This window comes from Oncorhynchus kisutch, linkage group LG8, assembly GCF_002021735.2.
Source record: "Oncorhynchus kisutch isolate 150728-3 linkage group LG8, Okis_V2, whole genome shotgun sequence".
NCBI lineage: Eukaryota > Metazoa > Chordata > Actinopteri > Salmoniformes > Salmonidae > Oncorhynchus > Oncorhynchus kisutch.
In genome coordinates this window covers 32,791,113-32,843,196 of record NC_034181.2, presented here as the reverse complement: position 1 = coordinate 32,843,196, position 52,084 = coordinate 32,791,113, and the positions used below count along the sequence as shown (strand labels likewise).

The 52,084-nt window shown below is 41.1% G+C and overlaps 1 protein-coding gene across 1 annotated transcript; it reads left to right on the top strand.

Moving 5' to 3' along the window:
- The first annotated feature begins 20,638 nt into the window (after positions 1–20,638).
- On the top strand, positions 20,639–40,218 carry LOC109895104 (angiopoietin-related protein 2-like). Its single transcript, XM_020488751.2, has 5 exons — positions 20,639–21,243; positions 31,366–32,312; positions 37,944–38,137; positions 39,365–39,635; positions 39,815–40,218. The coding sequence occupies exons 2-5, from the start codon at positions 31,403–31,405 to the stop codon at positions 40,012–40,014; spliced, it is 1,575 nt and encodes a 524-aa protein (XP_020344340.1). The 5' UTR covers positions 20,639–21,243; positions 31,366–31,402; the 3' UTR covers positions 40,015–40,218.
- The last annotated feature ends 11,866 nt before the right edge of the window (positions 40,219–52,084 follow it).

Below are 52,084 nucleotides of genomic sequence, written 5' to 3'. Positions count from 1 at the left end.
AAATAGGTAATTAACCACATCATTTTTAGATGTGGGATGAAGTCTCCTGATAACTGACCACCAAACTGGAAGCTGTAGTATTTATCAGGACCACTCCTGTTGAAAAACACTCTCCAGCATTACCAGGCCTTCGCCATGAGGTCCCATGTCATCAGGTATTCCAGAGGGAATTCCCTTTACTATCATATTTATTTGGTGCAGCTGTCATTGCCTTTTCATCTCCTCATTCAGTCATTATACAATGGGTGGGTCTAATCCTGGACACTGATTGGTTAAAACCGCATTCCAGCTGGTGTCTATTCCACAAGTTACCACCGGCTAAAGCTATGACTTTGAAATGCCTATTTACTCCGTTCCATCTCACTGAGCGAACTATTGTCTCATCAGCCTAGCCAGACAATTTTTTATTTTTTTTAATTTTTATTTCACCTTTATTTAACCAGGTAGGCTAGTTGAGAACAAGTTCTCATTTGCAACTGCGACCTGGCCAAGATAAAGCATAGCAGTGTGAGCATACAACAAAGAGTTACACATGGAGTAAACAATTAACAAGTCAATAACACAGTAGAAAACGAAGGGGGGGTCTATATACAATGTGTGCAAAAGGCATGAGGAGGTAGGCAAATAATTACAATTTTGCAGATTAACACTGGAGTGATAAAAGATCAGATGGTCATGTACAGGTAGAGATATTGGTGTGCAGAAGAGCAGAAAAGTAAATAAATAGAAACAGTACGGGGATGAGGTAGGTGAAAAGGGTGGGCTATTTACCAATAGACTATGTACAGCTGCAGCGATCGGTTAGCTGCTCAGATAGCTGATGTTTGAAGTTGGTGAGGGAGATAAAAGTCTCCAACTTCAGCGATTTTTGCAATTCGTTCCAGTCACAGGCAGCAGAGTACTGGAACGAAAGGCGGCCAAATGAGGTGTTGGCTTTAGGGATGATCAGTGAGATACACCTGCTGGAGCGCGTGCTACGGATGGGTGTTGCCATCGTGACCAGTGAGCTGAGATAAGGCGGAGCTTTACCTAGCATAGACTTGTAGATGACCTGGAGCCAGTGGGTCTGGCGACGAATATGTAGCGAGGGCCAGCCGACTAGAGCATACAAGTCGCAGTGGTGGGTAGTATAAGGTGCTTTAGTGACAAAACGGATGGCACTGTGATAGACTGCATCCAGTTTGCTGAGTAGAGTGTTGGAAGCCATTTTGTAGATGACATCGCCGAAGTCGAGGATCGGTAGGATAGTCAGTTTTACTAGGGTAAGCTTGGCGGCTTGAGTGAAGGAGGCTTTGTTGCGGAATAGAAAGCCGACTCTTGATTTGATTTTCGATTGGAGATGTTTGATATGAGTCTGGAAGGAGAGTTTGCAGTCTAGCCAGACACCTAGGTACTTATAGACGTCCACATATTCTAGGTCGGAACCATCCAGGGTGGTGATGCTAGTCGGGCATGCAGGTGCAGGCAGCGACCGGTTGAAAAGCATGCATTTGGTTTTACTAGCGTTTAAGAGCAGTTGGAGGCCACGGAAGGAGTGTTGTATGGCATTGAAGCTTGTTTGGAGGTTAGATAGCACAGTGTCCAAAGACGGGCCGAAAGTATATAGAATGGTGTCGTCTGCGTAGAGGTGGATCAGGGAATCGCCCGCAGCAAGAGCAACATCATTGATATACACAGAGAAAAGAGTCGGCCCGAGAATTGAACCCTGTGGCACCCCCATAGAGACTGCCAGAGGACCGGACAGCATGCCCTCCGATTTGACACACTGAACTCTGTCTGCAAAGTAATTGGTGAACCAAGCAAGGCAGTCATCCGAAAAACCGAGGCTACTGAGTCTGCCGATAAGAATATGGTGATTGACAGAGTCGAAAGCCTTGGCGAGGTCGATGAAGACGGCTGCACAGTACTGTCTTTTATCGATGGCGGTTATGATGTCGTTTAGTACCTTGAGTGTGGCTGAGGTGCACCCATGACCGGCTCGGAAACCAGATTGCACAGCGGAGAAGGTACGGTGGGATTCGAGATGGTCAGTGACCTGTTTGTTGACTTGGCTTTCGAAGACCTTAGATAGGCAGGGCAGGATGGATATAGGTCTGTAACAGTTTGGGTCCAGGGTGTCTCCCCCTTTGAAGAGGGGGATGACTGCGGCAGCTTTCCAATCCTTGGGGATCTCAGACGAGATGAAAGAGAGGTTGAACAGGCTGGTAATAGGGGTTGCGACAATGGTGGCAGATAGTTTCAGAAATAGAGGGTCCAGATTGTCAAGCCCAGCTGATTTGTACGGGTCCAGGTTTTGCAGCTCTTTCAGAACATCTGCTATCTGGATTTGGGTAAAGGAGAACCTGGAGAGGCTTGGGCGAGGAGCTGCGGGGGGGGCGGAGCTGTTGGCCGAGGTTGAAGTAGCCAGGCGGAAGGCATGGCCAGCCGTTGAGAAATGCTTATTGAAGTTTTCGATAATCATGGATTTATCAGTGGTGACCGTGTTACCTAGCCTCAGTGCAGTGGGCAGCTGGGAGGAGGTGCTCTTGTTCTCCATGGACTTCACAGTGTCACAGAACTTTTTGGAGTTGGAGCTACAGGATGCAAACTTCTGCCTGAAGAAGCTGGCCTTAGCTTTCCTGACTGACTGCGTGTATTGGTTCCGGACTTCCCTGAACAGTTGCATATCACGGGGACTATTCGATGCTATTGCAGTCCGCCACAGGATGTTTTTGTGCTGGTCGAGGGCAGTCAGGTCTGGGGTGAACCAAGGGCTGTATCTGTTCTTAGTTCTGCATTTTTTGAACGGAGCATGCTTATCTAAAATTATAAACCTGATCTCCAATGTTAAAAGCATCTAGACATTTTATCCCATTTCTTTTAGATGAGCAAGTGGTTTTCAATGTCTCTCTGACATTTGCAACATTGTTTCAATATTGAAATTCGATCTCCAGCTGTCCCATAGTAGAGAACGTGTAGAGGTCGGAAGTCGGGATAAGACAGACAGGCATGCAGGCAGCTTTTCTAAGCCACTCGAAATCATGAATCAGCATAATTTTTAGGAACATATACAAAGAAATGTCAATAGAAAACAGGTACAATTAAATGCAGCTAGTTTGCAGTCTTTCCAGCTTAAGTTTGAAGTGATTGTGTTAGCTGTGTTGTTGGCTAGCTCCCTGAACAACAGTGTCCTGACATTTTCTATGCCAGGTGAAATCTCCAGTGGTGGAAAAAGTACCCAATTGTGATACTTGAGTAAAAGTATAGATACCTTAAAGTTACTCAAGTAAAAGTGAAAGTCACCCAGTAAAATACTACTTGAGTGAAAGTCAAAAGGTTTATTTAAACATACTTAAATACTTAAGTATCAAAAGTAAATGTAATTGCTAAAATAGACCTAAGTATGAAAAGTAAAAGTATAAATAATTTCAAAATCCTTATAAAATAAGCAAAGCAGAAGGCACCATTTTCTTGTTTTAAAAATGTACGGATAGCCAGGGTCACACTCCAACACTCAGACAAATATTTACAAAAACAAGATCCCACAAAAGAAAGTGGAAAAAAGGGCTGCCCAAGTATGATTCCCAATCAGAGACAACGATAGACAGCTGCCTCTGATTGGGAACCATACTTGGCCAAAAACAATGAAATAGACAACATAGAATGCCCACCCCGAATCACACCCTGACCTAACCAAATAGAGAAAGAAAATGGCTCTCTAAGGTCAGGGCGTGACAATTTCACAATTTTCTGTCCTGCTAAGCATTCAAAATGAAACAAGTACTTTGGGTTGTCGAGGCAAATTTTAAAAGAAGTACAATATTTTCTTTGGGAATTTAGTTAAGTAAAAGTAAAAGTTGTAAAAAATGTAAATAGTAAAGTACAGATACCACAAAAAATTACTTAAGTAGTACTTTAAAGTATTTTTAGAAACCCTAGATTTGTATCAGGACTATATCTCGTGGAAGGATGAAATAGTATGACTAATCAAAATAAAGTTTTTAATTAAAATATGTCAATCATTATTTAAATAGGATGGTAACCCGTTGTATAAAACTGATAATTCCCTCGAAGCCGGTGTTTGGAGGATATATTGGCACAGTTTGCCAGCTCTCGACATCGTCTCAGGCCTACAGTAACAATAACCATGTCAATATATCCTCCAATCACCGGCTTCTCTGGTATTATCAATTCATTATCTGTTTAGGTGAGGCAGTCCAGAGATATGGAACTTCTTTCTTTTTTGTTGCTATTATGTTCTGAAACAATGACCTTGGTTCTTGACATGGAGCACCTGTTAAAATCTTTACATTACCTTGTTTTCTTGGATTCCTTCCCAGTGACATACAGAAGTCAGTCTTGTAAAATACATGTCTGGAAACCATAAGATATGGCTTTAGAAATCAGAGGCATACCAATGTAACCTTGAACTTTAAATGGCATGGCTATTAGAGTTTGGGACACATAGTGTAATAAATGTAGAGGACAGCTGTACTCGGTTAGATGAGCTTGTTCCTCTGTAATCCTGGAGAAATACATCACAAAGTGCATCAGGGTGACTATTCTCCATATATTTGGCCAAGGTTTCTGTCAAGCTGAATGGCATTTAAAATCTGCTGCAGTTGAACAACAGCGGTGTAACTTGTATAAATGTCAGGAAATATAAGAAACACACCCAGCCAGCAAGGCACAGGGTTAATATTTAGACCGGGGACACCAGGTGGCTAGATCCCCTAAACTTGAAGTTTGCAGCTTCAATACTTGTGGGGATGAATCAATAAATAATCTGGGAATCAGCTGGGATTTATGAGCAAGTAAAGTGGAGAATCGGTCACACAGGCCTATGTTCCTATAGTCACTCACACTTTAAACTTCAGACTCATAAAGTCTAAATAAAATCCCATTCCTCTGAATTCTCACAAATTCCACATTTAGTGGTTTCATTCTGAGGCTTTTAACAGTCCGGGTGATTCTGACAGAATCTTGAGCCAGACCCACTGATCATAAAACTGAACTCAACTTCTATCCAATGGGAACACACCATGGCTTAGTTTAAAGGAATAATCCACAAAAAAAACAATATTATGATATTTTTTTCATTAGTCCACTGTTGATACATTCCCAAAAATGTTGTGCATGTCAGCAATCACATTTTCAAGATATGGGACATTCAAAAAGCTAATAGTCACTTCCCCCATCAAAACAGCAAAACGCATCCTCATGATGATGTGGCAACTGACAATTAGCTTTTTGAAAGTCCTTTATCTTGAAAACGTGATTACTGACATGCAAAACATTTTGAGACAGTCTAATTAAATAAATATCAAACAATAGTTTTTTTGTGGATTTTTCCTTTAACAATCACATCCGGCATTGCATAATGTGCTTTCCCCTGCGTCAGGAGCAAAAGAGTCCAAAGTGGGATTACTCATATGATCAATGTGAAATGACCTGATAACAAAATACAAACAAAACAACAACACCATGTGTAAATCTAAATGTTACGTGAACGCATAGGCTTCTACCGCGTTGGCGTATAAACAGTGAGATCATTGACCCCCTGCCCTCTTCTTCAAAAAGCAGACCATGACTCACTTAGAGATGTGACCTGCGGTTGAGTCAGTCTCACCCCAGAACAGTTCATCTTCCCAGCTGTCTCTACAGCTCCAAAACACCAGACCTCCTCAGGCACACCACCAGATGCACAGCAAATAGAACCATCCATTTATTCATGAAAGGAAACATCACAAAGTTAAAAAGTAAATGAGAGGATGGAAAATAATAATGTGTTAGTGTTACATGGAAAGGTCCCCAGTCTTGGTGAGCAAACAGGAAGAGTACTGTATACAAGAGACTGTAGTTACAGATGGCCTGTTCTGATCTGATCAGGTGAGACAGAGATCAATAATTCTCCCAGACATTATAATTCTCTGTATGATACTGTAGTTGTAAATGACTGATGATGAGCTGTTTATCTGACTGTTCACTTTAGCTCTGGGGCTTGTGTGTGAGTGGAGTGGAACAGTCCGTAGTGTGAGTGTACTGTAAGTAAACAAAAGTAATCCAGAAATAAATATCATTTCCTGATAAAAATTCCCACAACGGCTTAACCCATCTACATGTTATACTCCAACCCGAGGGAGTAGGCATGTTCTGATACAAAAATTCCATTGAAAAATAAACCTATATTATATATTTCACCTTTGGTTTGAGAGCTGTCAGCCAATGCAGGGTACAAACAGTGAGTAAAAGTTGATATCAGCCCAGGGATGACAAGGTCGCTAGGGGTTACCATGGGACCATCCACCATTGCCAGGGAGACAGGGACACGCTTTGGCCTTGTGCTGCAGCAGACCCATGTTTATCCTGCAGGGGCTGAGCGGTAAGCATACTACACTATGGGGGTATGGGTGTGTGTGTGTGTGTGTGTGTGTGTGTGTGTGTGTGTGTGTGTGTGTGTGTGTGTGTGTGTGTGTGTGTGTGTGTGTGTGTGTGTGTGTGTGTGTGTGTGTGTGTGTGTGTGTGTGTGTGTGTGTGTGTGTGTGTGTGTGTGTGTGTGTACAGTGGTGGAAAAAAGTACCCAATTGTCATACTTGAGTAAAAGTAAAGATACCTTAATACCAAATGACTCAAGTAAAATTGAAAGCCCACCAGTAAAATACTATAAGTATTTGGTTTGAAATATACTTAAGTATCAAAAGTAAATGTATTTCAAAAATGTACTAAAGTATCAAAAGTAAAAGTGAAAGTATAAATAATTTCAAATTCCTTATAATAAGCAAACCAGTCGGCACAATATTTTTTTTTTAAATGTACGCATAGCCAGGGGCACACTCCAACACAGACATCATTCAGAAACAAAGCATTTGTGTTTAGTGAGTCGCCAGATCAGTGGCAGTAGGGATGATCAGGGATGTTCTCTTGATAATTGTGTGAATTGGACCATTTCTGTCCTGCTAAGCATTCAAAACTTTTGGGTGTCAGGGAAAATGTATGGAGTAAAAAGTACATCATGTTCTGTAGGAATGTAGTGAAGTAAAAGTAAAAATCGTAAAAAATATAAATAGTAAAGTAAAGTACAGGTACCCCCAAAAAACAACTTAAGTTGTACTTTAAAGTATTTTTACATAAGTACTTTACACCACTGTATGTGTGTGTGTGTGTGTGTGTGTGTGTGTGTGCGTGTGTGTGTGTGTGTGTGTGTGCGTGTGTGTGTGTGTGTGTGTGTGTGTGTGTGTGTGTGTGTGTGTGGTCTCAGTAGGGAGCTCACATCAGGCACTCACCGTACAGCTGAATCACAGAGACATCAGCCTCATCTCTATTCCTTCACTTTCATTGGTGTAAAATGATGTCTTCTCTCTTTCTGAAATGTATCTTATCTACTTTTCGATGTAGGTGACCCTGAAGGCATACCTACTGTACGCTACAGTACTGCATGGCATGACTTTGCAGTTGGAATAAGGTAACTGCTGTTTTCAGGCTTTGTTCCATTTACAGTACATACAGCTAAGTTAAACAAAGCATTTCAACAGTAACTGGGAGCTTGTACTTATGAACACTGGAAAGCCAGTTAATCCATCTGCAGTTGGCCACACTGAACTGATCACAGTAATACGGATAAAAACGATGCAATGTCACAAAGTCGGTTTTCTTATTATTGTTTATCTTCCCATGGCCTGTCTATAGCTTACTGCTTAATACCATAAGATGATACAGTACATCCCTCGCCTAAAAGAGGGATAAAACCAGAAAGGAACATCAAGGAGATGGACTTCAGCCCTGGGCTTCAGCAGGACTTCAGAACTTCATGTCACAGTTACCAGGATGCAGTAATGATTGAAACAACATAGAGTACATTACCTCAAATGGCCTGCATTGATGAAAGAAACAGCTGCAGCATGATCCTTGCCATAGAGAAAATGCATACCAAACTCTTAAGGGATTCCTTTCGGCAGTTCTGCAACTTATATGTTTTAGGATGAAATAGAGAGGCCTTACTTAAGATAAAGGGCCTGATGCATTTAGAGCTGGGATCATCAACTAGCCTTAGCCGCAGGACATTTTTTTCTTGAGCGGCTGGTCCGGGGGCCAGAACATAATTACAAATAATTTGTAGACCTCAAATTATCCGCAGGAAGCCCGAACAGATATTATATTTGACTAAAACATAACCATTTCAAAACGTGCTTACATTTGTATATCTCTCTATAATGCGTGGGAATACTTGGGAACAAAATGAAAATCACTAGTAGCTGATTTCCTGGTGTTTTTACAGTCTTTTATGTCCACCAATTTAAAAAAAAAATGTATCACCTGTGGCCCGCCAGTTGGGGAACCCTGATTTAGAGTAACAGCAAGACAGTTTACAAATTAGTAATTTAGCAGATGCTCTTGCAAGTGCCTTGCTCTAGGTCACAGACTTTTCACCTTGTCGGCTCAGGGATTCAAACCAGCAACCTTTCGGTTAATGGCCCAATGCTCTTATCTACTAGGCTACATGCTGCAAGATCTATGCAGCCTGAAACAAAGCGCCACATAAAATCATCTACTGATCCATTACCATTTTGTGTTCAGATTTCTATTTCTTCACTTTCCACCACAAACACTCCAGTTTAATGTGAACCATAATTGCTTTGCACAATGCTCTGTATGAGACACTCTTTTCCATCCTTAAATAGATGCGGTTACATTTAGCAAGGGAGTCTTTGATTGGCTGTGACAACTCACAGAGCCTGGCTCCTTGCAATGCAGACCTCTTCTTCTTTGTATAGGCCTCTCTTTATAATGGCTGTCTGTGGATAGGGAGGGCAGCTAATTAAATGTTTGTGTCTCTGCATCCAGTATAAAGGAAGTTGGAAGTAGCTTTGTGAGCCAATGCTAACTGGCATTAGCACAATAACCGTAAGTCTATGGTAACTGCATCTACTAGCATGCTAGTAGTTATGATAGACTTTGCGCTAACGCTAGTTAGTAACCCCCTTCGGACTGCATGCAGAGACATAAAAATGGTATTCACAAGTTCATCTGTGTCTGGGGAAGTAGATAATGGGCTTCATTGACAAAATACTGAAGTATAGTTTTAACGACCATCCTTGCACCTTTCAACATTTAGCCTTTACCCTATCTCGTCATGTGCATTTGCTTTCATATGTGCACGCTTGACACATAGTTAGAAGAGTTGGAGAAAAAAGGTTTAGTGTACAACTAGTTTACATCATATTATGTATAAGGACTTTTATGATATCAGGAACAAATGTTACAAGTTTTAGGAACACAAGACTTCAAACAAAAGCTGTGGTATTTACAGTCATACAGAGGTTGAAAGCCGATGACTTCTGAGATTTTTGGATGGCTTTAACAAAAACTTGCCAGAAATACATTCCTAAATATTGTTGACTAAAACAGTATTTAGGACTGCGATAAAACAAAACGTCTTACTGAATATTGGAGAAAACGGAAGAAGGTCGAGACTCAAGATGGAGAGTGGACAGCAAATCAACTAAGAGAGGTGCAGCCAAATTAGACACCAGAAATAATATCTAGAATATTCTGTTTCTAGTACTAATGAGAGACAACACTAACAAAGCTCACATATGGAATTGTTTTTAGATGGTAATACCATGGATCATTTAGCTATTTGATTTGGAATTTTAGGACTCCTTTAGGTTTAAAAATAAATATTTAATTTGTCATTTAATAATATAGCCCATTGAAACACATTGAATAACACATCCAATGGCAAAAAAGACCTACATCTAGGATATATAAGAAAGGCTCAGGAAATATATGTTTTTTTTTTGGGACACTTTTTTTTACACATGCTGGCTCAAAGCTACCTCCATACTTCCATTCATTGGTATGGGTTACCTTCAGACAAGCATAATGGAGAAGACCATCGTGTACGTGAGAGTCTCCCCTTTCCACAGTGGGGTCATATTCGTTTGTAGCTCATACGGTTCGAACGCTACAGACAGAAGTTGGCACATCAGCATTGGTGACTTCAGACGAGTCCCGTGACACTACCGTGTTCATGAGAGTCTCCCCTTTGTTAATGGAGAGTCATGAGAGTCTCCCCACTGTTAATGGAGAGTCATGAGAGTCTCACCACTGTTAATGGACTTCTTCAGGGATACATACAGTGCATTCGGAAAGTATTCAGATCCCTTCCCTTTTTCCACATTTCGTTAAGTTACAGCCTTATTCTAAAATGGATTAAATAAAAAAAATGCCTCATTAATCTACACACAATACCCCATAATGACAAAGTAAAAACAGGTTTTTAGACATTTTAAGACAGAAATACCTTATTTGAATGAGTATTCAGACCCTTTGCTATGAGACTTGAAATTGAGCTCAGGTGCATCCTGTTTCCATTGATCATCCTTGAGGTGTTTCTAGAACTTAATTGTCCACCTGTGGTAAATTTAATTAATTGGACATGATTTGGATAGGCACACACCTGTCTATATAAGGTCCCACAGTTGACAGTGCATGTCAGAGCAAACACCAAGCCATGAGGTCAAAGGAATTTTCTGTAGAGCTCAGAGACAGGATTGTGTTGGGGCACAGATCTGGAAAAGGGTACCAAAATATTTCTGAAGCCTTGAAGGTCCCCCGAAACACAGCGATCTCCATGATTCTTAAAATGAAGAAGTTTGGAACCATCAAGACTCTTCCTAGAGCTGGCCGCCTAGCCAAACTGAGCAATTGGGGGACAAAGGCCTTGGTTCGGGAGATGGTCACTCCGACAGAGCTCCAGAGTTCCTCTGTGGAGATGGGAGAACCTTCCAGAAGGACAACCATCTATTCAGCAATCCACCAATCAGGCCTTTATGGTAGAGTGGCCAGACGGAAGCCACTCCTCAGTAAAAGGCACATGACAGCCGGCTTGGAGTTTGTCAAAAGGCAAAGGTCTCTCAGACCATTCGAAACCAGATTCTTTGCTCTGATGAAATCAAGATTGAAGTCCTTGGTCTGAATGCCAGCGTCACGTCTGGATAAAACCTGGAACCATCCCTACGGTGAAGCATGGTGGTGGCAACATCATGCTGTGGGGATGTTTTTCAGCAGCAGGGAATGGGATACTTGTCAGGATCGAGGCAAAGATGGGTGGAGCAAAGCACAGAGAGATCCTTGATGATAAACCTGATCCAGAGTGCTCAGGACCTCAGACTGGGGCGAAGGTTCAACTTCCAACAGGACAACGACCCTACGCACACAGCCAAGACAACGCAGTAGTGGCTTCGGGACAAGTATCAATGTAAAACTAAATGCATGCTCTTCAACCGATCGCTGCCTGCACCTGCCCGCCTGTCCAACATCACTACTCTGGACGGCTCTGATTTAGAATACGTGGACAACTGCAAATACCTAGGTGTATGGTTAGACTGTAAACTCTCCTTCCAGACCCACATAAAAAAAGATCTCCAATCCAAAGTTAAATCTAGAATTGGTTTCCTATTTCGCAACAAAGCATCCTTCACTCAAGCTGCCAAACATACTTTTGTAAAACTGACCATCCTACCAATCCTCGACTTTGGCGATTACAAAATAGCCTCCAATACTCTACTCAACCTATTGGATGCAGTCTATCACAGTGCCATCCGTTTTGTCACCAAAGCCCCATATACTACCCACCATTGCGACCTGTACGCTGTCGTTGGCTGGCCCTCGCTTCAAACTCGTTGCCAAACCCACTGGCTCCATGTCATCTACAAGACCCTGCTCGGTAAAGTCCCCCCTTATCTCAGCTCGCTGGTCATCATAGCATCACCCACCTGTAGAACGCGCTCCAGCAGGTATATCTCTCTGGTCACCCCCAAAACCAATTCTTTCTTTGGCCGCCTCTCCTTCCAGTTCTCTGCTGCCAATGACTGGAACAAACTACAAAAATCTCTGGAAACTGGAAACACTTATCTCCCTCACTAGCTTTAAGCACCAGCTGTCAGAGCAGCTCACAGATTACTGCACCTGTACATAGCCCACCTATAATTTAGCCCAAACAACTATGCCTACTGTATTTATTTTATTTTATTTATTTATTTTGCTCCTTTGCACCCCATTATTTTTATTTCTACTTTGCACATTCTTCCATTGCAAATCTACCATTCCAGGGTTTTACTTGCTGTATTGTATTTACTTTGCCACCATGGCCTTTTTTTTGCCTTTACCTCCCTTATCTCACCTCACTTGCTCACATCGTATATAGACTTGTTTCTACTGTATTATTGACTGTATGTTTGTTTTACTCCATGTGTAACTCTGTGTTGTAACTCTGTGTTGTGTCGAACTGCTTTGCTTTATCTTGGCCAGGTCGTAATTGTAAATGAGAACTTGTTCTCAACTTGCCTACCTGGTTAAATAAAGGTGAAATAAATCAAATTAAAATAAAATAAATGTCCTTGAGTGGCCCAACCAGAACCTGGACTTGAACCCTATCGAACATCTCTGGAGAGACCTGAAAATAGCTGTGTAGCAACGCTCCCCATCCAACCTGACAGTGCTTGAGAGGATCTGCAGAGAAGAATGGGGATAACTCCCCAAATACAGGTGTTCCAAGCTTGCAGCGTCATACCCAAGAAGACTTCAGGCTGTAATCACTGCCAAAGGTGCTTTATTTATGTAAATGTGATTTTTAATTATATATATATTTTTTTATGTATACATTTTTTTTTTTTATCTAAAAACCTGTTTTTGCTTGGTCATTATGGGGTATTGTGTGTAGATTGAGGGGGGAAAACAATTGTATCAGTTTTAGAATACGACTGTAATGTGGAAAAAGTCAAGGAGTCTGAATACTTTTCGAATGCATTGTCTGTTAGGAGGTCCATGTGATTTTCAGAGGTAGGCCACATTTGGTTTACACCTGCTTGTCCTCACAATGGCGCCCATGCTGATGGGCATCACATCAGTGGACAGAGCTGAGCTGAGCTGAGCTGGAACAACTCATTTGTCTGCAGCTTCCTCTTCCATTCTTTCCCAGATTAAATCCTGCTCTGACGGATGCCCGTTAATAACCAAACAGCTTTCTCAACACACTCATTCACTAACAAAGAAGCCCATCTGTGAAACATTTCCAGTAAGAACCCACTCTTCCTTGATTCATCCCATGTGTGCATATTTGGTTTATAATGCATTGATTGGTCACTATTTCAATATGAGTAACACGTTCCTCTGACATTTTTATTGGATTTTCTTCTTACACCTGTTGTAGATTAGAGATGGAAATAGAAGTGATCGACTGTGTAACACTGCCGTGATTCTGGAGGAAGACCTGGGAGTCACTCTATTGCGGAACACCTGCTCTCCATCTCCAGAGATGGGTTCATACACCATCAAACTGCATTGTCAGATGCAGGTGCTATTCTAATGAGCAGGAAGAGGAGAGGTAAAGAGACTGACTGACACATTCTGGAGACAGATCTCCATCGGGACATGTATGTTCATGTTTTAATAAAAGATACTTTGATCAAAGCTTGCTCCAAGAGATTAGCTTGTAAGATAGCAGTGATATAAAATACCATTTGTCTTGGTTCCTTTGTCTTCTTCTCTTCCCCGGGCCCTTTGTTTCTGCACAGACAGTTGTATATTCTCAGTATAAGGAAAGATGCCTGAGATTTTTCTATTGACATTCGGAGGAAAGAGAAGGGTCATTCTTGGAAGTGACATTCATTAAAGTGATCAATAATGATGAACACACTGTCAGTATTGTAAAACACTTGCTCTAGCTCAGTGAGGGATGGCACTTGGAATTTTATGAGGATGCTTAGTTTGGTAGATGGATCTCATGCAGTCTTCAAGTGAGTGAGAAGAAACCCTCTTAAATGAGTTGGTTTCTGTGAGCTGCAATCCAATGGGCACAGATGTCACTTCAACTTGTAGTTTTGATTTACATTTGGTTGAGTTGTCAACTAAAGTAAATTCAATGTGAAATCAACAAAACATTTCACTATGTCATTTGATTTAGGTTCAAACTTGGGTGAAAGAAAGACGAAATTCCCTTACATTGATGACTTTTTGCAAATCTAATCAGTTTTCCCATGTTGATTCAACAGCATCTCATTGGATTTTGGAAACAAAGTTGATTCAACCAGTTTTTGCCCAGTGGGAAGCTTTCCAGTCAAAGCCTAACTGCTACTTTCTCTTAATGGCTTTGCGATATTGTCATTTATTTTCAATACCTTTGAATCCACAATATGCATTTACTTTTATATACAAAACATTTTCCGGGGATTTTTCCAGCTAAGTAAAGCTAAAGCCAAGAAGAACACCAGAGTACTCTCTTTACCTTTTCCAAATAGCTTTTCCTGTCCTATGTTAAAATGCATAAGTGCAAACTATTTAATTCATTGATACAGGCCTACTGCACTTTCACAGTTAAGCAGCAAATCAGTATAATCCCAATATAGGCAGGGTCTATTAGGTTTCTTGTTGGCTGTTAAAATAATAACTTCAGTGTTATAAGAGATTGACGTGAAAGCAAAATGCCTACTCTAAATTGAGCAAGGTGGTAAGCTATGGCATTAAACATAACTTATCAGGTTACAGTCAAGTTATAACCTGGCCATTTCATTGTTGTCAGTATCACATTAACTCGGGCTCGCAAACAATGTTTTTCGTGTTTAAACAATAGAGCGTTATAAATGTAAATCTTGTTTTTTACTATTTGGTGGATGAGAGGTTAGGGCTGGCTTGATGGACGGGAGGCTTCTAGCCTATACAAGGGCTCATGTATACCCATACCCTCTTAGAAAAAAGCTAAGGGTTCCAAAACGGTTCTTCGGCTGTCCCCATAGGATAACTATTTTTAGTTCCAGGTAGAATCCTTCTGGGTTCCATGTAGAAATCAAATCAATCAAAATTGTATTGGAGGCATACACATATTTATCAGATGTTATTGTGGGTGTAGCGAAATGCTTGTGTTCCTAGCTCCGATAGTGCAGAAATGCACAACAATACTCACAAATCTAAAAAGTAAAAGAATGGAATTAAGAAATATAGAAATATTAGGATGAGTAATGTTGGAGTCCAGAGTATAAATACAGTACCAGTCAAAAGTTTGGACACACCTACTCATTCAAGTTTTTTAATAAAAAAAAATATTTTCTATATTGCAGAATAATAGTGAAGACATCAAAACTATGAAATAACACATATGGATTCATGTAGTAACCAAAACATGTAAATATATTTTATATTTGAGATTCTTCAAAGTAGCCACCCTTTGTCTCGATGACAGCTTTGCACACTCTTGGCATTCTCTCAACCAGCTCCATGAGGTAGTCACCTGGAATGCATTTCAACTAACAGGTGTGCCTTGTTAAAAATTAATTTGTGGATTTTCTTTCCTTAATGCATTTGACACATCAGTTGTGTCATGACAAGGTATTGCAGGGTTGGTATACCTAAGTTAGCCCTATTTGGTAAATGTTCACATTATGGCAATAACAGATCAAATAATCACAGAGAAACAACAGTCCATCATTACTTTAAAGTCATGAAGGTCACTCAATCTGGAAAATGTCAAAAACTTTGAACATTTCTTCAAGTGCAGTTACAAAAACCATCAAGCGCTATGATGAAACTGGCTCTCATGAGGACCGCCACAGGAAAATAAGACCCAGAGTTACTTCTTCTGAAGAGGATACTTTCATTAGAGTTAACTGCACCTCAGAGATTGTAGCCCAAATAAATACTTCATGTAACAGACACATCTCACATCTCAACAACTGTTCAGAGGAGACTGCGTGAATCAGGCCTTCATGGTCGAATTGCTGCAAAGAAACCACTACTGAAGGACAATAATAAAAATACACTTTATTTTTTAAATTTTATATCCAAAACATACAATATACTTGCTGTGAAGCCGCTCACCAGGCCAAAAAATGTGAACCCGAACCCTCCAAGATCCTTCCACAGTCCCCCCTCCCCCAAAAAGACAATTCATTCCATTCCCCACCCCCCAAGAACCACAAATTGCACCAACAACCAAGAAAATGAACTAAAGAGAAAAAAAGAAAAAGACTGAATTAAAACAGCAAAAAACAATGCAATTTTGTATTTTTTTCTTATATAAATAAACAAAGGACATCAAGGACAACTAAAATCATAACAGCAATATCAACTGTATACGTTTGAGTGCATGTCTGGCACTATTACATGTGTGTGTGTGTCTGTGTATTTGAATGAGAGTGTGTGTATATGCATGTGTACAAACACCTGCACGGCATCAGCCTCAGGCAAACCAGCATTAACTGTAAAAACACTGCCCCTCAATGTCATTCAAACGTACTTTTTATTATGTTTAGACTTGCTTGGGACAAGAAACATGAGCAATGGACATTGAACAGGTGGAAATCTGTCCTTTGGTCTGATAAGTCCAAAATTTGAGATTTTATGTCTTTGTGAGACACAGAGTAGGTGAACGGATGATCGCGCATGTGTGGTTCCCACCATGAAGCATGGAGGAGGTGTGATGGTGTGGGGGTGCTTTGTTGGTGACACTGTCAGTGATTTAGAATTCAAGGCACACTTAACCAGCATGGCTACCACAGCTTTCTGCAGCAATACACCATCCCAGCTGGTTTGCTCTACCATTTGTTTTTCAACAGGACAATGACACAACACACCTCCAGGCTGTGTAAGGACTATTTGACCAAGAAGGAGAGTGATGGAGTGCTGCATCAGATGACCTGGTCTCCACAATCACCCGACCTCAACCAAATTGAGATGGTTTGGGATGAGTTGGACCGCAGAGTGAATGAAAAGCAGCCAACAAGTGCTCAGCATATGTGGGAACTCCTTCAAGACAGTTGGAAAAGCATTCCAGGTGAAGCTGGTTGAGAGAACGCCAAGAGTGTGCAAACCTGTCATCAAGGCAAAGGGAGGCTACTTTGAAGAATCTCAAATATTAAATATATTTTGATTTGTTTAACCATTTTTTGGGGGGTTACTACATGATTCCATATGTGTTATTTCATAGTTTTGATGTCTTCCTTTACTATTCTACAATGTAGAAAATAGTAACAATAAAGAAAAACCCTTGACTGAGTAGGTGTGTCCAAACATTTTACTGGTACTGTATGTGATGGGATGTATAGACAACATGGAGAGTATATGGATAGAATATGCAGTATATCTGTCGAATAGTATATGAACAGCAGAATTGTATTGTCCAGAGACTGAACATTAGGGAGTAATATACTCAGAAGCGATGGATGGATGGAACCCAAAAGGGTCCTACTATGGGACAGCCAAAGAACCCTTTTAGGTTCTAGATAGCACCTTTGTAGCAGTGAGAGGTAACATCTAAATCACATTTGTAATGGATGCAGCTCAAGGGAAAAGCCAGACATCCTGTACATTGTCAAAACCCACAGTTTAACTTAATGATTATATTATAACACCAACCAATGATAAAAAGCAGAGAAGTAACATCTTTACATAATCTGGTAGCATTTAATAAACGTTGTAGCCTGCTGTTTCAGTTGACCAACTAGCCTAGGCCTAGATATCTGAAGTCATCTTTGATCATGTATCACAAACCAAGTCTGAACAAAAACAATGGCAACTGCTTACATTTAGTTATTATTTCAGTTTTTCTCGATTGCTAAGACACAATTCCTGGAACAACTCACCATTTTCTCAACTCTTCACACACAATTTTAAAACTCACCCAACGGTACAAACATCTAACTTCTGTGTCCCACTTCAAACTTTGCACTCAGACAACACGCAAGCTGTCAAAAACACAGACTACATGATTGTTTGTTACACACTGGATGGATTAATTCAAAACACTGCTACCAGAATGTTTAGAATAGGTTTTCAGAGAAATAATTTAGAACTTTGTAAAATCACAGCACTGATTATCCAGATAACCCTTTCAGGATACCCTGACGAGAGAAATTCAAAACAGTACTGTAATGAATACCTCTTTCATTAGTGGATAAGGGGATACTACTGTAAATGCTGTTTTGGTCAAAAACCTGACCTTTGAAATGTCACACTGACAAAACATGTAAGGAAGAGTCCATGCACAGTAAAATACAACATTTCCAAAAGCTTTATTTCCAATTGCAGAAAATGTACAGGGTACTCAGCATCAGCATCAGCGTTCTCATCATCTTGTCTCAGGTCTGGGTCATTCCATAATATCTCATCAACGTCATACATTATGTTTGCTCTTGCCAGGCAGCATGGGACAAATTCCCTTGTGTGACTTAGAAAACCCTGGATAGACTCCACAGACACATCACCACAGGTATGCTGGCAAAAAAAGAATGGTGAACCTGGGGTGGGGTCATTGAACCAGGCGCAAACCAGAGCAGCCCGATGGAAACTCACCGTATCCCAAATGACAACATATTGGTCTTGCTCTGGTTGCCCTGGCTCCCCTTCCTGTTGAAGAATGTTATCGTGCAGCTGATCTAGAAATTGAAGGAGTTGTTCCGTGTTGTATGGACCCACTTTGACATGGCGGTGGAGGACGCCACGATTTCTGATGGCTGCACATAGGGTGACGTTGCCTCTCCTCTGGCCAGGAATTTGTATGATGGCACGGTGACCAATGATGTTGCGCCTTTTGGTTAGAAGGTGAAGATGTCGTCCTGTGGGTCAGCCAAGGCATCCAGCTCAAAAATTCTCTACAGAAGTAAAAAATTAAAAATTAAAAATTAAAACACACATTTTACTGTACTACAAATACAGTACTATAGTGTACTACTGTACTGGAATTAAATATTGTATACTGCATATACTGTAACACATTACTATACAGTATTGAATTGATATGCTGGAGAGATGGGCCATATTCTACATACTGTAAAAATTCTGTACAGTATAGCAATTATCTGCACATATTGGAATCCTTGCTCCTTAACTCTGTTTGAATTCCTTTCAAAAGGCACACGGTACAGCTGCTTTGTCCTTGTGTGGTTCTTCTGAATGATCTGGTCAATGGTGGAAATACTGATGCTGTCAATTCCTTGGAAGACTACCTGGTCTTCAACTGTTTGGGTTTGAATTTCCCTCAAACGGATGGCATTACTGGCAATCACCATATTCACCAGGACAGTCTCCTGCTCAGCTGTGAGAAGTCTCCGCCTACCTCCAATAGATGGCCGCCTCTCAGTTCTGCAAAAATGAAATTAGTCCATTACTGACCTATGGTCATCCATTACTGTGGTAAAAACTACACGAAGAACAAAGTGAAGATTCAGTCTATACGCACTACAACATTACATGTATCATAGTAACAACAAGGCAAATGATCTGTTTTCGCATGATGAACTAGTGTGACACGGATTTCATCTGAGATTACTTGTCTTTGTTGTTGTCGTCGTCCTCTTCCTCTCTGTTGTCTTGCCACATCAGCATTGTTAGGATCCATTGTTCCAAAGCACATGGACACGCCTCTACGTCCTATTTATTGATCCTGCAATTCTAATTTATGTGTTAACAATTTTGAGGCTTAGTGTTTGCACCTGGAGAAAGGTTTGAGTTTGGGTTGTGATGACTTGAGTTAATTATATTGAGAGCATGTGTTTGCTGAATGAATATATCGTGCAATGAATGATTTATTTAGCCACTTTTGTGTAAGGTTTTGCAGAAAGAGTTTTGAATGTTGAAACATGCGTGGAAACAAGTGAATAGTGTTTACGGTTATGGGAAATGTGTGTGTGTTTTTGGGAATGACGTAAGTGTATGGGTTTTTGTGCGACAGGAACCAGTTTTTGTGTTTAAGCAATCGAGAAAAACTGTAAGCCCTCACTGTTGGAAAAAAGCAATTCAACAAATGTTTTAATTGCTAATCACACTGGATCGGACAGCATTCAGAATAAATGCATGAATAACTAAAGTGGAATCCTTAAACCTGATAGCAATACTATTTCTCTGAGAAAAAAAAATGATTAAATCTTTAAGCTAAATAAGAGAACAACAAAACCCATTTGACTACAGCCAGGTGAAGACTGTCACTGCCAATTCTCTGCATGACTGCTTTTCTCGGAGCTTTGGCAAGCTTGTCTACACACTGACATATCATGAACACACTATGACTCTGTTCATATTGAGCAAGATGTTCCCAATCACAACCAAGTCCAGTCATCTCCTTCAAACAACATCAACAAACCAAACACACAAACACAATAATGCAAACAACAAGAAAAAGTAACCCTGGGTAGAGAAAGTTGAGGAACTGAAGTAATAAAGAAACAGTTTCAATCATCCTCTTCACCCCTTCAGCCCAATCTGGAGCCCTCTACAGAGCAGCCTGCTTTACAACAGAGAAAGCTTGCTCCTTAGCTCTGGTCTTGGATCCACTTTCTCTCGTCCAATCAAAAGCTCAACCACTATTATCTCAAACCAATGCTTGGGTGCTTTTCTTCATATCTCTATACCCAGCTTCCTTCCTCCTACAGCGCTGGCTCACATACATGCCCAATTAGGCTCTGATTGCTGTGACATCACCACTCCTTGCTGTTACAACCAACAGCCAATAGTGGTGGTGGACTGAGAGGGTGAGAGAAGGCTGGGAAACTGTGTGTCTGTGTGTGTGTGCGCGTGTGTGTGTGCATGTGTGAATGAGAGAGGGGTATGTGATGTATGTGTAGTCAGAGCTTGTATCTCATGCTTGTGGATGTCTTTGTGCCAAGGGGAGGAGACAGGGGAGGACTTGTGCTCAATTTGTCAGCTTACTGAAACGTTGTGCCAGAGCATTTTTCATCATGTAAATGCACTGAGAGAGAGAGGGAGAGAAAGGAGAGGGGAGGTAAGGAGGGCAGGAGAAAAAGACTGCGTCTGAGAGCTGTGAGGCAGAAGTGATGGACTCAGCACTCAGAAAGTGACATTCTTCTCCTACCGGGCTACAGAGAGCACAGTGACCTCACTGTCTCCTGCTTTCTCACTGCCTGTGAGGAATCTACACATTACATCTAAAAACAAATGTGGATTTAATGTATTTAGTCTTTTCAAGTGGATTTTTTCATCTTTGCTCAATGCCTTCAGTACAAAGGACATCTTCCCGACAAGTGCAGCTCCTGATTCTATAATGAAGGTGTTTTAATAACAGGCTTCAAACCACAGACCACTTTTAAGTGACAGGACAGATGCAGGTGTCAAAGAACAAGTGATCTAGAGAGAGGACAGCCCCAAACAGCTTTCACACAGACCGGTGATGACTTTCTTCAAGGGGACACTTCAATCAGTGTTGCCAGAACGGCAAGGGAACTGAAGGAATAACAAGCTAGAGTTGACAATTATCTGGTAAGGATTCAGTGGCCTTTCACTTTCACTGCATCTTTTTCTGTATTGAATGTCTATATGCAGTAATCTAGCATGGCTTGCTCATACTTCTGTAAGTGTTGCTAGTGTTGCTCCTAAGTAGAGCCTCAATATGAACTTTTCACTGATTTAATTAGCTCACTTGTCTAATCTGTTGATTATCAGTTGATAATTTAGTAACTTTGTTTGAAATTGACCACTGAGCTGCATAGTGTCAGACAGGCTTTGGCCACTCTTTGTTGAGTTAGCCAGAGATTCCTGCTGACCAGTTTGAAGCTTAGAACCTGGGTGCTATCTATATGAAGCTACAAGGAGGTCTGTTGTCCGGGGTTAATTCCCCTGTCTGGGATTAACAAAGCAGCTGGATCTGATATAGACTCAGAAGATAGGGGTCAACACAAAGTAGAGAGACTAAAGTCATGGGCTTTCCAGGGCAAGGGCTTGTAAACTACTGATAAACACTCAGCTTGTCATCACAGAGGATTCCAAAGGTGTACTCGAACAACAAAGATAGGCTGCTAGTGAATAGTGCCAATAGCAGGAGCCTGGGCTTTTTAATAGGAACATCTATTGGGCAGTCATGATTGTAAGCAGAGCCACAAAAAACTATGCCCTCATTTTCTGATATGGTTCACACCAGCAGAAGTTGTTTGTTTGAGGATGTTTGATTATTCATAAAAATAAAATATTTCATATCACAAAAATTCAAATTACAACCCAAGAAGCTTGCACAGTTTCATTTGAGTCTAAATGAGTTTGCTGTCATTTGTACATTAATGGATATAGATAGATATATTTTATTAAAACGATCCATAGAGTACTGGGTACAGCCTTCCCCTGCGTCAGGATGTTCCCCCATGCTGAAGTGGACAGGGAAGAAGAGAGCTGTTCTGTTGAATCTCTGCTTTGTCTCTGCTGCCAGGGCTGTGCTTGGATAAGAGGGCTTTGAGGGTGCATTTAGAAACATTTTGAAACAGTTCCTGAAACCCCCTGCCTGACACCATCAGAGGAAATGTGACATCCAAAACCACACCACACAACAACAAACAAGCCAGAAAGAGTAAAATAAAGCAACCCTACTAAATGTGGTAAATTATCATCAGAACTATTCTGTGCCATGGAAAGCCATAACAATGGCGGCAGATTCAGACTCAACACAATCAGACCGAGCAGATAGTTTAGGCTGAGTCTGGGGCTGAGTTGAATTATGTCTACAGTGTTATGTTATGGGCTAACCAGGATTACATGCTTGAGGAAATAATGTGGTCAACCATAGATAAAGTAATAACCCAGATTACCATGTACAAAGTTAACTTGATTCTGATCCAAAACATATTGCATGTCATACAACCAACACTGTTATGGCTCACTATAATTGTTCCGAATTTGAGCATGTACGGGTGCCTCATTTTGCACAGTGCTCCAGTGCTGTAGTGTTGGAGGTGTTGAATTTATATATTGTGACTAGTAATAAACTGTTAAGATTGAAGTGCACTTGTATTAGTGGGGGTGGTAGTTGAGATAACAGAGCTTCTGGTGTTTGTATGACTTGCTGCGGTGTTGTAGGGCAGGAGGCAGAGCTGACGTATAGGTACAGCAGAGTTGGGGCAGAGAGGAGGGGTCTCTTTCTCTTTCTTTCTCCGCAGATAACAGTGTGTCTGTCTGTAGTGTCTGTGGCAGCTCACTCTAATGAGGTGGCTAAGAATGTGAGGAATGCCACACTCACTCTGAAATGAGAGGGGCTGGGGCGAGGGACATCAGCCGGGCCTGCCGGGCCGCTCTGCTCACCTACTAATTACTATGTGCTGAGCATGAACAAAAACACTGGAGCATGCAGCTGCTCACAGCCACACTGAACCACACAAAGCACTACCTGTCACACTATTAGATAAAGTCACTACCGACCTGTGAATTTGACAGACATGCTAATGAGCAAGACAGCCCTACTTAGGAACACTGTTTACCTCAAGGGCACTATCATCCATAAAGCTACTGCAGTTATTTGTCTACAGTATCACTGTCCTCTTAAACACCTATCCACTGAGTGTTGACACAGGTGTTCAGTGTCCTCTGAGGTGTCCTCTGAGGTGTCCTCTCTGGTGTCCTCCGTGGTGTCCTCCGTGGTGTCTTCCGTGGTGTCCTCTGTGCCCGACAGTAAATGAAGCTACTCAACACCAGTAAATCATACACATTGCTCGTGGCCATGCAGTCGATGGCTGCTCATTTAAACAGAAATGATGTCACGACAATAATAAGGCCAGTCAGTCTGTTGTCTGTGTATAACTATGAAGGAGGAGAGAGCATGGGGCCTGCTGTCGTTGCCTCAGGTGTTAATAACAGGGTGATATTCTTGGGCAGATGGGAACCTCTCTGGTCCCTGGGAGCCTGAGTCTGGCATATGGTGTTATTTGAATACACACACTCCCTCACTACAAGCTCAGGCATTTTCCTCCAGCTTTGAGGTGGCTGGGAGACTCCTGGCTAACCGCATGGTATTGTGGGGCTCCTCTGCAGTCATGAAGTGGCTGGCGCATAACTTCCCTCAAACAGACAGCTCATGTTTCAGAGAGGGAAGCCACAGCAGTACCACAGTAGTCCCAGGCCATTAACAGAGTGGAGACCATGACTGTTGTATTAGACCTGATTGGTCATTATCAAGTGTTGTTGTCCTCTGTTTTACCCTGAGGAATTCATTTTATTTTCTGTTTTACATCCCACAAAGAGCTCAGCAGATGTTCTTAATAAGGACTTATAGCCTGTGTTTAGATAATGTAGCTAAATCCAACCTTTACCATCTTCTCTTTGTCAATCAGCATTGGCTGTGATGGTGTCATATGGCTTGATTAGTGATTAACTCCATGAAAGAGACCCACATACTGTATCAGAGGAGTGTTTCACAGTAAAACAAAACCTAACCATGGCTTCTTTTGAACTTTTACTGGTAGGCAAAAATAGACTTTTATATTAATGAGAACAACATATATCGTTGATGAAACTTTTGAGGAAAGTAAAAAAAATTGCATATTCATTTCTATTAAGAACATACAATTATGAAACTTCAGAAGCTATTTTGAATAAATGTTCTTGGTCCTAGAGTCATGAAATGTTTAGAGTACATTGAGGAGAGTTACTGCTTTCAATAAATGTAACAAATGAAAAATTGCCAAATCGGACAGCGACGATATAGAGCTTTAAATGTGTTAGAACGTTTACAGCTCAAACAGTTTTAAGTTAGTATATGTGTGTCTCTCCCACTCCATGTCTTTATCGCTTTCATACAGTATCTTCGACACTAATTTTCTTCATACCAGCCAGAGATCTCCTAGGGTCTTAATCTTGGACAGTTGCTCTCCGTCTATTCAACCTAATGGGCTGGCCCCATGCCCAGAATAGCAAGGCAAAAACAAAAGTATTCTCCCCTCTGATTCTGAAGGCTGTCTGGACATCTTGCACGTGGTTCTCCTTTGGGTCAGACCTCTAGCAGTAACTACTGAGCAGGTAATGTAGTTACTCTAATACTAAATAGAGTCAACAGAATCAGGCCAGCAGCCATGCGCCTGCCCTGCACCAAGCCTCCCACTCTAGAGGTATGAGATCAGAAAGGCTTGTCCTGACTCTGGGGAGGTGTTGCACAGGGCTCCTCTGTAATCCAACCTGCAGCAGCTTTCAATTAAGGAACCCAAGGGGTGCAGGCCCTTGTTACCCTTAAACTGCGGTCACATTCTCCTTTGCACTCAGTGTCATCCCCTCCGCTTCCAAAAGCACCACAGCCCCTTCAACTGCTGCTCGGCTATTTTTCTAATAAAAAGGCCCTTTGAAATCTGGAACAAACAGTCAAAGTGTCTCTTTTTCATGAACTCCTGTGATAATCTAAGCGTTGCATCTTAAAAGTTAGTTGTTGTGCACTAATCACACTACTTAAATGCAACCTCTGTCCAGAGATAAACTGTATCAGGTAAGATTGTTATTAGACAACATTCCCTCTACACTGTTAAACAGAGCAATGTAATGGTCCAGAGAAGGCTTAGCTAAGAGTTCAACATTTTTTCCAGGTTAAGTTTAGATTGAAATTCCAATATTCTAAATACATGTAGGAAATAATATACAGTATAGACAAGGATGTGTGCTTTATCTTGTGATTGAGCCGCATGACCTGTCTCTTGGTAAACGGTTCAGGCCTGATGCAATCTGATCAATATCTTAAAACAGGCGCAGGAATAGCATCAGCTGCTCTGTGTGTCAAACTTTCCATACGCAGTGTGAAACCGCTCCTCTTAACAGTGGCAGTCACCCAAGAGAGCCAGAGTCAGGACAGCTAGCTAAACACACTCACCTGATATCAAGTGAGATAATGGCGCCGGAGGGGATGGCTGCCGTTGTACGGGCTCCTAACCAACTGTGCTATTTTGTGTTTTTTTTCTGCATTGTTTGTAACTTATTTTGTACATAATGTTGCTGCTAATGTCTCTTATGGCCAAAAAGAGCTTCTGGACATCAGAACAGCAATTACTCACCTCGAACTGGATGTAGATTGTTTCTTAATATAGTCAGACGCGAAGGATGTACTGCTTCTCAAAGACCAGTCCCAAATCCCTGTCATTCTCGTGAAGAAAAGACGGAAATACAGGGGGCGGAGATCGGGTTGCTTTGTGAGAATTAGTTGGCGAGTGGGTAACCCGCCTCTACCATCCGTTCTATTGGCCAACGTGCAATCACTGGAAAATAAACTGGATGAAATCCGCTCGACACTATCCTACCAATGGGACATTTTGCATAGTCAACTTACACACTGCTCTGACACACACACTTATCCCAAAACACATGCCACCAGGGTTCTTTTCATAGTCCCCAAATCCAGAACAAATTCAAGAAAACCGACAGTATTATATAGAGCCCTGATTGCATGGAACTTCCTTCCATCTCATATTTCTCAAATAAACAGCAAACCTGGTTTCAAAAAACAGATAAAGCAACACCTCGCGGCACAACGCCTCTCCCCTATTTGACCTAGATAGTTTGTGTGTATGCATTGATATGTAGGCTATGTGTGCCTTTAAAAAAAATGTATGTAGTTCTGTGCTGTTCTTGTTCTGTATTATGTTATTCTGTATTATGTTTCATGTTTTGTGTGGACCCCAGGAAGAGTAGCTGCTACTTTTGCAACAGCTAATCGGGATCCTAATAAAATACCAACATTTAAATCTGTAATATCTTATGTTTCATCGAGGCGTGGCCGAACGACGACATGGATAATATTCAGTTGGCTGGGTTATCCGTGCATCGGCAGGACAGAACAGCTACTTCTGGTAGGACGAAGGGTGGGGGTGTGTATCTATTTGACAATAGCAGCTGGTGCGAGAGGTCTAATATTAAGGAGGTCTCGAGGTATTGCTCGCCTGAGGTAGAGTACCTCATGATAAACTGTAGACCATAGTATCTACCAAGAGAGTTTTCATCTATATTTTTCATAGCCATCTATTTACGACCACAAACTGATGCTGGCACTAAGACCACACTCGATGAGCTGCATGAGGCCATAAGAAAACATAAAAATGCTCATCCAGAAGCGGCGCTCCTAGTGGCCGGAGACTTTAATGCAGGCAAACTTAAATCAGTTTTACCTCATTTCTACCAGCATGTCACATGTGCAACCAGAGAAAGAGAAACTCTAGACCACCTTTACTCCACACACAGAGACACATATAAAACTCTCCCTAACCCTCCATTTGGCAAATCTGACCATAATTATATCCTCCCGTTTCCTGCTTACAAGCAAAAACTAAAGCAGGAAGTACCACTGACTCGCTCAATACAGAAGTGGTCAGATGAAGCGGATGCTACGCTACAGGATTGTTTTGCTAGCACAGACCGGAATACGTTTAAATGCATCGACGACGTAGTCCCCACAGTGCCGTACGTACAGTACATATCCCAACGAGAAGCCAGGGATTACAAGCAATATCCGCATCGAGTTAAAGGCTAGAGCTGCCTCTTTCAAGAAGTGGGACACTAATCCGGATGATTATAAGAAATCCCGCTATGCCCTCAGACGAACCATCAAACAGGCAAAGTATCAAAACAGGACTAAGATTGAATCCTACTACACCAGCTCTGATGCTCGTCGGCTGTGGCAGGGTTTGCAAACTGACTACAAAGGGAAACCCAGCCGTGAGCTGCCTAGTGACGCAAGCCTACCAGATGAGCTAAATGCCTTTTATGCTCGTTTCGAGGCTAGCAACACTGAAGCATACATGAGAGCACCAGCTGTTCCGGACGATTGTGTGATCACCTCTCCGTAGTCGATGTGAGCAAGACATTTAAACAGGTCAACATTCATAAGGCCATGAGCCAGAAGCTCAACACTAAGCTAAGGACCCTGGGACTAACCACCTCCCTCTGCAACTGGATCCTGGTCTTCCTGACTTCCCGCCCCAGGTGGTAAGGGTAGGCAACAACATATGCCATGCTGATCCTCAACATGGGGGCACCTCAGGGATGCTTGCTCAGTCCCCTCATGTACTCCCTGTTCCGCCACAACTGAGTGGGCAAGCACGACTTCAACACCATCACTAAGTTTGCTGACAACACAACAGTGGTAGGCCAGATCACCAACAACGATGAGACTGCCTATAGTGAGGAGGTCAGAGACCTGGCAGTGTGGTGCCAGGACAACAACCTCTCCCTCAACGTGAGCAAGACAAAGGAGATGATCATGGACTACAGGAAACGAAGGGCCGAACATGCCACTGCTCGGCATCCGAACGTAAGGTACTACAAAGGGTAGTGCGTATGGCCCTGTACATCACTGGGGCCAAGCTTCCTGCCATTCAGGACCTATTTACTAGGCGTGTCAGAGGAAGGACAAAAAAATTGTCAAAGACTCCAGTCACCCAAGTCATAGACTGTTCTCTCTGCTACCGCACGGTGGTACCGGAGCGCTAAGTCTAGGTCCAAAAGGCTCCTTAACAGCTTCTACCCCCAAGCCATAAGACGGATGAACAATTAATTACATGGCCACCCAGACTGCTGCTACTCACTGTTTATTATCTATGCATAGTCACTTTACCCCTACCTACTAGGGCTGGGCGATATGGCCAAAATTTCATATCCCGATAACGATACATATCGCGAGATATAGCATATTTTCTGTAAATTCAATTAATAAATAGTTTATGTAAAATGACCACATGGAAAGGCCTATATCTTATTACATTTTGAATTATACTCAACAAATAAAAAGGTACTTACTCATATTTGATTATTTATTTTATTTAGAACTTCAATTAAGCATGTAACAAAATATAAAATATGAATGTATAAAATCTAAAAAGGTAAATAGAAAACATGTAACGGTCGTCGTAGGTGGAAGAAGAGGAGGACCAATGCGCAGCGTGGTAAGTGTCCATGTTAAATTTATTCGATAACTGAACACTGAACAAAAACAAGAAAACGACAAAACGAACAGTCCTGAACGGTGAAGCAAAACACAGAACAGAAAATAATCACCCACAACTCAAAGGTGAAACCAGGCTACCTAAGTATGGTTCTCAATCAGGGACAACGATTGACAGCTGCCTCTGATTGAGAACCATACCAGGCCAAACACAGAAATCCAAAATTATAAAAAAGAGAGCATAGACTGCCCACCCCAACTCACGCCATGACCATACTAAAACAAAGACAAAACAAAGGAACTAAGGTCAGAACTTGACAAAACACTTCAAGTATAGCTGCAAACAAAATAAATATAGGCCTGTTTTGCATGTTATTTTGGCATTAGTACGTGTCACATATCAATTTGCATTTAGTACCTTGGGTCGAGTGTTAGCACCAACTCACGAAACCCTCGTTTCTCAACAGTGTATATTGGGGCCATGTCTTTGCAGATGTAAGTTGTAATGGCAGCTGTTATCTCCTTCCAAAAGCCTCTTGCAACGTCTGAGTCGGGGGTTTGTTTTGAGCACTCGACTGTACTTTTTTGGTTCTCATCTGTAGACTCTCTCTGTAATGTTTACATGATTCTTGCGTAGGTGGTAAAAGAGGTTAGTGGTGTTCGAGCCTGTTGTCGGGACCAGCCTGCGGCGTATTTTGCAGAAGACGGTTTTCTGGTCCGTGTCAGACTTTTCATACCCAAACCACGTCCATGCAACCGTTGTCCCTCTTTTAGGTATGAGTTTATTTAGTAAATATTTTCTTAACTCTAATTCTTGAACTGCATTATTGGTTAAGGGCTTGTAAGTAAGCATTTCATGGTAACCTGTTGTATTCGGCGCATGTGACAAATAAAGTTTGATTTGATTAAAACAGACTTAGCAACTAGAGAGATCAGTACTTTACTAGCTAAAATAAATAACATAGCATGGGTCAAAAGGATTAGACTATTAACACTCCAACAGCTTCCATTTAACACACCTGAATCTCACCCACTGAATTACAGTTCACAACTCCAAGCAGATTGCTTTACTGATAAGTAGAGGTGACTAAATACTTTCAATTCACACTGAGAAAAAGTCACATTTTATGGTGTCTGGCTGTGTTTTTCATACTCAAACATACATTTTAAGATTCTGCTTTTCCTTTTGTAACACAGTTACCAGTGGTGTAAAGTACTTAAGTAAGAATACTTTAAAGTACTACTTTTGGGGTATCTGTACTTGACTATTTATATTTTTGACAACTTTTACTTTTACTTCACTACATTCCTATAGAAGATTATGTACTTTTTACTCCATTTTCCCTGAAATCAAAAAGTACTCGTTACATTTTGAATGCTTAGCAGGACAGAAAATTGTCCAATTCGCACACTTATCAAGAGAACATCTCTGGTCATCCCTACTGTTTCTGATCTGGTGGACTCACTAAACACAAATACTTTGTTTGTAAATTATGTCAGAGCGTTGGAGTGTGACCCTGGCTATCCGTAAATTCAAAATATTAAATAATAATTGTGCTGTGTCTGGTTTGCTTAATATAAGGAATTTTAAATAATTCATACTTTTACTTTTGATACTTAAGTATATTTTAGCAACTACATTTACTTTTGAAACTTACAGTAAATATATTTAAAATCAAATATTTGTAGACTTTTACTCAAGTAGTATTTTACTGGGTGACTTTCACTTTTAATTGAGTCATTTTCTATTAAGGTATCTTTACTTTTACCACCACTGATAGTTACATACAGTATACATTATATAATACAAAGTCACAGCATCCTTATTGGGAAAGGCCTCCTTTTATGGTGGCCTATATTTCTTCAGCCCTAACAACCCCCAGTCTGCCCTGGATTCTGGGCTGGAATCTGGAATGAATAGGAGGTCCCAGGACAGAGCATGTCTGCTCCCTGAGCTGTGTGTCTGCCTGGCCCTCTCGTGAAATGGAGACTAGGAAGAAGCCATCCTAAGGGACAGGCTGCCTCTGGTACCAATCAGTGGACTTCTGAAGCCTCCCATTGATGTCCTGTCCATGTAAGAGTAGACTCCAGCCCTATGGGTCTCCAAAAGGGGCCTTGGTGGACTGAACAGGCAGGCCAGGAAAAAGGTTTCATAATACCCAATCTAAGACAGCCAGAGCCAGCCATGCTCTCACAAACATAGCCTAAACCATCAGACTGGTGCCTGTTTAGAGACATTATGGCACACCAGCTTGGCCCCTTGGTGAAATTTAACCTGGCTCGCAGTTGAGATTTCCACTGTTTGATAATAGTGGGAGGTTTAGTGAAACCCACTCAATGATATCACAAGCATAGAATAGGTGATGCCAGATCTTGTTGGAATCAGCATGTCATTTCTCTCAGCCTGTTCAGACAAGACCCATGGAAAACACACCATTACCAGGGTGACAATACCTGACCAAACAAAACCCTTTCACTGGAGACATGCTAAATCCAAGATGTGAATATGAGAATTAGTTTAAATAATACCAAGGAAACAGTTTAAGCTTTATAACACATTCATCCATTTATTTAAACAATATACTGTGCAATTAGAGATAATTTGAACAAGATAGCTGACCTGGTTGGTGTGTCACAGTATTTGTGTAATAATTCAGTATTTATACCACAGCAATGACCTCCCTGTCTCTCATATCCCTCTGCCTCTTAAGCCTAAGGTGTGTGTGAGTGAGAGCCCTTCCCAGACTGATGGAGCTCCCTGCAGTGGTGCTGCTGTTCCTGGTGTATGGTCTGGTGTCTGGAGCCCAGCAGCCCCAGGGCCAGGGGAACCGCCAGGAGAGCAACCCCCAGGCCAGGAGCCAGGGCAGAACCTCATCCCAGGAGTTTGAGAGCAGTGAGGATGGTCTGGAGAGAGAGTTCCTGTATTCGGGGCGGAGGAGCAGACGGGCCCTCGCCGACTCCCAGCAGCCTGACGGGTGTTCATACACCTTTATCGTTCCCCAGCAGAAGGTGACAGGGGCCATCTGTGTGAACCGCAAGGAGCCGGAAGCAGTGCTGGAGAACCGCGTCAACAAACAGGAGCTGGAGCTGCTGAACGGGGAGCTGCAGAAGCAGAAGAGGCAGATCGAGACGCTGCAGCAGCTAGTGGAGGTGGACGGAGGCATTGTCAACGAGGTCAAGCTGCTGAGGAAGGAGAGCAGGAACATGAATTCCAGGGTGACCCAGCTCTACATGCAGCTGCTTCACGAGATCATCAGGAAGAGGGACAACTCCCTGGAGCTGTCCCAGATGGAGAACCGCATCCTCAACCAGACCTCGGAGATGCAACAGCTCACTAACCGCTACAAGGACCTGGAGCACAAGTACCAGCACCTGACCTCTCTGGCCAACAACCAGTCGGTCCTCATCGCCCTGCTGGAGGAGCAGTGTCAGGGTCAGCCGGTCAGCCTCCCTCGCCCAGTCCCTGTACCCCAGCCCAGGCCTCAGCCCCCACCCGCACCATCACCACCCATCAACAAGCCCTACCAACCTCCCACCTACCCACGCCTCACCAACCAGATAAACAACGAGATTCAGAGTGACCAGAAGTCTGTGCTGCCTGTCCTTCCTACCATGCCCAGTGGCACAGGCAGTCCTTCTACCACCAACAAACCCTCTGGTGAGTCGCTCTGTTTCATTGAGCAGCCTGTATGCTTATAGTCACCTATTGAAATGAATATTCCTTGATACAGATCTGGTCTGAAGTTACATTTACAGTGAGCTCGGGCGCAGCGCTTTACCATTCAGTCACTTGAATTGTAAATAAGAATACAATATATTGAATCGTGAATAATGATGAGTGAGACGCACAAATATCAATATTTGTGCGTCTCACTCATCATTATTCACGATTCATTCAGGATTATCCGTAATCATTGTAGCATCCAGATGAATGTAGAAGTGTTTAGAAATATTTTATATTCTTATTTACAATAAAAGTGACTTCTAAATGGTAATACATTATTTACCATTCATTTCTATTGGGCACAAAATAATCTGAAACACAACCAAAACAAACAGAAAAGGCATCCAACAAATTTGGAGAGTCACAAGCTTGATGTAGTCATTGCGTGCTAGGAAAACGGGGACCAAATACTTAAGGTTTTACTATTTAATACACATATAGGTGAATGACATTTGGAGCTCACTGTATATGAGGATTCAAGCGGAAAAAGAGAAGCTGGCAGGTTCTATGAACCCTCATCAGACTAATGTCAGACAGACTGAAACAGAGGGTTGTGTGAGAGACTAGTTTGGTCTTTCAAAATCATTCATCACCAGACAACAGCAGCTATCTATTCTTTATCCATTCTTCTCACTATTGTCTATGGTAATAATAAGCCTCAAACATTCCCTGAGAAAAGGCCTCTAGGGGAAAACAGAGCTGATGTTGTTTAAAAGCCATTGCGATGCATATCATCTAATGGGCTTGATACTAAGGTCAGCTGATGATAATCCACAAAGCATCTTAAAACACATATTTTGTATGCTCATGGATGGTTGGACTGGAGCCCTCTGGTATTGAGGCCACTGAAGGTGGAGCTGTCTGAAACCATCCTCATTGATTTAGTACATTTAGAAGCTTAAGTTACTGGATGATTACTTGGCAATTTAGTGAACTGTGTAGTTGACTGAATACAACAGAGATGTGGATGAGACTGAATGTCTTAAGCTGATAATAGAAGTACAATAATCAGAGTGGTCTTCTAACAAAACATGCCTAACAGCTACAGTATATCGTGTTCTTGTGATTTCTCCTCTTGTTCAAGTCTCATCCCTTTCACAAACCTTGCTGTATTTATTATCCTGCTCGTATTTAACTGTTAACAGTGAGGTGTTAGTTCGTATGCCTGTGCCAGTGACTATTGCTGTTGGATGGGAGTGCTGAGCCACAGACAGACATGTGTCTCAGCAGAAACAGACACCAGATGAGGGGGAGTTTAGAGACAAGCTCTGTGTGGTCTCAACTCACCATGGGCTACAAGCCCACTGCCGAGGGGGCAAAGCCAGCTTACACTGCATTTCATGGTCAATCTAACCCTGACCATGGTAAGAATAGTCTTCCAGTTATGAGAGGAAACCCCACCACAGGCTAGCAGCAGGAATTGGCCAGAGGATGTATGGGACTCTAGGGAGATCTCTCAATCATCTCAAAGCGATTTGATTAGTATTTCTTGTTAACAGATACTTCCACTAGATACCATGTCATTTGAATGTAGTAGGTCACATTGGCTTACGCTATACAGTATTTGACCATGGTAAGCTCTTTCCCTTGACACTGTGTCACAGTGTGCTTTCCTGACTGATGTGTAGACACTGTGCTCTGTGCTCTGCTAAATAATTCACAAAATAGCTACCCGGACAATCTGCCTTGACCCTTTTTGTACTAACTATTCTTGACTCTATGCGCACACACTGGACTATACACACTCACACATACTTACACTGACACTTCAACACTTACACATTCACTCACTCACATATAACACGTACACATATTCACTTCCACACTCATGACATACGCTGCTGCTACTGTTTATTATCTATCCTGTTGCCTAGTCACTTTACCCCTGCCTAAATGTACATACACATGGCCATAAGTATGTGGACACCTGTTCGTCGAACATCTCCTTCCAAAATCATGGGCATTAATATGGAATTTGTCCCCTCTTTGCTGCTATAACGGCCTCCCCTCTTCTGCTTTCCACTAGATGTTGGAACATTGCTGCAGGGACTTGCTTCCATTCAGCCACGAGCATTAGTGAGGTCAGACACGGATGTTGGGCGATTAGGCCTGGCTCGCAGTCGTCATTCCAATTTATCACAAGGTGTACGATGGGGTTAAGGTCAGGGCTCTGTGCAAGCCAGTCAAGTTCTTCCACACCGATCTCAACCAACATTTCTGTATGGACATCGCTTTGTGCACGGGGGAATTGTCATGCTGAAACAGGGAAGGGCCTTCCCCAAACTGTTGCCACAAGGTTGAAAGCACAGAGTCATCTAGAATGTCATTGTATGCTATAGCGTTAAGATTTCACTTCACTGGAACTAAGTTGCCTAGCCCAAACCATGAAAAACAGCATTTCCACTGCTCCAGAGTCCAAAAGTGGTGAGATTTACACCACTCCAGCCAATGTTTGGCATTGCGCATGGTGATCTTAGGCTTGTATGCGGCTGCTTGGCCATGGAAACCCATTTCACGAAGCTTCTGACAAACAGTTTTTGCGCTGACGTTGCTGCCAGAGGCAGTTTGGAACTCGGTAATGAGTCTTGCAACTGAGGAGAGACGATTTCTACACTTTAATAACTTCAACACTCCGCGGTTCCATTCTGTGAGCTTGCTTGTGTGGCCTACCACTTCGCGGCTGAGCCCTTGTTGCTCCTAGACGTTTCCACTTCACAATAAGGTACAAAGGTACAAATCTGTCGTTCTGCCCCTGAACAGGCAGTTCACCCACTGTTCCTAGGCCATCATTGAAAATAAGAATTTGTTCTTAACTGACTTGCCTAGTTAAATAAAAGTAAAAAATATATATTAAAAAAAAACAGCACTTACAGTTGACCGGGGCAGCTCTAGCAGGGCAGAAATTTGACGAACTGACTTGTTGGAAAGGTGGCATCCTATGAGGGTGTCACGTTGAAAATCACTGAGTGCTTCAGTAAAGCCATTCTACTGCCTATGTTTCCTATGGAGATTGCACGGCTGTGTGCTCAATTTCTACACCTGTCAGCAATGGGTTTGGCTGAAATATTATTTTATTTTTATTCTGCATCGTTGGGAAGGCCTTGTAAGTAAGCATTTCACTGTTAATCTACACCTGCTGTTTACGATGCATGTGCCAATTAAAATTTTATTTTATTTGAATTGAGACAAGCAATTTCCTGCCAGGGCCAACTGCAACTCACACCCCAAAGTTTATACAAACTCACCACAGTAGCAGGGTTCTGCCACAGTGGCAGGGTTTATCAAGAGTGCAGTCCTCTGGCTTATGTCTGAACAACACAGATCTTTCTGGAGAGGAGGTGGCTGGCTAATGGATTACTTCTCACATGCCATCTTAGCAAAATCTATTTTATAGAAGTGACTATAGCCGTTTTAGCCTATTCGGTTACAATGAGAACCTTTGTTCATATGTCTCTGTGTGACACCTTGTGATTGACAGTCCTGCTTGGAATTAGCTCCATGTTTCCTCCTTTATATTTTGATACAGCCAGGCTGTCAGTGTGGTCGCTTTATGAAAGCCTGACATCTCCATGTCTAGTCTTCCTCTCTCTCCATCACCCCTCTCTCACATACTGCCTTTTCCTCATATTGCTCTCTCCCTACCCTGGCTGGATGCAGACCAGCCGCTTCTGCCTCTGTGTGGATACCTCTCTTCCTCCTGTTTCTGTACAAATGTCCATTGTGTTCTAAACAGGGTCAATTGGCGAATCACATCAGTGTAAACTCTTGAATAGGTTAACACTTTCACATCCAATTAAAAAAGTGGAGTCAGGAGTCCTATAGAAGACTGTTTCCATGTATGCGGACTAGAGATCTTCTGAGGGGGAGAGTAATGGCTAACAGGCAATACGCCAATTCCTGTTTTTACAGATATGAACCAGAACACCAAGACAAACGAATAAACCAAACACAAGCAGAAGTTAACATAAACTTCATTCCTCGTTAAATCATATACTGCAGAGCAATATAGAACACATCCTGCTCAATCTTTGGTTTCAGGGCATCCATCTTAGCATTTGGGTCTGTTACAAACTGAGTATACAAAACATTAAGAACACCTGCTCTTTCTATGACAGACTGACCTGGTGAATCCAAGTGAAAGCTATCATTCTTTATTGATGTCCACTTCAATCACTGTAGATGAACGGGAGGAAATAGGGTAAGGAAGGATCCCCCCTACTTACACTGAACATCCTTTACCCAAACACCTTTATTTAATGACTCCCACCCTCACCCTCCAACCCCTACCAGAAGATATGTGTACTTCTCTGAGTGAGAAATGGCCCTTGCATCTAGCATATAGACAGCTGTATGTCACATTGTGTGGTTGTGAGTGGCATGTAGTGCCATGCTGTGTGTCCTGGTGAGAGGCTTCATTTCAAAGCCACACCACCCACATAAACGCACAAGTATTTTGATGAAGGAGACCACTGTCTCAGCAGAGTTTCCATGGCTGATATCTGAGATTAGATTACCAGAGAATGGCCAAACTAGAGCCCACTGCTAAGAGCACATGCTATTTGAAACCCCTATAGTTCAGATGGAATGTCTCCGATCTGCATAATAGCGCAACAGCTCTCTGGGTCAGTATAGTACAGGATATGGTTTTACCTCCACCGGGGTAGGTCAAAAACACCCACTGACAATAACAACATGGGAAACATGCATGCTAAATGGGTGAAATCAAGGAGAGGCACCTACAGAGAGTACTGTCTAAAGTTTGTTCCATTTTGCTCAGAGGTTTACTATGATAGTTGCTGCATCATAAATGGGTTTAGGAAGACCTGATTTTAGATTTTAGTTTAGATTTTTAAACTCTATTTCAATGAAAGAGTATTTTCTTAAAGCCCAATGCCCATGATGTCATTCATCGCCAAGGGACCGTTAGAGTACCTGCTGATCCATCTGCTACTGTTGCATCATTCAGCAATCAGGTCTCCCTTTAGCCATATGCCAATGTTGCTCTTGGCTGCACTGCCTGCAGCCATTTCGCTTGTGAGAGCAGCAGCCAAAGTCAACGCTGGCCTTAAGCTGAGAGCTTTTCCTACTGAAAGATGGTAGTAGCAGCATTACAGATGTAGGATCTTAATTTGAGCCACTTTGCTAGAGCAGGAAAATAATCCTTCAGCAAATGGAAATGTTAATTATTATGTGGATTATAATTAATGGACATTTTTGGTAGATTGATACATTTTTCGTAAGTGGAAATCAACTCTGACATTTCAAAGTGGAAATTACAAACTTTAGAAGGCCTTTTAAAGCTCAAATACGCTTAAAGTTTTTCCATTCCTGCAACAGGGTGATCACATGAAGATCCTGCATCTGTAACAGTAGATCATGCTGTGGTCAATTAGGCTACATAGCCTCTGTCTCTAATACTGTGATAGTCGCACAATAATACTGTGGTATTCATTATGAATATATGAAGACTAAAGAAGCGAGTGACTCATATTATAGAAAAATATATCATTTGGCAACCTCCATTGACTCCACCATGGTTTCTGTCTCCTGTCCTGTCCCATACAGGGCCATGGAAGGACTGCCTGCAGGCCCTGGAGGATGGCCACACGGCTAGTGGCATGTACCTAGTGAAGCCAGAGAACGCCAACAGACTGATGCAGGTGTGGTGTGACCAGAGACATGACCCTGGTGGCTGGACTGTCATCCAGAGGAGGCTGGACGGATCAGTCAACTTCTTCAGGAACTGGGAGACTTATAAGGTAGGTAAACAGCTCCACACTACGGCAAACTCATTTAGTAAAGAGGGAGGCAGGTTCAGTGTAGACTTGTGTCTGTATGTCGTGGCTGAGTGAAACAGGTGACATGTCTGGTGTGTCTGACGTTATGCAGATCTGTACTAATAATGAAATGTAATTCTTGAGGTTTGAGGAGAATGGTCCCCTGCACTGCCTGCTCTGCTGTGGTACCTACAGGGTTCTGCACCTGTCAGTCACACCACTGGCCTATGACTCATAACACCCGCCAACATGAGTTGGGTCTTTGTGAAATTAGTCCACATAGGACGCATACAGACTTAATGAGAAACGTGTAGACGAGAGGCTGCCATACTGGAAATAAATGCCAAAATAAAAAAAACTGCCCACTGTAAAATGATTCATGGTCCATAAAAATAATTTATATTTACGTCATGGCAATGGTTTATGATGAGGAAAAAGACATTGATGAATTCAGGCATTTATACAACTTTACACAGGCATTTATGAGGACAGCATGAAATACTAAGGGATGACTATTGCCAATATTTTTCCTGAGCCAGTAAAAGGATCTAAAGCACTAGAAAAGGGTGAAGCAATTGAAGGGTGAACATCAGAGGGCAGACAATTTGCAAGGGTCTTGTTTAAATCTTTGCCAGAGAACTTTCCAAGACCTTACAATACACCTTAAAACACATGGGAAGTAAATGTGTACAATAGCCAGATCATCCCAAGAAACAAAGCATCTACAATGTAATGTAAGCCATATAACATCCTATGACTTAGGCTGGCACAGAGCTGAGGCAGAACAGTCCAGACCAGCACACATCTTGTAACAAGCTCACAGATCTCCCATTCTTCTACACAGGCCATCAATACGTTTTTGATAAATGAAAGATAATGAAGAACTAACCACTGAATACCGGGCTGACTATGGTGTAGTTGGTTCATGGGTCATTTGATGTTACTTTTTCTGACAATAAACAACACTCTAAGAAAGATTCATATGGAGCTTAATTGTCAGGGCGTTCTAGAGGGACTGTTCCTCTCAGTACTTCAAGGGCTTTGAGTAGAGTAGAGCCTCTGTAGTTAAATAAAAAATAAAACATATTTTTAAAAAGAGTAGAGCCTATGAATTATCCCCCAGAACTCCAGATCAACTGCTTACAGCTGACAGGACTTGTGTAAAGCCCATCATGTTGACTGTGTTGTATGTATCTTTTCCCCTCATAGCAAGGCTTTGGAAACATAGATGGAGAGTATTGGCTGGGCCTGGAGAACATCTACTGGCTGACCAACCAGGGGAACTACAAGCTGCTGGTGACTCTGGAGGACTGGTCTGGTAGGAAGGTGTTTGCAGAATACGCCAGCTTCAGGCTGGAGCCTGAGGCAGACTTCTACAAACTCAGGGTGGGCCGCTACCATGGCAACGCCGGAGACTCCCTCACCTGGCACAACGGCAAACAGTTTACTACGCTGGACAGAGACCATGATGTGTATACAGGTAATGTCAAGATCATACAGTTGCATACACTCTCACTATAACAACAGATATGTGAGATAAAAGCTTCAGTGTTCTGACAATTTGCCAAATTAACTGACATTTAACCTAGTGCATAGGCCGACAATAGATTTTGATTGAGATTCAACAATGATGTCTAACTAATATTTGCATCAACCCAGGTAACTGTGCCCACTACCAGAAGGGAGGCTGGTGGTACAATGCATGTGCCCATTCTAACCTCAATGGAGTATGGTACAGAGGTGGACACTACCGCAGTCGCTACCAAGATGGAGTCTACTGGGCTGAATTCAGAGGAGGGGCCTACTCCCTGAAGAAAGTATCTATGATGATAAGACCGAACCCAAACACCTTTCATTAAGTATCCATTGCAAAACTATTTCCTTTCCACAAACTTAAATTGAAACAGCTCTTGAACTCTGATACAATGGAACCTCACACAACCAGATCAAGAGGACGATGACATAGAAAGTGCAAATATCTAAGCCTTGGAGAAGCAATAAAGGAGAAGCAGGGTGCATCATGTTGCTTCAAATTCCCTTTGTTAAAAAAAAAAAAAAAAAAGCATTCAACATGTATGGCACTTACACAAATGATTGATGATTGGCTGAGAGAAAATGATAATAAAAAGATTGTTGGGGCTGTTTTGCTTCAGTGCAGCTTTTGACATTATCGATCATAATCTGCTGCTGGAAAAACATACACTACCGTTCAAAAGTTTGGGGTCACATAGAAATGTCCTTGTTTTCCATGAAAACATACAAGAAATGAGTTGCAAAATGAATAGGAAATATAGTCAAGACGTGGACAAGGTTATAAATATAGATTTTTAATTTAAATAATAATTTTGCCAAAGAATCCTCAATTTGCAACAATTAAAGCCTTACAGACATTTGGCATTCTAGTTGTCAATTTGTTGAGGTAATCTGAAGAGATTTCACCCAATGCTTCGTGAAGTACCTCCCACAATTTGGATTGGCTTGATGGGCACTTTTTACATACCATATGGTCAAGCAGCTCCCACAACAGCGCAATAGGGTTGAGATCTGTTGACAGTGCTGGCCACTCCATTATAGACAGAATACCAGCTGACCTCTTCTTCCCTAAATAGTTCTTGCATAGTTTGGAGCTGTGCTTTGGGTCATTGTCCTGTTTTAGGAGGAAATTGGCTCCAATTAAGCGCCGTCCACAGTGCATGGCGTTGCGAAATGGAGTGATAGCCTTCCCTCTTCAAGGTCCCTATTACCCTGTACAAAGCTCCCAATTTACCACCAAAGCACCCCCAGATCATCACATTATCTCCACCATGATTGACAGATGCTGTCAAGCACTCCTCCAGCATCTATTCATTTTTTCTGCATCTCACGAATGTTCTTCCTTGTGATCCGAACACCTCAAACTTAGATTTGTCTGTTCATAACACTTTTTTCCAATCTTCCTGTGCCCAGTGTCTGTGTTCTTTTGCCCATCTAATTATTAGATTTTTATTGGCCAGTCTGAGATATGGCTTTTTCTTTGCAACTCTGCCTAGAAGGCCAGCATCCCGGTGTCGCCTCTTCACTGTTGACGTTGAGACTGGTGTTTTGAGGGTCCTATTTAATGAAGCTGCCAGTTGAGGACTTGTCTGTTTCTCAAACTAGACCCTCTAATGTACCTCCCACTCCTCTTTCTATTCTGGTTAGCGCTAGTTTGCACTGTTCTCTGAAGGGAATAGTACACAGCATTGGTATGAGATCTTCAGTTTCTTGGAAATTTCTTGCATGGAATAGCCTTCATTTCTCAGAACAACAATAGACTGATGTCTTTCAGAAGAAAGTTCTTTGTTTCTGGCCATTTTGAGCCTGTACTCAAACCCACCAATGCTGATGCTACAGACACTCAACTAGTCTAAAGAAGGCCAGTTTTATTGCTTCTTTAATCATCACAACAGTTTTCAGCTGTGCTAACATAATTGTAAAAGGGTTTTCTAATGATCAATTAGACTTTTAAAATTATAAACTTGGATTAGCTAACACAACGTGTCATTGGAACACAGGAGTGATGGTTGCTGATAATGGGCCTCTGTAAGCCAATGTAGATATTCCATTTCCAGCTACAATAGTCATTTACAACATTAACAATGTCTACACTGTATTTCTGTTCAATAATTTGATGTTATTTTAATGTACCAAAAATGTGCTTTTCTTTCAAAAACAAGGACATTTCTAAGTGACCCCAAACATTTGAACGGTAGTGTTTTTGTTATGGCTTTACATCCCCTGGTATATTGTGGATCAAGAGTTACCTGTCTAACAGAACACAGAGGGTGTTCTTTAATGGAAACTTCGGCAACATAATCCAGGTATAGTCAGGCATTCCCCAGGGCAGTTATCTAGGCCCCTTACTTTTTTCAATCTTTACTAATGACCTACCATTGGCTCTGAGTAAAGCCTGTGTTTCAATGTATGCTGATGACTCAACACTATACACTTCAATAGCAAGTGAAATAACTGTAACACTTAAAGAGCTGCAGTCAGTTTCAGAATGGGTGGCAAGAAATAAATTAGTCCTGAATATTTCAAAAACTAAAAGCATTGTATTTGGGACAAATCATTCACTATACCCTAAGACTCAACTAAATATTGTAATGAATAATGTGCAAATTAAGCAAGTTGAGGAGACTCAACTGTTTGGAGTGATCCTAGATTGTAAACTATCATGGTCAAAACATATTGATGCAACAGTAGCTAAGATGGGGCGAAGTCTGTCCATAATAAAGTGCTGGTCTGTCTTGTTAACAATGCTATTAACAAGGCAGGTCCTATAGGCCCTAGTTTTGTAGGATCTGGACTACTGTCCAGTCGTGTGGTCAGGTGCCACGCGACTGGACAGAACAGGCCCAGAACAGGACAGCACGGCTGGCTCTTAAATGTACACGGAGAGCTAACATTAATATGTCAATCTCTCCTGGTTCAAAATATAGGAGATTAACTTTATCACTGCTTGTATTTGTGAGACGTTTTTACATGTTGAATGCACCGACACCCATGCATACCCCATAAGATATGTCACCAGAGGTCTCTTCACAGTCCCCAAGTCTAGAACAGACTATACATATTCCACATCAAGTAACTCATGCAAGCAGTTAAATCAGATTGAAAACCCCCAGATAAAAACACACCTTATGGAACAGCAGTGACTGTGAAGAGGCACACACACACATGATAATGTACGCACTATACACACACGTACACATGGGTTTTGTGTTGTAGATATGTGGTAGTAGAATAGTGGCCTGGGGACACACACTTAATGTGTTGTGAAATCTGTTGTGAATTTGAATGTTATGTTTTTAATTGTATATAACTGCTTTAATTTTGCTGGGCCCCAGGAAGAGTAGCTGCTGCTAATGGGGATCCATATTAAAAACAAATGTTGCTCCAAAGACAAACATATGCACTAGCACAGCTCTCCCTTCAAATTCTATTAAAATGTGTCTGTTAACTTTACACTGAGTAAGGTGTACTGCTGCCTTAGAACTAATGGAACGGCGTGATTCAGTTGGGATAAAACAAAGATAAAAAGAAAATGAGGAAAGAGTCCGTCAGTTCACAGTACTTACACAAAGTAGCTTGGGATTGCAATCTTATATTGAAGTCCGTATGTATTATAATGCAATAAATATTTTTATTAGAATGAAGATGACACAGGACATTATATCCAGTGACTAGCCTTATTTTGTTTAAAGCAAGCTCTTCAGGTGAGTCATTTATAGGAAACAATAATCACATTTCTTGGTACAGATACCTGCAATTCATTCACCATTAGCCATCATCTTTGTTAAGACATACAATCTAACATCCGTCTACCACGGATGTTAAAGGAGGCACAGATACAATAGTCTGGTACTGTCAACAATCATCACCTGATATCTGTCTTGCAAACTCACAGTAAACATTGATGTATATCATTCAACTATGCACAATGCTTGTGTGGCACAGTAGTCCAAGGTACAGGGTCCAGTAAAACCGAAGTACAGTCGTGGCCAAAAGTTTTGAGAATGACACAAATATTAATTTTCACAAAGTATGCTGCCTCAGATTGTATGATGGCAATTAGTATATACTCCAGAATGTTATGAAGAGTGATCAGATGAATTGCAATTAATTGCAAAGTCCCTCTTTGCCATGCAAGTGAACTGAATCCTCCAACAAACATTTCCACTGCATTTCAGCCCTGCCACAAAAGGACCAGCTGACATCATGTCAGTGATTCTCTCGTTAACACAGGTGTGAGTGCTGACGAGGACAATGCTGGAGATCAGTCTGTCATGCTGAATGAGTTCGAATAACAGACTGGAAGCTTCAAAAGGAGGGTGGTGCTTGGAATCATTGTTCTTCCTCTGTCAACCATGGTTACCTGCAAGGAAACACGCGCCGTCATCATTGCTTTTCACAAAAAGGGCTTCACAGGCAAGGATATTGCTGCCAGTAAGATTGCACCTAAATCAACCATTTATCGGATCATCAAGAATTTCAAGGAGAGTGGTTCAATTGTTGTGAAGGCGGCTTCAGGGCACCCAAGAAAGTCCAGCAAGCGCCAGAACCGTCTCCTAAAGTTGATTCAGCTGTGGGATTGGAGCACCACCAGTACAGAGCTTGCTCAGGAATGGCAGCAGGCAGGTGTGAGTGCATCTGCACGCACAGTGAGGCGATGACTTTTGGAGGATGGCCTGGTGTCAAGAAGGGCAGCAAAGTAGCTACTTCTCTCCAGGAAAAACATCAGGGACAGACTGATATTCTGCAAAAGGTACAGGGATTGGACTGCTGAGGACTGGGGTAAAGTCATTTTCTCTGATGAATCCCCTTTCCGATTGTTTGGGGCATCCGGACAAAGGCTTGTCCGGAGAAGACAAGGTGAGCGCTCCCATCAGTCCTGTGTCATGCCAACAGTAAAGCATCCTGAGACCATTCATGTGTGTGGTTGCTTCTCAGCCAAGGGAGTGGGCTCACTCACAATTTTGCCTAAGAACACAGCCATGAATAGAATAAAGAATGGTACCAACACATCCTCAGAGAGCAACTTCTCCCAACCATCCAGGAACAGTTTGGTGACAAACAGTGCCTTTTCCAGCATGATGGAGAACCTTGCCATAAGGCAAAAGTGATAACTAAGTGGCTCGGGGAACAAAACATCGATATTTTGGGTCCATGGCCAGGAAACTCTCCAGACCTTAATCCCATTGAGAACTTGTGGTCAATCCTCAAGAGGCGGATGGACAAACAAAACCCCACAAATTCTGACAAACTCCAAGCATTGATTATGCAAGAATGGGCTACCATCAGTAGCCCAGAAGTTAATCGACAGCATGCCAGGGCAGATTGCAGAGGTCTTGAAAAAGAAGGGTCAACACTGCAAATATTGACTCTTGCATCAACTTCATGTAATTGTCAATAAAAGCCTTTGACACTTATGAAATGGTTGTAATTATACTTCGGTATTTCATAGTAACATCTGACAAAAATATCTAAAGACACTGAAGCAGCAAACTTTGTGAAAATTAATATTTGTGTCATTCTCAAAACTGTTGGCTACGACTATACAATGACAACTGACTTGATCATAAGTCTAGATGGTAGAGTGATATTTTATCAAATATAAAGGTTACATGTCATATTTCAATATTGCTTTCTGACATGAAAACTGAATTTTGCTTGCAACCAAGGAACAATGTATGTACTGTATAAATGTATTGTTGGTGTAAAATGACTCAACACATTTTGTCTGTACATAAAATATAATTTGTAATATAATGTAACAAAGCTAACATGTATCACTATACAGTTGCAATAAACGTTGTGCAGCTTCTTTGCTTTTCTTTGGGAGTTCTAGTTTTATGTACAGACACTACTGTACATTCTGTTGTATGATCTTGTATATGTTCATGTGTCTTGGATCTACTATTACAGGCCACACACACACACACACACACAGAGATAGATAGATTGATTGACAGAGAGAGAGAGAGAGAGAGCGAGAATGTTTGAGAGGCCGAGCCAGACAGGGCATGGCTCCATGGAGATTAAGCTAATTACAGGCAGTCTGGATGAAGATGTCAGCTAGCTGCTCTCCTCTCCTGTGGACAATATTAGGCCACGTGTGACTAAGGAGACAGAGCCACTGTCTCAAGTCTCTGACGTAGCATTTATCAACCACAGGGCCAGTGGAACATGGGATGACAAATGAAACCTGACAGCCTGTAAAACCCCAGGCATGCTACAGTCCCTTACCCTCACAGCAGACAGTGCTTTTATTTGACTGAACCAGGGATTTCCAAACCAGGGTGGAAAATGACGAGAGAGCGAGAGGGAGAGCGAGCAAGAAAGAAAGAAAGATAGAAAGGAGAGAAAGAGAGAGAGAAGCACATTCATGGACTAATGGCAAACTGTTAAGCACGCCATTTGTAATGCAGTCTGAAAATATTTCCCTTTAGGAGAGCTGACAGGACATTCATGCATTAAGAAACTATAGCAGTATATCAAAACTTAGTAGATGCATATCCTTTCTCTAGAGATGGGCAATATCCATGGTTACACTGCAATTAATAGAGTTTCACTGACATTTTTACTTAATCCAATGACATGCATTTTTTTGTGTGAATTTACATTAGTTGAAAACTCAATCAAATGTAAATCAAAACTAGACGTTAAACTGACATATGTGCTCAGTGGGATCTATTAACCAATGAGACGTGTCCAAACAAATAATAAACAGTCAGATAAAAGCTTGATGTGCATGTTTATTTATAACAGCTCTTAAGAATAAAATAATCTAAAAGACGTTAGCACAGCCACCTAGCAAAATTATGATAACGCCCTTTTGGTGGAAGGGCTGTTTGAACAGACCGCCTGAAATTTCTGCCTGTTTAAGCTATAAGAAAGAGAGTTCCAACCCTCTATGCCAATAACAGCTAGTTTTCTCCTTCCCACTCAGACTACTCCTAGACGGTCCTAGCCAAATCCTTGCTTGAGAAATTGCTCGTGGCGAAGAAGCTATTTTTGTTTGCTTTTGACCATTTTAATTGAAAACAATTTGATATTGAGATAAAAACGGCTTAAGGTGAATTTCCTGCAATTCTACACATTTTACCATGGGGAGTTGCGAAAATGCTGCAGTTTTAAAGCAAGCTTTCTGCATTTCTACACATTTTGCTATGGGGCAGAGAGAATTTTTTTTGCAGTTTTTCAGCTAACAGTTGGTATTCGGCCATGATTACTACAAGTTTAGATAGCTGGCTAGACTAACTTACCAATCTAACATTTGATTCTGACATGGCTAATTGAGTGACTGTCAGTGACTGACATGACAAGAGAAAAACTCCTGATGCACAACCACATTTTTTAATTGCACGTTGTGTATTCTACTATTCTAGTTTTGTATGATTACATATTTTATCCTCAAACAATAACAACCATACATAAAACAAAAGACAAACAGATGCACACAAATTCCAACAAAAGTCAATAACTTGACACCTGCACAGACCCACATGTTCCCACCTCAACTATACACATCTCATATGTCTCACAACCACACTCGCCCTCATTCTTCATCCCCTGGAACTTTCCAGTGCTTGTAGCACTCTATGCCATATGGCCTCAAATTGCACTGTTCTATATTTCTCTGTAGCCCACATCTTTTCAATATTCAAATTATAGTACATTTGACCCATCCACTGTTGTAGTGATGGAGGATCCTTTGATTTCCAGTTAAGTAGTTGAGAAAAGTATGGTCCATCCCATTGGGTATCTGACCGTAACCTCATATGCCATGTCTTGATATATGCAGATAGACAGTTTAAAAGTAAACTTATTGTAAAACTTCTGACTGCCAACATTCTATCTTCACCCATAACTTTTTGACTTTATAGCACTCCCGGAAGGAATTAATTATTGAGTCCTTGTTAGTTTTACACTTTAGTTATGACTCTGCTGTTGTGCTGTAGAATTCGTGAATTAGGTTGGTTGTATAATACATTCTATACATTAGTTTATGATGGATTAAGCATAGATTTTCATTAGCTGTTTGTTCATTATGTTCCAACACTCCCTCCATCTTGTGCTAATATCAGTTATTTTAAAGTCTTGGTTCCAATAGTTTATATATTTTCTAAGAGATTGTCAGTTGGTTAGGTTCTCTGTAAGGTTGTGTATATCTCATCATATGAGTATATTTTCTGACTCAAAAAAGATTTCCCTCAAAATGACTTTGATTTTCAAAAGCTTTCCGGTGAAAACTTAGTGATTTAAAAATGAAGTTGCATATTTGAAAATGGCTTCATTGGGCAGTCCAAAATTGCTTTTTAATTCTGTTATGGAAATAATTGTATTTCCTATTACCATGTAATTACCACAGTTTCTATGCCTTTAGTTTTTCATGTGGGCCAATTTATCTGTGGATTTTGAAAAGCTATCCAATAATTATTCCATAGGGGTGTGTTTTTAGGGCGTGATATTGGTTCTTGTAGAATCCATTTCATTTTATTCCATGTTGTTATAGTGTTCTTCACTAAGAAGTTGTTCATGTTCAAGATTCTGGGGATGAGCATGCACCTCGTCAATATGTAATATTAATAATAATACATGTTATTTGGTGGATGCCTTTAAGGGTACTCAAGGACATCTTACATTAAAAGTAGGCCTACATACAAGCAAGTGCAGTATATAAGATCATGAAATCATTTGCAATAATCAAAGTAAAATTGGAATCAAGGACCAGACTAAACAGATAAAAAGAGGATGGAAGGGTTGGGTAGCAAAATTGGTAGAGGATACGAACCCGGTTTCGGGTAAGGGTGTGGGTTGGGGGGACACATATATACATACAGCGCATTCAGAAAACATTCAGACCCCTTGAGTTTCTCTACATTTTGTTACGTCACAGCAGTATTCTAAAATGGATTGAATAGTTCCCCCACCCTCACATCAATCTACATACAATACCCCATAATGACAAAGCTAAATCTGTTTTTTATACATTTTTGCAAACAAAAATAACAGAAATATCACATTTGCATTAGTATTCAGACACTTTATTCAGTACTTTGTTGCAGCCCCTTTGGCAGCGAGTACAGTATTGAGTCTTCTTAGGTATGACGCTACAAGCTTGGCACATCTGTATTTGGGGAGTTTCTCACATTCTTTTCTGCACATCCTCTCAAGCTCTGTCAGGTTGAATGGGGAGGGTCGAGATGTTCGATCAGGTCCAGGCTCTGGCTGGGCCACTCAAGGACATTCAGAGACTTGTCCCGAAGCCACTCCTGTGTTGTTGTGGCTGTGTGCTTAGGGTCATTGTCCAGTTGGAAGTTGAACATTCACGCCAGTCTGAGGTCCTGAGCGCTCTGGGGCATGTTTTCATCAAGGATCTCTCTGTACTTTGCTCTGTTCATCTTTCCCAACTTGTTTTTTAGCATACTGTATTATACTAAAATACGTACTAAAATAGTGGCAATTTTTTATAAACCCTGTTTCATTAATATGTATCAAGTATGGTAATAGTTTTGCCATTCTGATGCTTATGAGTTTTATCTTTATCTTATTACATTTCAGGGTCTATAATCTGCATGACACTTTTCCTGAAATAACTGTTAGATACATGGAACTCAGAAGCACTGAATAGAGTTGTGAATTGACTTGTGTTATTTAAGTAAATAGGGATCTGTCTGGGTTTGATCTAATATAGCTTGAATTCTATCTACAAAATACCAGGTTTCCCCTGGGGAATACACAATGAAATCAATGTGTATTTTTTCCTCATGTAAGGTACAATTCAAAATTAGAAAACATCTGTCTTGGTCCATATGCTGGGATATAAGGGAAAAGGGTGTATTCGTATTCATCAAGATGCCTACACCTCTGCTGTTACTACATTAGGTGGCAGCTTAGGCCTCTCCAACCCAGCTCCTCTTTAAATATTAAATTTCACCTTTTTTGAAGTGCTCTTGCAGAAAAAACATCTGCTGACAAGCGATTTAAATGTTCAAGGCTTCCATTAAAGAACACCCTCTGTGTTCTGTTAGACAGGTAACTCTTTATCCACAATATAGCAGGAGGCCATAACGTAAAGCCATAACACATAAAGTTAAAGCCCCACAATCTTTTTATTATAAACTTATCAGCCAATAATCATTAATTTGTGTAAGTGCTGTGCTTGTTGAATGTACTTCCCTATAAGCAGGCTGATAATCAAATTGACAGCAGACTACAGTAAAATAGCATTGTATCTGGTCAAACACAATTTTTCCCAAAAGTTTTGTGTTCAGGGTTGCAAACAGGCTGATTGGTTGGCTATTTGAGCCAGTAAAAGGGGGCTTTACTATTCTTGGGTAGCTGAAATACTTTTGCTTCCTTCCAGGCACGAGGGCACACACTTTCTAGTAGGCATAGATTGAAGATATGGCAAATAGGAGTGGCAATATCGTCCTCTATTATCCTCCGTATTTTTCCATCCAAGTTGTCAGAACCTTGTCATTGTTGATAGACAACAGTAATTTATTTACTTCTCACTTTACGGAATTCAAATATATAATTTTTGTCTTTCATAATTTGATCAGCTTAACTTGGGTGTATAGTGTCAGCGTTTGTCATGCCTAAATTTGCTAATCTTGCCAATGAAAAAAATGAATAAAGTAGTAGGCAAAAATCTGTGGGTTTTTTTCACGCCTACTCATTCCAGGGTTTTCTTTATTTAATTACTCCTATAAAAATGGTAGACTTTCAGATACTCAACAAGAAGGTCTGATTTCATTACAACTAAAACAGGACCCAGGTGGTAAGTATAAAGGTCCAGTCCATTTAAAAAAAACTGGAGGTCTCTTACACTTCAATGTTGTGATGCAAAACTAGAATAAAAAAGGTTTTACCAGATATTATTTATCCTGATAAGACAGAGTTTTTTACATGAATGATATAATTGAGATAATATGCAACAATTACCTGATACAATTTAACATTATGAAACATCAAAGATACCAGGCCTGGTCTTCATAGCAGATTTCGAAAAGGTGTTTGATAAAGTATGACTAGAATTTATATATAAATACCTGGATTACTTTAATTTCAGTGAATCTTTTATACAATGGGTTAAAGTTATGTACAGCAAAGCCCAGATGTAAAATAGGAAATAATGGTTACTTCTCAGAAAGTATTGAGCTTTTAAGAGGAGTAAAACAAGGCTGGCCATTGTCTCCATATCTATTTATTATGGCCTTTGAAATGCTAGTTATTAAAATAAGATCCAATAAGAACATCAAGGGGTTAGAAATCCAAGTGTCAATGTATGCTGATAACTTCAGTTTTTTCTTGAGTCCGCAATATTGATCCCTGCACAGTCTCATTGAAGATCTTGATAATTTTTTTTAGACTGGACTAAAACCTAAATATGACAAGTGTACCATATTATGTATTGGATAGTTAAAGACACAGTGTTTACACTACCTTGTAGTTTACCAATAAAATGGGCACATGGTGAATGGTGAAGTATACATACTTGGTATTCAGTTACCACAATAAATTTCAATAGAAAGTTAGCAAAAATAGATAAGATTCTGCAACCATGGAAAGGTAGATACTTCTCTATTTATAGAAAAATCCCATTGATTAACTCTTTGGTCCTATCAGAGTTAACTTACCTACTAACGGCGCTGCATACTCCAGATGACTCAGTTTTTATAATTATACGAGCAAAAACAAATCATTTTATTTGTCACGCTAAGCCAGACAAAATTAAACATGTCTATTCATATAATTAAAATGAGTTTGGGGACTAAAATGATTAAATATTAAAGCTTCACTCATACTTAAGTTATACTTAAACCCAAAATGGTTCTCCAGTAGATTAAGACTCATCCTTTGTTCAAAAATGGCCTTTTTGCCTTCATACAGATTACAACTTCTCATCTCCAACTAATTTAAAATTATATTTTGTTTAAAGTATCGTTCTTTCTTAATGAAGCCATACAAAGCTAGTTACAATTTCAGTTTTATCCTCCAGAAAAGATAGAACAAATATTACAACAAATGTTATGGTTAAACTCAGACATACTGATTAAAAAAACATTCTTCATGGAAAAAAAACGATTATATTTAATAAGAAACGGTGGAGTTATGTAACATATGCAGCTATCCAAAAGATATAGAAATGTCTGCTCAATCCAAACTTAGAACCAAGAGATTGCAGCATTAACACAAAAATTGTGGAGGAAAGCGGAAAAGGGAGAAAGTAGGTAACTTGTTTGCCTGCCATATATTAAAGATTAAAATTGGCTGAAAGGAATTGGCATAAATAGAAAAATATACCAGTTTCATTTGAGGACATAGATTTTGACAGCTATGCCACAAAGATTGCAAAATAAATGGGAAGAGATTTTCGATGTACCAATTCCATGACACATG

Bases quoted from the DNA above. Each gene is read 5' to 3' on its own strand.
- LOC109895104 (XM_020488751.2), top strand. From the start codon at position 31,403: ATGGAGCTCCCTGCAGTGGTGCTGCTGTTCCTGGTGTATGGTCTGGTG. The intron at 32,313-37,943 runs GTGAGTCGCTCT...TGTCCCATACAG, and splicing joins TACCACCAACAAACCCTCTG to GGCCATGGAAGGACTGCCTG. The intron at 39,636-39,814 runs GTAATGTCAAGA...GCATCAACCCAG, and splicing joins AGACCATGATGTGTATACAG to GTAACTGTGCCCACTACCAG.